Raw genomic sequence first — 72,089 nt, forward strand, 5'->3', positions numbered from 1 at the left:
TCTCTCATTCTATTGAGATTTCCAAGCTCTTCTTTTTCCTCTTTTAGCTTCCTTCCAGCAACAAGTTATTTGGGATGCAGGTGTTCTTGGAAAACTCTGAAGCTGGTTTTCTCAACTTCTACATGGTATCAAAGCATCCCTTCTATTGTCTGGTCTAGAGATCTTGAAGCCGTGATTTGAAGATGAAAAACCCAACTTTTGTGGTTATTTTTCTTCAATCTGGAGGAGGCGCTTCTTTTTGGTGCACTTTGTGTTGAAAATATTCTTAACTAGGCTAAGTTACTAAGATGGGAGGGGTGAATCAGTAACTTCTAAAAATTCTACAATTTTAACTCTTAATCCAACAATCCAATTAGCATTTAATCCTTCACATATAATCTAATCCAATTGTATGCATAAGAAACTAAAAACATGAAAGCATTCATAAAACTTTGACACATAGATTTGGTGACCCAAAAAAGCTTCCAAATAGAAACTAAAAATGGGGTGGGGATGATACCCACAAGCTTTAGTACTACAATATAAAGTTGGCCTATTAAAGCTTACATTGATCACTTCTGATGATCTGCACTATTAGGAGCAATAAGGATTGCTACATCCACCTTGTGAAAGGATTTACAAACATACAATGAAGTATGCACTTGGTAAAGAGATTTATAAAAGACTATTAGGTCTACCTTGTTAAAGGATTTGACTGATCCACCTATTAAAATGAAACAATAGCTAATCTCTGATGTGCAACTTGGTTTTTTGAATGAGATTCCTTTAAGTGTACAAATCACCTTGCTTTGATAGATGAATCTTTGTTGCTCCTTATACTATTCTAGCCTTTTTAATTTGTAATTTTATTTTTTCTCTAAAGATTACATATGCATCATTACTACACACATTAGATGTGATACAATACATTATATATATATATCAATCCAATTATACAAATTACAAAGTCGGTCACTATAAAAGTTTACAAAAATATTACAAAGTTGGCTCAAATGTAGAAACTTGGGCTCTGAAGACTGACTCGATGAAGTTCAATACTCAGCATCCACTATCAATGCTCGACATCATCATGTACTCGATAGACATAGAATCTTAGTCCATACTGATCACTTCCAAGTAGTCTTGAACTTGATCTGCACTGGTGACATGGTGAATACTATGAAACTCATCATATTAAACTGAGTCTCTCGGTTTACATTGTATGACTCAGTAAACACTATCACCTCGAGCTCGGTATAAACTAAGTCACTTGGTTAACACTGAGTAGCTAGGTTAATACTAGACTTGCATCACATAAACTAAAAACTTGGTAAGCATTGTATAGCTCAGTTTGCACTGGTAAACTCGGCATACATTGAGATGCACGGTTTACACTATTGATCTTCATAGTAATTGTAACTACTCGATAAAAACTAGAACTTTTCCAAAGGACTCGGTAGCAACTATAGAACTTGGCAACAACTGAATTGCTTGGCAAACACCATTATCTGTATAATAAGCTCAGTAGCTATTTACAATCTAAATAAGTGTATGTCACTAATAACAAATTTTATTTATATCTCAATGATCTCCCCCTTTGGCATTAGTGACAAAAACACTTATCAGCCAAAAAAAAATTCCTGAATACCATCACCTTATGATACTAGCTCGGTAGAGTATACTATTTTTGAGATTTTTCAAAATTGATTTGTAAGATATATATCTATACATGGTAAGGCTCTTTCATATAGTATATTATACATCTTCTTGCTATATACAACATATACTTACTGTACATATCTTTCTCCCCCATTTTTTTAACAAAAAATTACATTTTCTCCCCCATAACTTTTTACATCTTTGTAAATTTGTCTCCTCCTATACATATTTCTCATATCTTCTTATTTACAGTATATACTCCCCCTATACATATATCTTTTCTCCCCCATTTTGACATTAATGTCAAAGATTTATTATATTTATTTACGTGTTAATGCCAAAATGAGATTAAAATTTTGAATATACCTTGAGTATGATTGCCAAGGTCTTGTCCCAATCCTCTTGCAAGACCTTACTTTTGTTTATTGCAATTTGCACTTCTACATGTTAGTTTAAAGAATAATTTTGACAACTGAGTGTCAATACACTTAACCATTTTTCCACTAAACAATGTCGAACAAAGAGTAGGCACCGAGTAATATGAAGTGTCGAGCTATATCAAGTGTTGAGTAATAGCTGAGTATTAACAAGTGCTGAGTGTTAACAAGTGCTGAGTAACAGTAGGTGCCGAGTGATATAGTTTTGCTTAGGTGTCAAGCTATCCAAGAAATAGCATGTGCCGAGCATTGGCAATGCTTCAGGAGTCGAGTAACTGAGAATATCAGCATAAGAGTTTGTAATTGCACAAACTATGATGCAAACAATTTTTACAGCCGACATAAGGTAAATCTCCAAGGATTTAATGATGAGATTGAATCTTTTATTTTTCCTATGCAATTTGCATGCAGCCAATTGGAAAACTTGAAAGGCATGCAACCAATCAGCAAAAGATGAGTATTGAGCGGGAAATTGAGATTCAATATAGATCGTAGATCCATATCTAACCCTAAATCCTCAAATGTCTCTATAAGGAAGATGAAATTTCATTGTAAAGATATATGAGTGGACATACAAGGGTGTACAAGAAAATTTATTTTCAGAAGCAAGGATTATCAGATCACAAAAGGATCAAGATCAGAGAAAGCGGAACAGGTGCCTGCATTCAGCAATCAAGGATTGTAATCTATCAGGTTCATTATACCTAATACTTTCTAGCAATTGTCTTTGAATGAAAATCCTATGGTGATAGGTTAGCTTAACAGCTATTTCGTAGATCCTTTAATTAGGTGATTAAATCCTTTAACAGGGTGACACTTCATGTTAAGTGTTTGAAATCCTTTAACCAGGTCACTATTGACACAGTGTAAAGCCTTTAACAAGGCAGGCCTTTAACAGGGCAGAACATCAGAAATGGTTGAATAATATTGCTACAGTAATTTTTGTGGGTATCATCCCCACCCTAGTTTTACCTTCTTATTCCTAGAGGGTTTCTGGGTTACCAAATTCTAGTGTTATGTGTTGTTGATGCATGTGTTTAAGTTTCATGTTTGTTTGATGTATTTACATGCATGCAATTTACTTTCAGTTAAAAGTTTTATTGGCTAAAGTGTGGTACTTATGATTCACACCCCCCCCCCTCTCATAAGTACTCTTTCCATATTTGAATATTCCAACACTACAGACAACTCTATCATATGGTCTATTATGGATAAGTTGTTGTCATGGATGAGAGTTTTAGAATGTGCAATGTGTTTCTATAGCGTATCCATGTTGGGAAGAATCATATTCTATATATCTACTAATGTAGATTTGATCCTTGCTTCTTCTTTAAGTAGTTCTACTTGCATATCTGTCAAAAACATTATCTTCTTGAAGTGTGTAGAACTTGAACTAGGGTCAAGTTGCAACTACTGAGCACTTGCCTTAAGGTCTTCATCTATCTTGGAAAATTTGTCCTTTATTTCCTTGGTAAAATTAGAAACATCACATAGCTTACCAAAATTAGATGATGCATTTGTACAAGATATTTCTAGAGAGCCCAAAATTGTAGAAAGTTCTACTTGATAGATAGGTATTTGTTGAGCAATGTGCTCCAACACTTTATTTTCAAATTTCTTCTCTACCTTCTGTAATAACTTATCCTGCCCATCAGCACCTTCATTGAACTTTAGAACTACCTCTGGTAATTGATATAAAATTGGTTGTGAAGAATCAATGTCTACACCTAGCAACTGCCAAAATATTCTTTGCATCCTCAATAATTTCAAATTATTTATCCCTTTCCTCTCTTAATCTCTACTGTTTGGCTTTCTTTTGGAGGAGTTCACCAAATGTTTGCATTTCATCTAGATTAAGCTTGGATATGTCCCAATTAGGGATTGCAATTTCCTCATCTAGGTCTATTTCTTCCTCCATCTCTTTTCCTTTTCTCAAAAATTTTGTGCTCAGTTGAGGCTTGGTCTCAACTATCATTGCACGTATTTCTTGTGTGCCCAAAATAGAGATAATTGTAGACATATTAGGACTAGCTATAAAAATTGATATTGCACTTATTGAAGGAATACTAATAGAAATATGTAAAGAATCCAAAATTGATGTGGCAATCACAAATGTGTCCAAAACTATTGTACTCAAAACTAATGTATTAAAAATTGATGTAGCCAAATCTATAGAAGAGGGAAGGGTCTACAACTCAGTAGATGAAGTGGAGATCACTTCATTCAATGATGTACTTGGTGGAATTGGAGCAAGGAGTGATTGGACATTTGTATTCACACTAGTAGTTAAAATCAATTCTTCTAAGGCTATATTCATGCTTGATGTTGTCAATAACTTTTTTGGAGAGTGAGGAAGTGAGGTAATAACTACTACAGTAATATTGACTAGGTCAGTTTCCTCATCTTCTTGTGTTGCATCCTTGGTAGCCTCTTGCTCTTTAAACTCTTCATAATCAACAGTAACAAAATGTGTTGACTCTTCACCATCCCCTTCTTCATCCTTATCTCCATCATCATCATCATCATCTTTTACATCAATAGGAAAATCACTCAGTTTATGTAAAAGATAGACATTTTCCATGTGTTTGTTGCATTCCTTACAACATGCTCAATGTCTTTCATGAGAACTAGACAAGTTTTGAATTTGAGAGTTAATTTTTCCTCATTTTTCTTTAGAGATTCCACAATCTCTTTTTTTAATAAGCTTGGTAAAATTTTCCTTAGGGTTTTCCCATAGATGTCTTTCACAGTTTGCATTGCAAATTTCCATCTTGGCTTGATCTTCTCCATTAAAACATTAGGAATTTGAGATGTAAGCTAGGTGAGTACTTCCACTTACCCATTTTATCCATGACCAGATCTTCTATTTGCTTATTTTCTTCATCAATCTTAATTTCATATTTTAATGCTTTAAAATTTGTTATACCTGCTCTAGTTTCTAGTTCTTTCAACTTATCTTGGAAGCTGGGTGGAGGTCTACTAAATATAATGTCTCCTCCCTCCTTGTCAACTTTCTTCCTTGATCTCCTAGTAAACACAGTAGTGGATGGCTTGTCTAGCTTGGTAATAATTACCTTAACCTTTTTCTTCAATGGTTCCTCTTCCTCTAATTATTCTTCATCCTCTACCTCTTCATCCTCACCTTTTTCCTCAGTCAACAAGAGAGTAGAACTTGTTTTTAGTTTAGCAATTCTTTTCTTTCCTTTGTTAACCACCTGAGGGAGCTTGATCTCTAGTTCTATCCTAGCTTTAGCTTCATCATAGGTGTTGAAATATGTAGCCTTAGGATCAACTAGCTCATTAACAAGTGCCTCAATGATGTCTTTAGTTTCATCAATATTAACCTCATATCCAAGAGGTTTCACCCATGTTATTCTAGGCCTGACTGCCTAAATGTATACTCTATCACTATCTACCATGAAATACACATCATCCTTATAATCTTCAACAATTTTCTTGGGAATTCAATGTCTATTATTTATTTTCTCCTTGAATGCATCAAAGTAGTTTTCCATAATACTATTATAGTTCTCACTCATCTCAATAATAAACTCATTGATCTAATATAGCACTAGCACATCTTTTCTCCACACAATAGAGCCTTTTGAAGGGAAAAAATTTTGAACATAAAAGAATAAACATGTTAATAGGGAGCCAAACTTACATAGGTTATTCTTTGATTTCCTGATGCTTTCTATGTTCTTGTTGAACTATTTCAATAGTAGCTCGACAAGGTCAAAAGATAGATTGTTCTTCACTACCTTGTATTCAAGGTCAACTGCTTCACACGACACATTATTTAGCCTACTCGAGCTATAAATCTTGTGTACAATGATATGGATGCCAAACTTCAATTCCACATCAGTGACACTAATTATTTTCATGCCTCTACCATCCCATTTTGCTAGGGTTTTCTTTTCAAGTTTAGCCCAACCTAGGGTTTTGGTCATCTTAGCTTTGGCCAACATTGGGAGATCAGTAATTCAATGAATCATTTTCTTTGTGATCAATATTGGTTGCTCCAACCATAACTACCCATTATGCACCTAACTAAGGATAAACCTAATCCATTTTAGTTGAAATTCATGGGCCATGTGAGGGATATGAGTTAACCCTTTAGTTTCTAGGTGTTGGTGCTCAAGTTTCAAAACACCATTTACACATAGTTTCTAGGGCATCATCCATTTCTAAAGTGCCAATCTCTTGAATACCACATTTAAAGTGAGTTTGGATATCATTGATCAATAGTACCTTTGGAGGGATTTGTGACTACACTCCACTTAGATCTAGGTTTTCTACGATTGCAGGAGTGAGCTTGAAGTTTGGTGCCTTCCATTCATCACTTGCTAGCATTTTGAACATTGCTTTGGTTTCACAAAATTTGAAAACTTTTGTGTGCAATTTTCTCAAATCACTTGGATGCTCTAAAGATTGCACTTCACAATAGCTCTCAAAAATTTCACAGTAAAAATGAGTTCGATAGCATTCCTTTTATCAAATTTCACCATAAATGCTCAGTATGAAAGGTAGATTGATTGAAATCACATTGATAGATTGTCATCCACTTCACTTCTATTGATCACTTGGTAGAGTCTTCCATTACTCAGTAACCATATAAAATTTAGTTTCTCTTGACCTCGCTTAGTAGAGTCTATGACCTAACCTTACTTAGTAAGGAAAGTAACTCGGTAGTAGCTAGAACCCCTTTTTACTTGATCTCTTTGTATCTTGAATATAGATATGGATCTTTTGACTTTTCAACTTGAACTAATTTGGATGTCTTCTTTGATAGCCTAGTTCTAGTTCTCCCTTGAGAACTTAAGTAGAAATGGTAGAGTCACCCAATTCTTGAGTGACCATTGTTTGGACTTGTATTCTCGATAGAATTTGGAATTCATTGTTGTCTCATTTATTTTTAGATGTTATCAGCCTTTGCCTTCTTTTCATCTTCTATTCTACTAGTATTCATATAGTTCCTAGCAAGATGACCAAGTTCTATACAAGTGAAACATCTTTTAGTGGTATCTCTTTCCCTCGTATGATGTTTTATACAATTTATTCTAATGTGTCCAAATTCTCCATAGTAACGACATCTACACCAGGTGTTGTAGTCCCAAAAAAATATTTCTTTCACAATTTTCTCTACTAGATTCAATATCTTGATTTTGCATTCTGATGACTTGTGTCCATGTTTCTTACATTTGTGACATTTTCCTTCAAATCTTGATTTCTCTTTGCATTCATTAATCTTATGACCATGTTGATTGCAATTGTAGCATTTTCTATTGAATTTTGTTCTTCCATTGCTCCAACATTTGTTTGATGTATGACCTATCTTACCATAGTGATTGCAAGTAGGTCTTTGATTCTTTTGAGCTCCTTGCTTGGATGATTCTCCTTCTTTTGTGTATCCAATTCCTACTTTTCCTTTTTGTCTATAGAGATTTTTCTCATTCAATTGATTCATGTCTTCTTAGGATTTCATCATTCTTTCATTGATTTTCCTTTCAGAGTTTAGATCATTTCACAATCTTTCAATTTCAGATCTTAGACTCATGATTTCTTCATTATCATTGGAGAGCTAATCAATAAGGTCTACTTTTTGAAGGGATTGGTGTTGGATTTCATTGTCCTTTCCTTCTATCTCTTCTTTTATCTTGTTCTTCTGCTCCATGAATTCACATAGCTTTACTAACTAAATTTCTTGTTCTCTTCTTATTTTCTTACTTCTTACAGGGAATAATTCTTTTCTATGAGTTCTTTGATTACTTCATTGGCTTCATCTTGATTAGTTGAATGAATATCTTCAACCTTTTCTTTAACGTAGAGATGATCATTCATTTGAATTGCAAGTTCTTTTCTTCTTTTCAAGTATTGAAAGAGTTTCTCCTTTGATTTCTTTAGTTGGGCAATAGCTATTTCCAAATCTAGCTTTTCATTGTCAATAGCTTTGTCAAGTCTTAATATCTCCATGGCTTTGATCTTTGCTCAATTTATTAAGCTTTCTCCTAAGAACCACAATACTCTTATACCAATTGTTGGAAATATTCTTAACTAGCCTAAGTTACTGAGAGGGGAGGGGTGAATCGGTAACTTCTAAAACTTTTACAATTTTAACTCTTAATCTAATAGTCTAATTAGCATTTAATCCTTCACATATAATCTGATTTAATTGTATGCATAAGAAACTAAAAACATGAAAGCATTCATAACACTTTTACACATAGATTTGGTGACCCAAAAATATTCCAAATAGAAAGTAAAACTAGGGTAGGGATGATACCCACAAGCTTTAGTAATACAATATAAAGTTGGCCTATTAAGGCTTACATTGATCACTTCTAATGATTTTCCTTGTTAGGAGCAATAAGGACTACTAGGTCCACCTTGTGAAAGGATTTATAAACATACAATGAAGTATGCACTTGGTAAAAAGATTTTAAGAAGACTATTAGGTCTACCTTGTTAAAGGATTTGACTGATCCACCTATTAGTATGAAATAGTAGCTTATCTCTTATCTACAACTTGGTTTGCTAAATGAGATTCACTTAAGTATACAAATCACCTTGCCATGATAGATGAATCTTTACTGCTCCTTATACTATTGTAATTCGCACTTTATGCTCTTCTCTTAAGGTTACATATGCATCATTACTACACACATTGGATGTGATACAATACACTATATATATACCAATCTAATTATACAAATTACAAAGTTGGTCACTATACAAGTTTACACAAATATTACAAAGTTGGCTCAAATGTAGACACTCAAGCTCTGAAGACTGACTCGGTGAAGTTCTGATACTCAACATCTATTGTCAATGTTCATCATCATCATGCACTCAGTAGACATAGAAGCTCAGTTCATACTGATCACTTCCAAGTAGTCTTGAACTCGATCTTCACTAGTGACTCGGTGAATACTACAAAACTCATCATATTAAACTAAGTCTCTTGGTTTACATTGTATGACTCAGTAAACACTATCACCTCAAGCTCAGTATAAACTGAGTCACTTGGTTAACACTAAGTAGCTCAATTTACACTGAACTTGCATCACATAAACTGTGAACTTGATAAGTACTATACAGCTCATTTTGCACTGGTAAACTCAGCATACACTGAGATGCACGGTTTACACTGCTTATCTTTACAGTAACTATAACTGCTTGATAAATAGTGGAATTTGTCCAAAGGACTTGATAGCAACTGTAGAACTTGGTAACAACTGAAATGCTTGGTAAATGTTATCATCTATACAATAAGCTTGATAGCTATTTACAGTTTGAATAAGTGTATGTCACTAATAACAAATTTTACTGATATGTCAACACCTTAAGCTAAAATGGATGCCACCATTGCACTCAGAAAGACTAATTTAGTCAAAATCCATATAAAATTTGTTATTTTTGGCCACAGTAGCCTTTAGGAAAAAAATTAACCTCTCCTAGGCCATACGACACAAAGAAAACAAAAAAATCAAAAAAATAGCCGCAGGCCCTTTTCTAGCCCACGAACCTAATTTTGGTGTTGCTTTTTTTTGTTTTTTGACCCACAACCATTTTCCAGCACTGGAACTAAGTGTTGCTCCTTCTATGGCCATTGACAAATTTTCATAGCAAGGCCTTCTTCTTTTCAGTGCTAGCAAATGTCGATCGCCATCACTGTCGCCATTTTTCTAGCATGCCACTATTGGACCACTGCCAGAATTGTTGGCCACCATAGCGCCACCCAGTTGCCACCTCTACCGCTCCACCAGCTATGCCATCACCTATGGCCATAGCTCCTTTGAAGATTATCTTGTCCTCAATTAGAAAATTAGAAAATTCAACATGATACCTATCACCAAACTCCATACAAATCTTATAAATTTCTCGAAAATTAGGATCTACTATATTTACCTCTTTGAGTGCTTCAATTCCCACACTTTCTAGTTGAATCATGAAATACTTATATTCCTTCTAATAAGTACATCAGCTACATTTTTCTCTATGTCCTTCTTGTAATTGTTGGTGAAAGTATAGTCCTACAAAGCCTCCACCCATTTCATATCATTGTGACTTAGTTTTTCTTCTCTATTAAGAAAACTAAGTGTTTGGTTGTCCTTGAACACAATGAACTCCTTTGGTAATAAGTAATGTCTCCACATCTTAATGGCTTGAACCAAAGCATACATATCTAAGTAATATGAATATTACAAGAGTATTTGCGTGTGTTCCTCTCTAATTCAATAAGATATTATTATTTCAAATAATCCTACTATGAACAATTTTATTCTTACTATACGTGTCTTTTAATAGAAAATATTATTTTTCATCTTCCTTGTCTTTTTTCCTCTAATATAGTAGACTCCACACTTGTCTCATTTTGATAGCTCCTTTTCCATGGAACCTTATTATTTTAAGGTATGTTTCTCTCCTCATTATTGATTTTAGACTTGGTTTATTCTTTCATTAAATTTATCTTTTGTATGGATGACTATCACAGACTAACTTTTTTTTGGCTTCAACATTTGTACTATCCTATTCAATCATTTTTTTACATCCATTATTTGTGCAACCAAAGTCAAATTTGTGTAACTTTATCACTTGTAACTATTGAAAATAGATTGATACAAGTATTAGAATTTGTTTCAATCATTAGTTTGTCATTGATGTCAAACCTGCTACTTGTTGGTAAGATAATTGCTTAGATTTTTTGAGTATTGTCATTTGTTTGATCGATGAAGAGGATTTGATCAAATGAGGTGACAATAGCACCTAGAGGAAATGTTGAGTTATAATATCCATATAAGAGGAGTACAAAGATTAGTTAAGACAGTGATATTATAGTGCATTGACTATCTACTTAAGGTTGTAAACATTAGATTTACTAACAAAGTATCTAAGAACAAGAGAGAAGAATTGAGCCTTTCAAGCTTGACCAAGTGGACAGTAGGTGCCAAGCAAAGTTAGTGCAAGCAGAGTAGAAAACTAGTTGGAGCTAAGAAAAGTCAAATTTCACTATATGTCAAGTGATACAATGTAAGCCAAGTAAAATTTAGTTAATGCAAAGCACTAGTAAACTTTAGTTCATACCAAGTGATTTGAATGTGGATGTTGAGCAAAGTAGTATGTGTCAAGCATCAGAAGCAAGTTAATGCTGAGTGTCAGCATTATGAACAAGATCATGAATTTGATGAATCTGAGATAATAAGTTTGATTTCTTGGATTGTGTGAATAGTGTGGAAGATAATCTTGATGAGTTGGTGGCATAAAATTCAAGATGAACCATTTTGAGGCAAATTCAAAGAGGATTATAGAAGAAGTTTCTAAAAGGAAATAAAATGAAAAGATGGGTAGATTCATTGAATCCTACCTAATCCTACCTAACCCTAAAATGGACAATAGAGAATGAATAGCAAAAGATCTAAATTTTCTATTAATAGAGATGGTTGGTCAGAAGTAAAGTTTGTCATGTGTGAGAAACTAAGGAAGACAAGGAGTCTAAGGTATTGCTTCATTCAGTCACCTAAGAGAAGAGATTTTTATTGGCAAGCAAAAAAAGAAGGCTTAAGGGTATGGATGCTTGAAGGGTGAACAAGCTATCAGAGTTGAAGTTTGTGAAATCCAAGTAGAATGGAGGACTGAAATAGAGATATGTAATCTACAAAATGAGTTATAAGTTGTTATCAAATCGTGTCTTACTATTACTTTCTAATCATTGTACCAATATAGGGTAAATCCTTTGGATTAAGGTTGACCTAATAGTCATTTATAAATCCCTTAACCGGGTGACATTCCAAGTGAATGACCTAAAGTCCTCTAACAAGGCTCACTCCTAACAAGGTGATTGAAATCCTCTAACCAAGTCACATATAATAGTGTGCATTGTAACCTTTACTAAGGTTGGCTTTTCATAGGGCATCACTTTAGAAGAGTGAGAATTAGTAGCATGTTACCAGTGGTTTTTCTCAAATTGGGTTTCCACGTAAAATCATTGTGTCAAATGTGTTCTTGAATATGTTATGTTTCATGCTTACATTTCTACAAAGTTGATTTGACAGTAACTGACAAGTTTAAGTGATTGTATGATCTAATGGATACATGCATGATGAATATGTTTTATGGATATGGGTTCACTAAGCTATGAAAAGTTTTATTTGTACATCTAGACCTTGGATAATTGATTCAACCCCCCCACCCCCCTAGTTATTCTAAAGAATTCCAATAATTGGTATCAAATCAATCTGCTTAAGAGGACTAGTTTAAAGGTAATAAAAGTAAAAAGATCAAGATGTCAAAAAGAGAGGTACACAAGCTTAATAGAGATAACTTCCCTGAATGGAAAATTTTGATGAAGCTACACCTTGGAGGTCTTGGAGATCATGCATAATCTACGATCACCATAGAGCATGTTGATCCTATTGGAGCCCTAACTACTAAAGATATGAAAAAATGAAGAAAGTATACAACTAGGCAATGTTGGAGATTTCCTCTACCCTAAGTTATGTCAATTTTGATGACATCAAGGGTTATGAAAGTGAAAAGAAAATGTGGGATGCTCTTCACACTATTTATGGAGAAGACAAAAATGTTCTAAGAGCCAAATCTTAAAGTCTTAGAGGTAAGTTCGATGATATGAGAATGCAAGAAGGTAAGAATATTATTAGATATTGCTCTAGGATAAACGATGTTGTTAATGCAATAAGAGGAGCTAAAGGTAAGATAGATGATGAGAGTATACTAAGAAAAGTTTTGAAAACATTATTGCCCATTTATATTATTAGAGTTTCGGTAATTCAAGAACTAAGATGTTCACGAGGTTCTAATCTGACTCTTGAAGGTCTAGTCGGTAGGCTCACTTCTTTTGAGCTATCTAATTTTGATAATTTCAAAGTTAAAAATTTTGAATCTACTTTCAAAGCCAAGCTATCAGTGAAGGAACCTAATGAGAAGAAGAAGAAAAGGTCAAATAAGTTTCTGGTGACAATGATATAGATGAGGAAGATGTAGAACAATTTAAAGCATTACTAGCAAGGAGATTTCACATAGCAAAAGTAAAATTCAAAAGAAAGTTACCTACCATATGTTTCAATTGTAACGAGGTTGGTCATACTACTACTAGATGTCTAGAGAAGAAAAATTACAAAGGTGGAGATAAGTACAAAAGTAGAAGAGATGAAGACAGTAAAAATTACAAAGACAAAGGCAAGAAGTCTTGCTATATTGTTGAAGAGGAAACTAAAGATGAATCTAATAATCATGATGATGAAGTGGTGTATGTTGTAATGAAGGATAATTTTGATGAGGATGAGGCAACTAATCTGGTATCTTTTGTGAACAAGAATGATAGATAGATCATTGACAGTGGGTGTTCACATCACATGAGTGGCGATAAAATTAATTTCATTATCTTGAATTATTATGATGGAAATAGTGTAAGGTTTGGTAATGATGCACTCTATCTGATAAGAGGAAAAGGTTCTATCAAACTCACAAAAATTATTTTATGTGGTAATGCTTATTATGTTGAGGTACTTAACTATAATTTGTTGAGTGTGTCAAAACTGAATAGTTTAGGTTGTAAGGTTGAGTTTGAAAACAAGATTGCTAAGATATATGATACTAATGGAAAATTGATTGAGAAAGGTGATCAAACTAGAGGTAATCTATTCTACCTTGATATGGAGGATGCTACTTATTTAGTTGTAGAATTTGATGATGTGTGGCTATGGTACAAGAGGTTATGTCATGTTAATTTTGATAACTTGGTTAGTATTAGAAAAATGAGAAGAGTCAAAGGTTTTTCTAAGTTGAAGAAACCTAACAATATAATTTGCAAACAATATCAGTTAGGCAAAATGAAAAAGTCAAGTTTTAAGAGTAAAACTCATACCTCTAAAGGAATATTAGAAATTGTTCATACTGACTTGTGTGGACCAATTAAAGTGCAAAGCTACAAAGGAAATAAGTACATTATGCTATTTGTTGATGATTATTCCATAATGATGATAGTTATGTTTCTAAAATAGAAAAGCTTTCCAAATGTTTAATGGTACTTAGCAAGAGTTGATGAGAAAATAGGTATAAGTATGAAATGTTTGAGATTTGACAAAGGAGGAGAATTTACATCAAATAATTTTGAGATGTTTTGTAATGACAGAGTAATCAAAAGACAAACATCTACCCCTAGGACCCCTCCACAAAATTGAATTGCTTAATGGAGGAACAAATCTATAATGGACTATGCTAGGACACTCATGATGGAGAAGAATGTTTCTTTGAAATACTAGAGAGAAGTTGTAATTAAAATTGTCTATATATGAAACCGTGTGCAAGTCAAGAAAGGTACTCATTTAACACCTTTTGAACTATGGTATGGATACTCACCCAATGTAATATATTTTAAGGTATTTGGAAGTAAGTGTTATATTCTCAAGGATTTCAAGAATGGTAAATTAGATGCAAAAATTGAAGAAGGTATATTCCTTGACTATTACACAAGAAGCAAAGCATATAAGTGTCTAAATACTAACACTAATAAAGTTTTGGAAAGTGCAAATGTGAAATTTGATGAATATATAGAAGTACATGAGGTTGAACCTATGAAGGAACCAAAGGAATACAAATCATTTGTATATTTTTATGAAGGTATACCTATTGAAGAAGATGTTATAAATCACATTGCAAATCAATAGCAAGTTTTAGTGACTGTGAAGTCACATACTATGAATGTTGAGTTGCATTTAGGGACTGAGTTGCATTCAAAAATAAAACTACATTTAGGTGTTGAGTTATAGAATAAAGTTGAGGCAGAATCTAATTCTAAGATTAGTGTACATGAAAGAAATGTTGAACTACCTAATAGAGATGTATATAGTTATTCAAAATTTGAGAGAGCAAATGAGGAAAACAAAGCAAAACCAAGATTGTCAAAGTATGTCAAGAGACATCACCCTACAACACAACTTATTGGAGATAAAGATGCAAGACAAATGACAAGGAACAAGTTGAGAAATGATACATGTTTTCTTAGCATGCATGAACCTAAAATAGTGAAAGATTCCTTAGAGGATGTGGACTAGATTAAAGCCATGAAAGAAGAGAATGAACAAATTAAGAAAAATAAGACATGGGCACTAGTTCCTAGACCAAAAGATAAAAATGTGATTGGCACCAAGTGGGTGTACAGAAACAAGTTAGATGAAAATGGTGAAGTCACAAGGAATAAGGAAAGATTATTTTGTAAAGGATATGCACAAGAAGAAGAGATAGACTATGGAGAAACATTCACCCCTATTGCAAGATTGGAAGGAGTAAGAACTTTTCTTTCTTACTCTGAATACAAAGGTTTCAAAGTTTATCAAATGTATGTTAAGTCTACATTTTTTAATGGTATATTAGAAAAGGAAGTTTATACAAAATATCCAAAAGGATTTGTTGATGTTCACAACAAAAACATGGTATGTAGACTATATAAAGCTTAATATGGTTTGAAGAAGGCACCAAGAGAATGGTATCAAAGGCTTCATAATTATCTTGTGAAGATTGGATTTGAGAGAACTGATGATAAAAAAAATCTATACTTAAAGATAGAAAATGTATTTTACTATTTGAAATTTTTGTTGATGATATCATATTTGGAGGTCACGATACATTATGTAAGGCTTTTGCAAATGAAATGAAGAAAGAATTTGAAATGCCTATGTTTCGAGAGATCAAGTTCTTTGTGGGTTTGCAAATCCATCGGATGAAATATGGCATATACATCACTTAGTCAAAATATGTAAAGGAGATACTAAAAAAATTTGGATTGGAAGATTTCAAGCTAGTAAGAACACCTATGGTGAAAAGACATAAATTGTCAAAGAATGATGATTCAACTAAAGTGAATCAAACATTATATAGGTCTATGATTAGAAAATTACAATATGTAGTACACAAAAAACCTAATATTGCATTATCTATTGGGATAGTTGCAAGTTTCTCGATTAATCCTAGGGAGAATCATTTGATGGTTGTTAAAAAAATAATGAGATATCTGAAAGGCACGGAAGATTATGGTTTATACTATAAGAAAAATGAGAAATTTGATTTAACAACCTACACTGATGTTGATTGGGCTGGAAATATTTTGATGATAGAAAGAGCACTAATGGAGGAGTATTTTTCTTAGGAAAAAGGTTGGTTACATGGACTAGCAAGAAATAAAACTGCATATCTCAATCTACTATTGAAGTTGAATACGTTATTGCTACAATAAATTGTACAATATTGTATGGATCAAATAGCTACTCAAAGGTATGAAGGATGAAATAACTAAACCTATGATACTTTATTGTGATAATATAAATGCTATAAATATATCAAAGAATCATGTGATGCATACAAAGACTAAGCACATTGCAATCAAGTATCATTACTTGAGCGAGTTAGTTCAAGATAAAGAGGTGAAGATGGAATATGTTAACACAAAAGAAAAAAAATAGTTGATATCTTCACAAAAGAATTACCTAAGGATGCTCTTGAGTATCTAAGAGATAAACTAGGTGATACCCCTATCCAAGGCTATTTGATAAGCATTAAGAGTGCCCTACATCAAACAAAATGATTGACATATCTTACATATTGATGCAATGGATCTTATTTTAGGAGCTCCCTAAAGTAATCAAAGATTTGGAGCTACGAATTGGTCACAAGCTAGGTGACAGAGGGAGAAACTGAAAAATGTTCATATCTACATATTAAGATGATGAGTCTTTAGAATTGTTGTTAAAGAGAGAGAAAGACCAAAAAGACAAAGAAAGAAAGGGAGAAAGACAAAGAAAGGAAGTAATCTAGTAATTGAAGAATGGAGAAATCTAGAAAAGAAGACCAGGGGAATATTTACTTAGAGGGAGATAGTGCTAAGGGAGATATAAGAAGTGATCAAGAGGGAGTCATAAGGATAAATTGGTTGATTTTTGGTTGATCATAACAAAATTTTATAACCTATCAGAAGATGAAGTTGTTGATAGAGGGAGAGATTTTCATACAAATAATTGTTTTCTTTTTGGTATTGTTGTAGGCTATATAGATTAAGCTTGGTTTTCCATTAATGCCAAAGAGGGAGATTGTTGAAAACAAATTTATACAAGTATGAGAATTTGTTTCAATCATTATTTTGTCATTGATTTCAAACCTGCTACTTGCTCGTAAGAAAATTTTTTAGATGATTTGAGTACTATCATTTTTTTGATTGATGAAGAGGATTTGATCAAATGAGGTAACGATAGTGCACTAGAGGAAAGGTTGAGTTATAATATGGAAGAGGAGTACAAAGATAAATTAAGACAATGATATTATAGTGCATTGATTATCTACTTAAGGTTGCAAAGTTTGGATACACTAAAAAAGCCTAGAAGAACAAGAGAGAAGAATTGAGTCTTCCAAGCTTGACCAAGTGGATAGTAGGTGTTGAGTAAAGTTAGTGCAAGCCAAGAAAAAAACTAGTTGGAGCCAAGAAAAGTCAAATTTTAGTGTATGTTGAGTGATATAGTGCAAGCCAAGTAAATTTTAGTTGATGTTGAGCACTCGTTAAATTTAGTTCATGCTAAGAGATTTGAAAGTGGATTTCGAGCAATGTGGTACATGCCAAGCACCAGAAGCAAGTTAATGTCGAGCATCAGCATTATGAACAAGATCATGAATTTGATGAATCTAAGCTAACAAGTTTGATTTCTTGGATTATGTAAACCATGTGGAAGATAAGCTTGATGAGTTGGTGGCACAAAATTCAAGATGAACCATTTTGAGGAAAATTCAAAAAGGATTGAAGGAGAAGTTTCTAGAGGGGAATAAAATGAAAAGATGGGTAGATTCATTGAATCCTACCTAATCCTACCTAACCCTAAAATGGATGATATAGGATGAATACAAAAAAATCTAAGGTTTCTATTTATAGTGATGGTTGGTCAAAAGAAAAGGTTTTCATGTGCGAGAACCTAAGGAAGATAAGGAGTCTAAGGTATTGCTTCATTTAGTGACCTAAGAGAAGAGACTGCCATTGGAAAGAAAAGAAAGAAGGCTTAAGGGTATGGATTCTTGAAGGGTAAACACACTATTAGAGTTGAAGTGTGTTAAATCCAAGTAGAATGGAGGACTTAAATAGAGATTTGTAATCTACAAAATGGAGTTGTAAGTTGTTATCAAATCAAGCCTTAACGTTAGTTTCTAATCAATGTACTAGTCTAGGGTAAATCCTTTGGATTAAGGTTTACCTAACAGTCATTTGTAAATCCTTTAATCTAGTGACATGCCAAGTGAATGATCTAAAGTCCTCTAACAAGGCTCACTCCTTACAACCTGATTGAAATCCTCTAATGAGGTCACATTTGACAATGTGCATTGTAACCTTTAACAAGGTTGGCCTTTCATAGGGCATCACTTCATAAGAGTGAGAATTAGTAGCATGTTACTGGTGGTTTTTCCCAAATTGGGTTTCCACATAAAATCATTGTGTCAAATGTGTTATTGAATCTATTATATTTAATACTTACATTTCTACAAAGTTGATTTAACAGTAACCTACAAGTTTAAGTAATTGTATGATCTAATGGATGCATGCATGATGAATATGTTTTATGGATATGGGTTCACTAAGTTGCGAAAAGTTTTATTTGTACATTTAGACCTTTGATAAGTGATTCACCCCCCCCCCCCCCCCCCCCCTACCCCTTCAATTATTCTAAAGAATTCCAAACATTAACTATAATTTACGAACACTAAAAATAAGCAATTTCTACAAGAGATTCTTCTAATTTTGTGGTTCTCTTATCATGAAATGGGAGAGAAAAATATAATCATCACTATACTTGCAATGGGTGTTGCTTTCATGGATTATCCATCTATCCTCTAAAATATAATTGCAAGTCTTTGTTATTGATTGTCTGCACAGGGCTCCATTAGGATTAGATGATGAAGGAAACCCAAAATATATTATTTTTCTATAATTCTTATGATTTTGTCTTGAAATATTCAACCAATGATATTATAATTTTTTTAATCAGCTTACATATTCATCTATAGTTCTTATGAGATATTTTTGAACATCTTATCAAGTTAGCTTACATATGTTTCTTTTATTTACATAGTTCTAGAAATGAAATAGACGTATAGTATGAGATAATAACTTGGAAAGTTAAATGGAAAGAAACTATTTCAAGAAAATGACATTAAAAAATTGTTTATGTTAGAAACTCTTTTTGTGAGAAAACCTCCATGAGTAAATTTAGCAAGCATATTTCAAACTCTACAATGCCTTGTTATAGGGAAAGCAAGCTTAAAAGTCTACTGATGAAAAGATATAATGAAGTAAAATAGGAATGCTTCCCCAAGGACCCAAGCTTGGTCTTTTGTTGTGAACTGATTTGGATTTGACATTCCAAAACTTGCATAGTACTTATTAGGGGAATTTTTTCTTATGTGTGTTGTGCACATGCAATTATAGTAACTTTGATGAGTAGTATATTTTAAGCCCAGGAAAAATACTTTCCTCAAGAGTTATTTCCAACTTTTGGCAATTGACTGGTTCTTTTTCAAATTTCTCCCAAGAAACCATTTACATACCTTATTGTAGTTGGCAATACAATAAACATGTTATTATGTCTCATGGAAGCATCTACCTACCGTTGTCAAAATCATAATAGCAACACTTTTTTGGTATAATTGGAACATCATTAACATGGACCTCCTTTACAATGAAGAAAATTTTGATAAATCCTTAAAATTCTTTCATATTTCATATTACTCTATATTCTTTGAACATGAAGATCATGTCAGTGCTCCTTGATCAAAGTTTGATGACCTTTGCATAGTATAATTATGTCAGGCAAATGATTTATCAATTAATTATTTCCATGTTGGTAATGGTATAGTATTCTCCTACCACAAATTTTTTTTTTAAATGACTTAAAAATTGCACAAATATTCTAAAATAATGGACAAGTGGTTATATGAGGAGTGTTGATTATACAAGTGACAAATATCCATTTTAAGGTCACATTATTGGAATAAAAATAAACTTAAAGACATTTATGCAAGATTGTTAGAATTGTATCAATCTCTCGCCTAAATGTCTTTAAGTTGATTTTTATTCCAATATCATGACTTTAAGTTGGATATATGCCACTTTTATAATAAATAGTCCTTATATAATCATTTGCATGTTACTTTAGTGTATTTATGTAGTTTTTAAGTCAAACTTTGAAAAATGGTTTATAGAGGGAGAATACTATATCACTACCAAAACAAAAATCATTAATTGGCAAATCATTTTCCTGAAACAATTATACTATCAATATATCGTCATATTTTTATAAAAAGCTAATTATTTTTTGCATACGGTCTAATGAGGATACCATATAGTCAATAGCATCATCATCAGTAAATTCAACTACGTATTGTCAAAATTCTAATGACCACTAATAGGGTCTTCAATGAGGATGGCATACCTCTGTAATGTCCCCATTTTAGCAGTTGACCAAGTGTGTGCGCGTTAGCCTTGTTCTACATGGTCCCGAAGGCTAACGAAGGGTTTAATGGGATCTTGGAGTGTTTTGGCCTAGTCATTTCCAGTTTGGGCCAAAACGAAGTTGATTTACTTAGTTTCAGGCATACTTACTATTTTTAGTAAGTCGGCAAGACACAGTGCAGGTCAATTTTGGTGATTGGACTCGATACTCCTCGGTGAGAGCTTTCCGATGAGCTATCACTCGCATTATTCGGAGTCCGATTGCTAATACATTTTAATGCCTGAAGTTTTATTAAAGTAATGTCTAATTTAATTGTAAAATATTAAAGTGTTACTTTAATATATATTTTATGGTGATGTGTACCCAAGGGAGACATAAGGGGTATTTTAATATATGTTTTATATTACACATCTTTTATCCCACATTGCCCATATGAGTTGAGGGGACCCGTGGGAATAGAATAAAAGGAAGCATTTGTGGCTTCATTAGACAGGTTGAATATGAGAAATTGGTGTGTGATTTGCAGCTTTGTTTTCGGCATTTGAGGACGTCTATCCTCTCTTGTAACATTCTAGATGTCATTCCCTTGGGGTTTGGCCTTTGGAATTCTTTCTTATTGGCTTCATTATCAGGCAGTTTAGTTGCATTTCCGGCTACAGGCAGATTTGATATTTTGCTCATATCTTCTTCACTACTTGTCCGACGCTTATGCCGCTTGGAGGGAATGGTATTATGAAGGTAGTGGACTGATTGGAGGACAAAGTATTGTAGCAGCAAGTTCGTAAGCATGGGCTGGAGTATTATGACAATATTGCTGAAGTAATTAGTGAGTTGATAAATCTGCTATGTATTTGATTTTATGAATTTTGAAAATAACATTTTATTAGCAGCAGTTCATTTCCACTTTGCATATCATTGTAGTTGCTTTCTTGTTTATGTTGTATGATACCAATTCCATGCACGAAACACAACAAACAATAAATGTTTAATTTCTAGAATTATAAGGGGTTTAAAACATTAAACGGAGAAATAAGAAGTTGAATGCAAACTGTTTGACATAATTCCTTTCAGCAATTTGGTTTAGTTTTTTGGGACATCCAGGGGTGCCCATTACAACCTCAAACACCTCAAGTTTCTTTTATAGATTTCAGTTCCCCAAATCCTACCAATGTCATTTGTTGTCAGTATTATGGTGGCTTATGAGTCTATCAAAAATTTCACCACCTAGTCATCAATGACTATTTTAGTTAGTATTTTGACTTTTTATCATCAATCCATGTGATAAATTATCATCAAAAAATGGTCCCAAATGTACTAGTAAGAATTAAAGATCTATACATTTTATAAATTATCTAAGGCATTTTTCTCTATGGATCAAGCTTATTTCCCTCATTCAAGTCCTAGAAAAGTGTTTTTCTATCAAGGAAGGAGATACACATGCATCTAAATTCATCTAAGTGATCTTTCTTCTTCTCAATTGAGAATTGTAGTAAACTATAACATTCATCACATGAGGTTGTATCTTTCATGATATCCTTTTGGGGTTTTGTGTTAAGTCACAAATATTGTATCAATATGACATCACACTTTTTGTTTCCTTTATTTAATTTCAATTTTGATTCTAATTAGTTGTTTGATTTAGCTAAATCTCTCTTTCCAGTCATCTTGTTTTCCTACATGTAGGTGTGGGTGGTATAGTTGTTAAAACTATTAAATGAAAAGAGCAACAACTAGATTCAAGAAAATAACTAGGGTCATAAAGCCCAAGGAGATTTTTTTACTTTAAAAATCTCTCTTGAATTCATATCAAAGGTTAGTACATCTTTGAGATCTTGTTTCAAGTCATTTTTACTATTTATTTTGTCACTAGTTAATATTTATTAAATACTTTAATTTTACTTAGTTATCCCTCTATCTTACCTTACTCCACCAAATTATCTCAATCAATTCATTGTTATGAAGGATTATTGACTCATGCAACACTTAGGTCCTACTTGAATCTATTTTGTCATATTCCATTTAAATCTACATTAGGAAAAGGACTATAAATCTTCCATGCTTACCTTTTCTTATTGTACATTTTGGCAAACCTTCTATCCAACCTTTTTTTTTTGTAGGTGTAGGTGGCAGATGAGTTATAATTATTCTATAAAGTACAAAATCTATTGGAAAGATTAATTTTGGATTCAAGAAAAACACTTGGTTACATAATGTCCTAGGCCTTCTATTCCTAGCAACAAAGTGCCCAAGTATTTTTCTATGTAGAATATATCGTTGAGTTAGATCACAGGATTGTATAGTCTTTGGGATCCTATTTCAAGTCATTTTAGTTATTTTTATAATTTTTGACATTTTGTATTTCTTGAATTTTATAAAAAAAAATCTTATTTGTCCTTTTATCTTGCATCACTCCTATAAATCATAACAATTAATTCATTATTTTGAAGGATTATTGAATCACTTAGATCTCAAGTCCTACTTGAACCTATAAGAACATCTTCATTTTGATTGTGCATTAGGAAAAGGGTAACAATTTACCTTAGATTTTCTTATTGCACATATTGGTGAGCCTAACACATGATTTTTCCATTTTTATTTGGTGTCTAGAACTTATTTTTATGCATTTCATTAGTCAAAATCTAGATCATATATTTTTTATATTTTATGCATTTAAATGCCTAGGATCAACTATTGTACATTTGGGGTATATGGTTTTGCCTCAGTTAGACCCCTCTACGGAATCAACCTTAAAGTGAAAAAAAAAAAATGAAAAATATGTTGCCATATAGCAGATACTAGATCTAGAAAATAGAATATGTTATACCTTAGCAATGGAAATTCTTCTTTGGGTGTGATAAAGTATGTCAATTTAATATCTTTGACTTAAACGAGAAACCTAGAAGGAAATCATGAAAGGCACAACCTAATGTGATGGGCGTTAAAGTTTTCCTATTGTAGATACCTAGGTTCAACTATTGTATAGAATTCCCAAGTGGGTACATAATACCCATCTAGGTATAGAACACCCATAAGGGTGCACAACACCTTGGAAGGTAAAGGGCACTGCAATTTTTGAATGGAAAATAACTTACAAAGTAAAGTAAAATATGAAATCCAAAAATTTAAATAGTGAGAAAAAAACCTACCTTTTATGTTAGTGTCCCATCCAAAAATGTCCATCTCAAGTCCTTAATCCTTCTAGAGATGATCAACTTCTTATTTGACATCTTCTTTGACTCTTTAAAGCTAACAAAAAGAAAATTTATGAAGATGAATCTTTTAGTAGTAAAGATAAACATTATTTGAGTGGTGGTTTTTCTAATTTTCTTTTCTTTTTCTTTTTTGTTCACTAATGCACTTATTACTTAATCATTCATATTTTGAAATAGAAGCTTTGATTCATACACTGCTTTTTGTATTGAGATTGTGATTAAATTATGTATCTTTTTAAATGTTCTATAAACATTTCAATTATATCTTGAATCTTATTAATAACATTTGTTAACAATTTTAGATTCACAATTTATTGGGGTAAACAAGACACTTTGTTTCACTTTCCTAATTAGCTAAGGGGCATTAAACTATCTATAGACATTGTCATTATTAGTAAGCCTTTGGTATTTTATGATTTTTAATTGATAATGTGATTTTTTATAATGTGAATCCTAACATTCTAAAGTAGGTATTGTACATTGAGGGCTTCCCTTCACAAACCTGGAATATCCTTTTTCTTTATTTTTCATGTACTTTAACTTGCATATGTACATTGTTTCATATATGACTAAAGTAGGGGTAACTGTACCATCATAAATTATAAGACCAAGTTCATGTATTGTAGTTCCTCTCCCATTTGATTTATGTAAATCATCTTGATGAATGCAACCTTGATGATCTTGTTTCATAAGTGATCATGGTTGGGACCTGTGAGTAGTCTACACACTTGGGATGATTTAATTTATATTGTTTCTTTAGCTGGTTGTTTATTCTTATACCTAATTGATGAGATTATGGTTCAGGAATGTCAATGGATATTGTTGGATTTATTTTGATGTGCTTATACTATGAATATCTTTATCGTTCTTGTAATAAACTTTTATTATGGTACAAATGAATGATTTAAATAGATTACTTTAATAAAATTAATTAAATAATTATTTATGCAAATTTGCACATTGTTGCTTCAACTATATTCTCATTGTGCATCTACACTTGATTGGGTTATTTATTGTACAGGATTTATATCCCCGATAGTGGCACATGGAGTTAGTGATTTGGTTGTTCATATTGAACCAATGTCATCCATGTATGGTAATATATCTATTAGAAATGTTTAGAATAACTGAGAGGAGTGGTTGATCAATTACTCAAGGTCTATAAGTACCATTTGAACAATCAAACATTAAACATTCATTGTTCTACTTATCCTATTGTAGCTCGGTCTCTACTATATACTAATTAACAAAATTACTAATAGTTCACTATCTTCTTATAACAGACTTTTCTAATTTTAAACATGTAAATGTAAAACATCACAAAACATTCAACACAAGTTTGACACTAGGATTTAACATGGAAACCTAATTTGGGAAAAACTACCAACAACATGTCACCACTTTTTTACTCTTTTGAAGTGAGCTCTGTTAAGAGCCAACCCTGTTAAAGGATACAATACACACTATTAAATTTAACCTAGTAAAAGGATTTAATCACCCTACTAGGAGTGGCCTTGTGAGAGGAATTTGATCATTTCATTAGAATGTCACCCTGCTAAAGGATTTAGATAGACTATTAAGTCCTTCAATGATTGTTAGGTCAACCTTTGATTAAAAGGATTTCAAAACAAAAAATTTATAAAGATTAGAAAGAAAATAGTAGGGTTTTGATATGTATGATTATGACTCACTTTGTAGTTTCATATCTTTGTTTGGTTCATGTGTTAATTCTCTGATAAGTTCCCCCTTGTCATTTTTGTCCTTAACTCACTTGCAAACCCTTGAAATAGTCAATCTTCTCATTCCAACTAACATAAGCCTTCTACTCATATTCACTTATCAACTTTAGTAGAATCTATGCAAGCATTTCCTTTCTCTTGCTTCACTCTCACACACACTCTCTTTGACTCTATGTCTGCTTAAATAGGTAATTATAGCTTTGTCATTTTTCATGATCACCATAGGTTTTAGGGTTTATGATCTAATTTTTCAGGTTCATCATATCTATCCATCTTCCATTTTTCTAGAAACTTGTCATCCATCAAATTCAATCTTAGGTATTATACCTAATCCTCTCCTTGAATTAAATGATCCAGCTCATCAATATTACTTTCAACATGCTTTCCATATCCCAAGAACTTAACTAAGTTGTCTTAAAATCATTATTCCTCATACACATTTAAAATATTATCACTCAACCATTACTATGTTATATCACTTGATCATCACTGAATTACTTGGTCACTGTAGAACTCTTGGCTTGGCATCAGATAGCTTACTTGGCTATTATTGATGCTTAGTCAACACTAGAATTTCTCGGCTTGTACTATGGATTAGTTGATACTATCATCACTCAGTATTCCTTGATCTTTTAATTTATTTCTCAATCAAGCTTTACATTAATGATATATCTTGACTTATATTGTAAAGACTTAAGCATCAACATGATATAAACAATCACTTTGTCTTATCAAATTCCAACTAATCTAATGTCCATTGTATCTTCAATTTCATAACTCAACCTTTCCTCTAGGTGCTATTGTTATGAGAAACTTCTCAAATCCTCTTCATCAATAAAATAGATTTGACATTTAGATCAAATAACAACATGTCTCATAAGTAGATTTGATATCAATTACAATACAATGATTGTTCCAATTGTTAGTTTCAAGTAGTATCATGTTTAATTATAATAATAAACCCTCTAGTTAATTGGTAAATCTAGAGACATTATGCATTTGTGATTAAACTAGTGAGTGTGTTTGTGCATTTAGGAATCTGTAGTGGTCACAAAAGTTATTAAAATATTATGATTTAATAGTTTAATGGAAATTTTATAATTTATTTTAATTTATCAGCTAATTTTCCATAGTTGAATTCCAATTCAATTGGAATTGCTAGATTTATTTGGGTTTAGGGGGAAAATTAGATTATTATTTTAAATAATCCAATTTATATTTCACTTGTAAAAGTTCTTATATTGGCTAAAAGTGAGTTTATTCTCACTTCTCACTTCTCATTTTGTAATTGAGAATTTTGGAGCAAATCCTCCAAAACCCCTTGTGAGCATTTTAGAGAATTATTCATTGTGGGAGTTATGCTTACGGGATCGACATGAGAGTAGACTCATTGGATTCAGAGCATAAAACTCCTTCTTTTCCAAGTGTTTCAGCACTATTGACATCTTTGTTATTTTATGGTGTATGTTCTCATTTTAGCCCATATGGTTGTGAGGTAGGGCTCTCTCTTTTTATTTTTTTGGCTCTATTTTAGTTCCCTTTTTTATATTAAATTGATTAAAGCTTGAGACCTAGGGTTTCCCTCCATTTTTATATGTGATTTCTACCCAGTTGGGTGAGTACGAGCATTTAAGTATTTTTGTGGGGTTTAGTTTGAAGTTTTGAACCATTGTGTTGGCCCTTTTTAATACAATCTTAGAACTTGATTTTTATTTGACTTTCTAGAGTTTGGAAACCATTTGGATAATGGTTTTTAGTTTCATCAATTTGCAACAATGTTGTTTTTTGAGTGATTTTTACATTACCTCATTTTGTGTGCCGCTTAATTTTCTCAAAAATTTCTTAGGAATAGTTTTGTTTGTGGATATACAATGTTGTTATGTTTCCAATCTAACTATAGTTTTGCTTTCCCATTATTGGAATTCTTATAGAATCCATACTTCCATATTTAGGCTACTTGAGTAAGTTCATGATACTTACTATTTTGTTATTGGGATTCATGTCGAATCTATACTCCCAGATTTAGGTTGGTTATTGATCTTTGTTACTTATATTATTTGTTTCATTTGTCATATAGAACCCTTGCATTGGTGTTATGTGATTACATTCATGAAGATGGTTGTGCCCACACATGAGCATGTATGTGTGTGTATGATGTGATCTTGCAAGACCTGAATTCCTAGACATAGGTCAATTGAGGGATTGTTCATTTGGGGGTTGGGTTGGGAACTTGCATGTCCTTTCGTCACTCATTGTGTGATGAGAATGGTTATGTAGGGTAGACGTGTGGACTAAATTCTCTCATGTACCCCAACATGGAAGTGGCTAACAAGGCAACATAAAGAGGTTCTAATAAGTGAAAACCAATTTAACTCATGGGTAAATAAACTTAATGAAAGATAAGATTATAGAGCACCTAGCCTCCTAGGGGAGTTGATCAAATGTGTATGTTTGACCTCTTGAGGGATTTTATCAAAGTCATGGTGTCTAGCCTCCTACAAGAGTTGATTGAAGATACATTTTGAGTCTAGCCTCCTAAGGGAGTTGATCAAAGGCTCAAAGTATTGGCACTATCTAATGGAAAGTAATGATACTCCATTAGAGTCCCTACATACTTATCATTAGCAGTTTTGACTAGTGACTGTTGAGTAGTCATTTTGCACGATGCTTAATGGTAGGAATCCTTTCAAACTCCTCTCTTGAAAAGTTGATCTTGTGAAATGTCATGCCATAATTCTACAAGCCAATAACACTACTAATTTTTTAATTTATTATAAATTATTCCATTATTATTATTAATATTTGGAGACTACCCATACCTAACTACTTTCATATACATTCTTAATTTAATAGTCAACTTCACTATCTCATGATATGAGCTAGCATTATTTCAGGTGATAACCTTCATTTAACATTTCATTAAAACCATCTTCAATTCAATGTTAACTATTCTTCTCTTAGAAATCATTTTAAAACAATATAAATATATAGTCAATGCTTTCTAGGGTATTTACAACATCCTAAAACTAATGTGTATAAACTATTTCTTTTAAATTGTCAACCAACTCTATACCCTATCTCACTTAAACTTATCATTGATATAGTCGTTATTATTTAATTATTTATTTATTTTATTTCATTATTTAATTATTATAATTACTATGATTTAAGCACCTATACTTATTACGCATATTACAACTTAATTGCTAATAATATCTTAGTTTAATATTACAGTTAATACTATGTTGCTCGGCTATAAAATTCGTTTCAATTTTATGAGCCATGGTTAATATTTAAAACTTAATTTGGCCATTCTATCTTCGAATTTTTTGAGTCTCTAAACTTCCATGTCCCCGGTTTGTTCCCAGCTCCGCACAGCACTTAAAATTGTTGAAATCCAACTTCTGAGCCTCAAGTTATAAAAGGTTAATGATCGCCACCCAAACACGTGTTTCTTAACCTTTAACTTCTCAATAGGTTAATGTTAACCACCAAAAACATGTTTTTCCTAACCTTTAAAAAGGTTAATGTTAACCTTTAAAAAGGTTAATGTTAACCTTTAAAAAGGTTAATGTTAACCTATAAAAATGTGTCTTTCCTAACCTCCCACAAGGTTAACGATAGCCATTAAAAACACATTTTTATTAACCTCTATAAGGTAGTTATTAACCTGTTCAAAGCTCTTTCATGAAAACTCAAATATGTACATAAAGGCGATTGGCAACAATGGAAATGAATCAAATGGGAGTCATTGATGATTCACCATGAGCGGTGAAAGGCAATTTAAATTGTATAAATAATGGGGAGTTTCTTGACTGCATATTTGGGTTCCTGAATGAATAGTAAAGGCGATCAATAGACACCAAACCAGTTTCAATGAAAGTGGGAGTCTATAACCCTCCAAATAACAAGGCAGATTGTGCAGATAGCATAGACCATTGCAACTAAAATGCTCCCGCAATGTGTGAATGTTTGCTGTCAACAATACACGGCTACCACTTCAAGTTTCAAGTTTTAGAAAGCAGCACATTATTGTCTGCGTGTGAGCAAGAAAAATGATCTCGTTGCAAGTCACATTCGATGAAGATGTCTTTTTCTTTTTGTTGATGTTGTAAATTCATTGGATAATAAGATTATAAAATAATGCATCCATGAAGATCTTTAGAATGCTATGGCGTGCACGGATGAGTGCATTATTCACTTCATGCTAGTAGGATAAAGCATTTATATGCCACCCCATCTACTCTATCACTAATCCAACCGCACCAAGCGGATAAACCTGATGGTCATCACCTTAACTCTGTGCTTGTGTCGTGCATCAGCTTCAAGCATTTTATGAGCGGTGACAGTCAAGGGAAGTAGAAACGTATGCTATCAGAGCTAAGAACTTGTACGCTTTCATGAATTTCAGGGTTTCTTCTGCCTTTGTGATGATGAGAAAAATAGAGAGTTTCCATAGACATTAAAATGAAATAGATGATAAATGTGGGAACTTTGGTGAAGCTTGGAAGGCACGAAATAAATGATAACGTTGGTGCCATAGCTTGATTGGTGGAAGGTGGCTGTCCAGTTCATAATTCAAAATGGGAGGAAAGCATGACAGCACTGCAGCTTTGAGATGCTTTGGAAGCTTCACTCATTAAGTCACCCAAGTTTGGATCAGCATTCTCATTTTCTTTGTAACTTGGCATATTTGAGAAAAGGATTGGAAATCAAAACATGAAGTACAAGTATCAGAGGCCGAATTATGCTCTTGTTTTAAGAAGTATGCTTCCAGATATCGGTGATACCATTTTAGGAAATGTTTACCTTCAAGACTTCTGGTCATCTCTTGTGAATGAAGAAAAGACTCCATTAGGTAGAAAGATATTGGAAAGTGGCTTGGCTCAAGCAGGCGGACATTCCATTTCTGTACAGTGCCCAAAATTAGTGTTGGAATGCATGAAGGCTTATCATCCCAACACTAGAGAAGTTCTTTCACCGAACAATGAAGCAATTGTCCATCTGGACCCTGCCTCTATTGCTATCATTCTTCGATTGCCCACTAGGATGCAATATGCCAACATTAATCTAAGAACTGCCAAGGAATATTTTACCGCCAATCAAACTCAATGTTTAAATACTATGGCAAGATCATGGTTCTTCCAACCAAGAAGAGGAAAGTCTCAACTAGGAAAATCCATTCATAGATCATCACTGAAAGAAGATGTGGCGAATATGGTAACTTTGTTGGGCAGGATCGTTGGTCTTCGGGATTCACACAAGTTCGAAGGTTGGATGTTTCTATTCATTAATATGGTCTGTGAAGGAAAACAATACATTGATTGGGCTGAAATTATCAGCGATTCACTGCATAGACAACTCATGGGACTTCAAGAAAATGACTGCTTTTATATGACTTCATACCTTTTCTATGCTATTGCAAGTACCAAAAGTTGGCCAGGACTTAACCGGCAAGGCATTTATGATGACACAACCATCATTTATAATCATCTTCCTCAAATTTAGTATGATAATAGCCTGCACCATTTCAGAAGAGTGAATGACGCATTCACCATGCTAACTATAAGGGAAATTCAGGGGAACATTGGACTCAGGATTTCACCAGAAGCAGCGATGAAAGTACAAAAATATGGAAGTGTTTTCATACAATTCCCAAAGTTCACTTATATCCGGTTAGCTTCCTATGATGGGTGTCCGCTAATGTTATCGTGATTTGTTGATGATAAATTAGTCTTAATTGAAATGTGCAGGCAAATTAGTCAAATCAATAAACTTTGTAGGAATAGGAAGACAGATGAAATAGCTTTTCCTATCGACATCAGATATTATAGTTGTGACACTGCATGAAATGCCAGGAACATTGAAAGATCTATTGCCACAATAAATTTTCATCCTTAAACGATGTGTTTCCCTTATGACAGTAAGGGCTATGCAGTGAATGAATTAAAGTTAAATCCTAGTCTTGGTCACTTCCCGGCTCTAGAAGACTTTTGGGAGGATTGTGAAAATGACTTCGAAGTTAGGAAGAGAGATTGGATGCGGCTTACAGTATGACAGGTAATAGACTTCAAGTTGGACATTGATGTGACAGGCGTAGATGATGATGAGGTTTCTTTGGTCGATCCTTACTATTATGAGAAAATTGAATTGCTAGAGCTCCCTCCTATTGATTGGTCAATTCCTAAATTGAAAAGCTTGAAGGAGAGGTCTTCCTATGTTTTTAAAAGAACAAGAGACTAGATTAGTAAAGTCAGAGCCAAAAAAGCAACTGGTGAATCTCAAAATAAAGAGAAGAGAAATAATATAGGGGAATCGTCTCAAATGGTGATAGAGGCAACTTCTAGTGAGACGAAACAACAACTGGATACAGGTGCTCAAGATTGGGAAGAAGATCTGAATCAGCCAGATAGGTTTACAGTCAAAAGAAAAAGGACAAGAATGAAAGGTAGAATGAATCAAGAATGGAATGAATCCAGTGAAAAAGATCAAAGAACTCCTCAAATTGCTGAATCGCATGTCCCTGTTACATCCCCTCATGATACAGTGATTCCTAATTTGAGTCTCCCTCCTCCTGATATGTCAATAATAGACATCACACAGTTAGATAACCCATTATCTAATTTAGAAGACTTAATGATGGTTGCTGAAAATGTAACAGGTGATGTACAAGCTTCAAAAATTACACATTCGTGGTTCCAGGATAGTCTTCAGAAGAGGAAGAAAGTTGTACAAATGGTCCCACCTCCATTTGATATGATCTCTAGCATTCTTTAGAAGCCTCCTAAGGCAAAAAAGACCAAGGTGATGTCCAGGTTAGCTATTGATAAAACTTCAGGCAATTTGTGTGTGGAATTAGCCAAGCCTATAGTTGAAAAGAATGTTGATGAAGCATCTGAATCAGATTTCATTCTAGAAAAGGTTGACCTTGGTCCTTCTAATGCGGAAAGAGAGTTTCAAAATTTTGAATTGATTGCCACTCAGATATTGCAAAGGGCGAAGAAAGAGAAAAGAGCTAAAGAGCAACTCAAAGAACAAGTTCAGATGATGATATCTTATATTAATTCAATCAGCAATCCTTCTAATACCCAAGTCATGGTCACTCCACTGGTTCTAATAGGTCTTGATGGTATTTTAGATCATACTTTTGTTCAAAGAATCAGCCAACAAAAGTCACATAGTATGATGATCGAGGCTTGGATAAACAGGATGATAAAAGATGCTTCAAAACTTATAACTGGAGTGAAAGAGATATATGGGAAAGCCATCATGCAGATATAGGAAATTTTTGAGGAGCTGGAAAATAGCAAAGAACATAAATCCAACTGGCAAAAAGTAGCTGATGAATTAAAAGAAATGGCCAAGCTAGATGCGAGCACCCTACTTCTTGAGAAAATTATTGCTCATCCAAGTGACAATCAAATATGTATCTGGAGTAAAAGTGTTGGTTGGAAGGTGATAAACATCAGCAAAGGGATCACTGAGTTCGAAAAGTTAATAGCTTCTTTGGAGCAATTGAGAATAAAGAGTACAGATGAATTAATCTCTACTATCACAGGTGGGGTGCCAGTAAGTGATCTTCAGCATGTTGATTGTCGGTTTCTCCTTGATTCCTTCAATGTTCAGATTCATTCAGAAATAGAGAACCGTGTATCAGATGCTAAAACTATGATGAAGCTTAGCCTAGTTGTAGTCACGCTGGGAGATTGTAACATTTCAGCCTATCAACAGGAGTCAAAAGAAATTCAAGATAGATACTTCACAGCCAAACTCAGGATGGAAAATGTGTTCATTCTAAACTATGAATCAATGATGATCATCCTAGATGCTTACAAGGCTTTCCGAGATAGATCAATTGTGTCTGGGTAGATAGAATTAGTAGTTAGAAGAATCAGTGATTGTATATGCAAATATCTTTAGGAACTCTAGCTAAAGTTTTGTTTTTACAAGTTTCCTTGTATAGGTTAATTTTCTTGAGGTTAATTAACCTTCCAAAATTACTTATTTTGGAGGTGGTTATTAACCACGAAGAGGTAGTTATTAACCTCTATGTCTATATAAGGACACCTTTTGGCTTTGTAAAAGGACTTTTTGGTTGGAAAAATAAGGGAACACTATGCTAAAATTTTGATCTAGGGATAAATTTTGGAAAGTATGTACATTTTTTATCTCTGAATTGAAAAATCTTTATTGCTTTTCTTGGTACAAGGAAATGAAATGAGATCTGCTTTGGGTTTCTTATTTTAAAATCCAAATTGTTATACGTTGTAGTGGACATTCTCATGGTGCTATGCGAGTGTTTATAGATGATAATGAATGTTCTTAATAATACAGGTTGCTTTCAAGTGTAGTTCTTGAGCACCTCTGTTATCGATCTTGTTAACCACAGAAGGTTGTGAGGGCATGAGGTGCATTCGTCTTCCATGACTTTCTCTTGAACTTTGAAATTTTAGATTCTTTAATCGAAAAACCTTTTAAAAATTATATCATATGAGGGAGTTGCCCCTCAAAATGCAGAGGAAGGTCGCATACCAAGGGCCTATCCAACTGTTGTGAACAGTTTGCCACACATTCCATTGGGCAATTCTACTGTGACAAATATGTTACCAACATACTATTACAATTGAAATTACTGTGTTGAAGATCTGGGGAGGCAATGCAAAGAGTCTTAACACTTAATCATTTTATTGAGTTTACCCTTATTTTAATAGCTTCATTCTTATAATATGCAGACTTTTTAACTAGTATCCCTTCAATCAAGTTAAACATATTGACATTCCTAGCAATATCCCTTTATCACATTATGAGGGGTTTATGAGTAAATTTCTAGGGTTGATTCCTCAAATTGCTAGAATGTTTCCATAATTGTGTCATCATACTTTAAACCCAAGTTTCAAATGTAATCATATGTCTTGTTGTCATTTTAACCTATGTTCATTGTTGTCCTTACTAAAGTCAATGTTAATTTATCTTTCCTTTCTTACCTTGTAGATCATACCTTGAATCCTGTGACCAGGTTCTCAACTTGAACACATTGAGTCTTGTTTTCATGTGGTCCTAATGTTTGGACTGGGTATTAACCTTTTAATAATCAAATTCTACATCATTCTCTAATAGGATCCCATAAATCATTGTTAATAACATAAATGTCGATCATGACCTAACTAGCTCCTAATCATACTCATTCCTTATGATTTATAATAGAGTATGAATGTAGGCCTTACATCCCCCCCCCCCTAGCTATTGACTTCCTCCTAGAAGTCTCTATAATCAGGGACACAACTTCCATATATAGGGCTTACCTTGATGCGACATAATTGTCCTACTTAGGCCTTACTTTAAGATCAACTCACATTCCTAATAGTTTTACATATAATTGAAATATAGACTTATAAAAATATTGTCCCATAGCTCATAGAGGGATAATTCTTTTTAAAATTGATTTAAATCACTATTGTTGCTCAATAGAAGATAAATGTGAGTGCTCACGAGGAGGCTTTTTTTTTGGTTCTGAACAATTTTAGATAAGATGTTGAATCTTCTTGCTATCTCAAAAGAATAGCCACACAAAAAGAAATATGTTTTTTGTATTTTTCTATTTTTAATGAATGTAGTTTTAACTATGCAACTATATGAATTTCTAAATTAACCAAGTGTTTGTAAAATAAAATAATGAAGATAGGGTAACAAGAAGTTCAAGAAAATGATTTGAAAAATAAATCCCTAACAGGCATAAGCCATGGAAACAACATGTCTACAAGTTAAGCCTTTAAAAATATTGGTAGGTAACCAATGAAAGTAGGAGTAGTGCTTCCTTAATTACACTAATGCAATTGTTGATGGGAATTCAATAACTATAAGATGTTTACTTTTCATCAGATCACAAGGCCATGAAAAGTGCACTCATGTGAGACAAAAAGCTATGCAGGAACAATAAGGTAATATTTTCTCCAACTAATTACATTAGTAGAATTCGTAAACACATGGAAAACACCAAAATTAAAAGATCTCTCAATCAAAATAACATAATAAAACTATTGGCTCCATTACACTCCATGAAAATACATTCACAAAATATAACACACTCAATCAAGAATAACTACACTATGAATGAAAGCACCAATAGCATATATTATTGCATCAAAATAATGGCCTAGAATACATGTTTAATTCCTCAATTTATAGGAAATCTTCTCCTCAATTTGTGTTGAGAGTGATAGATTCCTTCATGAAAATGTATATTTTTAAACTAATAAAACAAATCTATTTATGTATAAATTGACTCTCTAACTGGTGCTAAGTAGGACTCCATCCTTATTTATATAATTTAATAGGTGCATGAGCCTTTACATATCTTTAAAAAAAAAAAGATGAGAAAATAAGAAGAAGAAAGCCATTAGATGATGTAGAAGTCTTTGGAGATGCTAAAAATAGAAGCCCAACCTTCTCTGGAGGTTTGTAGGAGTTAAATTATCATCAGAATGCATTTTCAATGCATGGAAAGCTCTAAATTTGAAATTGGAAGTTAACTATTGGTGCACCTCTAACTTCTTCAAAAACCTTTAGTGCACCTTTGGAGAAGTTCACCTTGGGAGAAAGACACCTTGGGAGAAGCGCACCTTGGGAGATAGGTCCAAAAAATGCAAAATTTTACCAAGTATCAAAATTGATAATCTAGCTTCTAGGTTTTGTACCCCTTCATACCAAAGCTATATCTAGGTATTTTCTCTTGAATTTATCTATAATCTCCATCACTTGGGTTGTACCTAGAAAATATAAAGCATCATATTTACCCTTTACCTTTTGTCAATAGTTGCCCACCTCAATGTGAGTTGCAAAATCTCCCAATTTCCCATCTAATTCTAGCAATGTCTCTTTGGTCTTAAATGCTTGTCTAATATCCTCACCAGTGGAAGCTTCTTCAAAAGTCTTCTAAAATTTCTAAACAATTGCTTGCACAGTTATTAATTTATCCCTTGAATCATCTTCAAAAATGTCCAAGCAAGCAATGATGTAATGTCTCTCTACCTCCAAAATCTACTCTTAGGTTTGATCCTTGAGCTTATGAATATTTGCATGTAATATTTCCATTACTTTATTACCATCCACATTCTTCTCTATCTAGTCATCTATCTTATCTAACTCATCTACAATATACACATCTATCAACATTTGATACCTCTAACCCTTTATTGGTTATAATGCTTGCAAGTCTTTACCAAAGGTATGTACTTCGTCTATTAACCAAAAATCCTTGTTCAATATAGTAACCAACCTGTCTGCATTATTATGCATATGGTGTAGCAATTTAAGATTTCCTTGTATAATTTACACACCTTTCTCTTCAAAGCTTTCCTACCATTACTGAAAAGCCTTCAAGAATGGATGTAATTGGACAATTTCCTTATCCATCTTATCAAGTGTCACATATAAAGTCTCCTCAGGATTTTCAAAATCAAAGGGACCAACTACTTCATTCAAATAACCTCTTAGGATTTCATTCTACTTTCAGAGGTTTAACAATCCAGACTTATCTTTTTCTAAGTGCCTAAACACTTCTTTGATTCTCATAGTGACCATCAATTTGGCAGTATCCACAGTGGGTTTTCCAAGTAAGACCTCTTTGATTTGATAATATTTTGGAGTCAAATCCTCAATATTTGCATGTAGAGGAGGGATGGAAACATTGGTGAATAATTCATGATTTTGATTAACCATAACAAAGGCCAATGTTAATGCATCACCAATAAGTGGCCCAAGTTTCTTAAGAGCTTCAATTAATTCTATTAGTCCCTCTTCCTTAGTATAATATAGTTGTCTTTTCTGTCTAACCATCACCTCTTTTCTCAACCATCTTGGAGTATCTTCCATTGGATATTTATCCTTAGATAAAGAGGGATCTTTCACTACTAAGCATTTTCCCTTATCACTCCTCTTTGGAGTCTTCTCCTTTTGTGAGATCCACATTAGGCATCTTTGTATCTTTTGAGTCCACAGTCCTCACCTTTGTATCTTGGTAAGTTTGTTGAGGTTCCTCATATATTTGTCCCTCTTCTAATACTTCATCAATAGGTATTTTTGGTGGCTCTTCTTCCTACTTAGCTTGCACCTATTCTTCATTACTTGGAGGTAGAGGATTAACTGAACCTCTATCCAAGCAAGATAAATCTTGACTTGATCATGGTGGAGCAATTAAAGGTCCTTGTGGCTAAGGTGACAACTGGCTCCAATCCTATTATGGAGGTTGATTGTTTAGGGTAACCCTTATCTTGTCACCTACCAGCTCAGTGCCTACAAGCATAAAATCAAAATTTGACATCTTAAAGACATCAGCCTCTTGGTCCTCTTGCTCATCAATCCATTGTTGTAACTCATCCTCTGAAGTTGCAGCCTAAATAGGTTTTGTTAGAATGGATGGTGGTGTTATAGTGGAGCTTCTTCTCCATTCTACCTCTGTTGCTCTAGCAAGAAGAGTCATTTGACTCAAGGGAAGGTTATCTTCTTCATTTTCTTCATCCTCTTCTTCCTCTTCTGGAATAACTTCTGGGACTAATGGAAAAGGAATAACCTTTCTTATCACCTTTTCTCTCCTTTTCCTTTTAATCAGAGTTTTCATCTTTCTTTTCTTGGTAGCCAATGGGGAAGGTTCTTCCTCTTGCACAAGTGGAGACACTTCCTATGCTTCTACTTCAGCTTATTGCCCTTGTTCTGATAGTGGCAATAGCATATTATCCTAAGTCTAGATGACTTCTAAGTTTTTTGCCCCTTTTGCATTCTCTACCCCTTGGTGTTCTGGTGCTTGAGTTGCCTCATTTTCAAGCTCAACTTGTTGAGGGGAATTTTTTTTCCTTTTATTTTTACCCTTCTATGCCCTAAAGTATCCAACTTCTCTATCTAGCTAATGCACTATTTTTTACCTTACTAGAGACTAAGTTGTGAATGTTGGCACTGTCACCTTCACTCCTCTACCTTTCACTAGGTAGGTTTTAGCTTGGAAAACTATAGTCTATTGAATCAGATCTAGCTTGAATGGTCTCTTGATGTAATCCTTGGTTAACTGGATGACATGCCTTGCCCTATGATTGATATATGTGTTTTCTTCTCTATCAATCTCTGCATTCATGATAGTCTGATCATTTGTCTTATCTCTATTATATAAGGGATCTAAGACCTCTTTAGTATCTTTTTGTACTATCTGTAATGTGATCTTCATTTTCAATGCACTATCTGCCAAATAGAGAGTCATCCTACAATAATCCCTTATTTGGATTGCATAGTCATCCACTGCATTTATCCAATGATCCTCTATGGCATCTTCATGTTGGAATTATTTTCACACCAAGTAATGAACTCTACAAATGTTATCAAAATAGGGATGAGGAGAGTTATAATCCTCCAAGGGATATTGGTCCCATTCAAACTCAAAAGTCTTGATATCCTACTTTTGTTTAACACCAAATAGACCTATAGTGATTGGCCATACCCGGGTCTTCTTATATTTCTTTCTTACACTCTCATAAGTAGATGAGATTTATCATGCAATTTATAGCAATATAAGTCTATCACAAGGATGCCTAGGGAGCTTCTTTAGATTCACAATCATACCTACTACCCTTAAATATGTGAATGTCTTAAATTGGATGTAGTAGGCACTGATTTTTGTAATCTTTTTTGTTACCTCTTCTGATATCATTTTTGCATAATCTCCCTCAATGAACTAGATGATTGCAAAAATGAAGGCATCATTCACTATTATGTACTCCTTACTATGATCTAAAAGCTTTTTCCTCACCAATTAGGGGTATACCACATAAGGCCATGCATTAGCATCTTGCAAGTTTCCCTTTTTGAACAACCCTAAATAATTTTTTGCTCTTGCAGCTAACAAGTACACCAAATAAGATGTTCATATAGAACCTTTGGTTTTTTTTTACCATCACTAGTTGCTCATCTAAATTCTCACTAAGAATTGAGGCCCAGAAAATTGGCATCATTGTTGTTCTAATGGTTTCAATGAAATCTACCATTCATATACAAGTGTCCTAATGCTGGTAATCCCATGATTCTACTTAGGAGCACTATAGAATATTTCATATCATATTTCATATAACCCCTCATCATATCTACTTTGCCTACCTTTTTTGCAAGAGGAGTCTTATCAATAATATATGAAGATTGGATAATTTTTTATGCTTCCCCTTCATGCTCTCTATACCACCCTTCTACTTGATGATATGTTAATCTAATGTATTGATCTGCTCTTGAAAGATGGAATACTTTCTCGATGTTCTTAGGCCTCAAATCCAAGATGATCTCTCTAGTTATTCCTTTTACAACTCTCTCCTCTAAAACATATTTCTCTACCAATACCATAATCAACTCAAAAGCTTGTACTGAAATTGGGTGTGATGTTTCATTTACTAGCCCCAATCTAATGAGTGTGGACACTAGTAGAGACCTCTCAATTGGTTTTTTGCATAGGACTAAGAATGAGTTCCAATTAATATGGCCTAGCTTAGTGTTTTGGATCTTTGAATATGCATTTTAGAAGTGTGACTTTGATGGAACAACTTAAAAATTGAAGACCATTAGTTTTGGAGCCATCTTTGTAGTGATGGAGGATGAGGAGGAATCCATTTAATCTACCCAAAATAGATATCCATTAGTCTAGAAGGTTGAAAAAAAAATTCAACTAAATCCTAAATACTACAAAAATATGACCCAAAATGTAAAACTTATAAAAAACACTTAAAAACCTATTTTCTAATTCTAGAAGACAAAAAAAATGGCACACCTTGCACATCTTAAGGGTGTTCTAGGTGAACCTTTCCCTTTAGCAAAAATAACACCACTAAGGGTGCACACCTAGCATACCTTGTGGGGTGTACTAGGTGTGCACCCTTATAGTGCAAAGCCTTGTGTCAAGTTAAAAGGAAGGGTGTACACATAGTGCACCTTATGGCATGTGCTAGGTGCACACCCTTTCAATACTTAGGGAATGTTTAGCCTATTGAAAGGTTTGTATGTAGCGTACCTTGGATAGTTACACACATGTGCACTTTTTACTTAGGTGAAGGCTTAGGTTAGTTTTCCTAGGAAATGGTTTTTGATGGGGAAACAACCCAAGCACAAAATGGACACAATAGGAAAGGAAAAATTTTATTAATTTTGAAAATATGCTAGTACACTTAGTGCAGAGAAATAGACTCCAAAACATGCCCTATGGGCTTACAACAGCATGAATCTAGAGATAAATTCTTCTCCTAGTACCTCCTCTAAAATTCCACTCCGAACTACCTTTTACAATGCCAGAAATGTTCTTAAATAGAACCCAAAGGGTTAAGGATTAGAAATACATTCTAGAAAGTGCTAGTTGGCATCCACCGACCAAATAGAAGGCTCCAAAAGGTGCATTAGAAGTTGGCACAAAATTAGAAGAATCTAGAAACGATAACCAAACTTTTGGGAGGCATAACTTTTGAACCGTAGCTCCGATTGACGAACCGTTTACATTTTTGAAAAGCTCTCAAAGTGGTCTATAGCCCTATGAACTAGATTAATGCATCCCCCATTTTTCAGCCCTATTAAAGGTCATTTAATTCCCCTAACCTAACTTCGAAGCATTCTTAGGAGGTCTTCGAAAATGGAAAAACTACGATAACTTTCAAACCATGGGGCCTTTTGACCTAATTCTTTTTCTAGAATGCTCTAAATTACAATTACATTCATCCAAAAAATTTACACCCTCTAATTTATCAAAATTATGGCTCAATTACATACTCCTATTTTTTTGGCATTTACATGTATCCCAAGGTGTTCAAATACTCTAACCTAAAACACTGATAGTGGAACTATGAGAGTTGGAACATTTAATTGACCCAAATGGGTATCCACAAAATGAAAACAAATGAAACAAAAACTAAGTCTAAGTACATTTTTTTTGGTGACACAGGATTGCCCTTATGCCTCTAGATGCTCCTGCATCAGACACCCAGGGTAGATTGAAAAGTGACCTTGTCACTTTATGAATGGTAGAGGAAATCCCAAATGTGAAACCTTAGCTACTGGTATCCAAGTTGAGTCCTCTATCAACCATCCTTTCCACTTGACCAGATACTCTTCATACTACCTATTTTTGGTACTCCTACCCACACGACTATTCAGAATCTCCTCTATCTCCTCCTTCTTAGAAGTAGGAATTGGACATGGCTCTATCATCAACTCCTCATCTGCACCATCATCATGATACTCTATTAAGTCTGCAATGTTGAAAATAGGAGAAATATGAATTCCATCTGGCAACTCTACTTCATATGCATTTCCTAAGTCATGTTTCTTCAAAATTTTGTAGGGGCCAAATTTCTTCATCTTCAGCTTGTTATAAGGACCAGCTTGAAATATTTATTTTCTTAACTGTACCATGACTAGATCCCCTACTTGGAACTCTTTATGTCTTTTCCTTTGATCAGCCCTAGCTTTATACTTTTGGTTCATCTTGATAATGTTTGCCTAGACCTCCTCATGTAAACACTTGATATGTTTAGCAAATTCTTCAGCTTTAGCACTTGTCCTCTCCCCTTGCTCTATTTTCCTCAATTCTAGTGCAGTCCTTGGGCTACTTCCATATACAATTTGGAATGGTGATCTACCAGTACTCCTATTTATAGAATTATTGTAAGTAATGTGGTAGAATCAAATCCCAACCCTTGGGCTTATCCCCAACTAAACATCTCAGCAAATTGCCCAGACTTCTATTTACCACTTCTATTTGGTCGTTAGTCTGCGAGTGATGTGTGGAACTGAATTTTAAGTATGTTCTCAACTTCTTCCATAATGTTCTCCAAAAATACCCCATAAATTTAGTATCTCTATCAGAAACTATACTCCTTGGGAGACCATGTAGTCTTACCACCTCTCTGAAAAACAAGTCTGCAATATGGATAGCATCATGAGTTTTGTGGCATGGAATAAAATGTGCCATTTTGGAGAACTTATCAACAACCACAAATACTGAGTCATTACCCCTTTATGTCCTCGGAAATCCAAGAACAAAATTCATACTTATGTCCTCCCATGGCTTTGATGGAATAGGTAATGGCTGATATAGTCCAATATTGTGACTAAATCCCTTGGCCACTTGACAAACCTGGCAATTTTGTACAAACTTCTTCACATCCTGTGACATTTGAGGCCAAAAATAATGTTCTTTGAGAATGGCAATGGTCTTATCTTGACCAAAATGTCCTACCATCCCTCCACTGTGTTTCTCCTTAATCAAATTTTCCCTCATGGAACTCCTTGGAATGCACAATTGACTGCCCTTGAACAACATACCATCCTAAATCAAATAGTCTAGCCACTTGGTTCTATCTACAGCAATAGGCTCTTTACAAGCTTTCCATGCTTCAAAAAAATTAGGATCCTTAGGGTACAGATTCTTGAGTTCATCAAACCTTACTACTTCAATCTGCATTACTGTAAGCAACAACTGTCTCCTACTTAGTGCATCTGCAACCCTATTAGATTTTCCACTTCTCTACTTCAACACAAATGTATAGCTCTGCAAGAACTCTACCCACTTCATATGCCTCTGATTCAATTTACCTTGGCTATTTAGGTACTGTAATGCCTGGTGATCAGTATATAAAACAAATTCCTTTGGCAATAAATAATGCCTCCATTTCTTTAAGGCCTGAACTATTGCATAGGACTATTGATCATAAATAGAATACTTATTTTTGCATCATTCAATTTTTCACTAAAATATGCAATAGGCTTACCTTCTTGGCTTAATACAGCCCCAATAGCGTTGCCACTAGCATCACAATCCACCTAGAACACCTTTATAAAATATGGAAGTGCCAACACAGGTTGTTCTATCACCTTCTTCTTCAGCATTTCAAAACTTCTCACAGTTGTCGCAGTCCATTTGAACTCTTTTCTATCCCCTCTTATTGTGTTAGTCAGGGGTGCACATATGCCACTGAAATTTTTAATGAACTTCCTATAAAAACTAACCAGACCATGAAATGATCTTACCTCAGTAGCAGACCTTGGAGTAGGCCATTCCAAGATGGCTTTTACTTTCTCTGGATCCATTTTGAGACCTTCAGGTGATATAACAAACCCCAAGTAGACTAACTCCCTTTTTGCAAAGATACACTTCTTCATATTAATTAACAGTTTATCTTCCCTTAACCTTTCAAGGACACTATGAATATGCAATAAATGTTCTTCCAAAGTCTTGCTGAAAATTAAAATATCATCCAAATAGACAATAACAAATTTTCCTAAGAACTTCTTAAGTACCTCATTCATAAGCTACATGAAGGTGCTTGGGGCATTCGTCAATCCAAAGGGCATGACTAACCACTCATAAAGACCCTCCTTAGTCTTGAAGGCTATCTTCCACTCATCTCCTTCTTGTATCTATATTTGATGATAGCCACTCTTGAGATCTATCTTTATGAAGTACTAAGCTCCACTCAAGCAGTCCATAAGATCATCCATTCTTGGTAAAGGAAACCGATACTTGATGGTTATCCTATTTATAGCTCGAAGTATGTACACATCCTCCACTCTCCATCCTTCTTTGGTGACAGTGTCCAATTTCTTCTTCTTCATTTTCGTCCTCACTTTCATCACCTGTAGTAACATTTGTTCCTCTACAGAGCTCCTCCTGCAATGCTTGTACCTGCCTTTAGAGGGCTCTAACCTCCTCAAGATTAATAGCTCCAGCACTTTCACCATGCTCTCTTTGTGGAGGCATCTTCTTAACTCGAACCCACAATCACACAGTCCTGGTGCAAACTACCTCACAGTTGACGCTCTGTCTACACACTCAAGAAAACTAGCTCTGATCCCACTTGATGGGGACACAACCCAAGCACAAAATGGACACAACAAGAAAGGAAAAATTTTATTAACTATGAAAATATGCTAGTACACTTAGTGCAGAGAAACAGACTCCAAAACATGCCTATGGGCTTACAATAGCATAAATCTGGAGATAAATTCTTCTCCCACTACCTCCTCTAAAACTCCATTTCGAACTGCCTTTTACAATGCCAAAAATGTTCTTAAATAGACCCCAAAGGGTTAAGGATTAGAAATAAATTCTAGAAAGTGCTAGTTGGCATCCACCGACCAAATAGAAGGCTCCAGAAGTCGCATTAGAAATCGGCACAAAATTAGAAGAATCCAAAAATGGTAACCAAACTTCTGGGAGGCATAACTTTTGAACCGTAGCTTCGATTGATGAACTGTTTATATTTTTGAAAAGCTCTCAAAGAGCTCTATAGACCTATGGACCAGCTTTGCTCATCCCCATTTTTTAGTCCTATTCAAGGTCATTTAATGCCCCTAACCTGACTTTGAAGCATTCTTAAGAGGTCTCCAAAAACTGAAAAATTGCAATAACTTTCAAACCATGGGGCCTTTTGACCTAATTCTTTTTTTGGAATGCTCTAAATTACAATTACATTCATTGGACCAATTTACACCCTCTAATTTACCAAAATTATGGCTCAATAATGTACTCCTATTTTTTTGGCATTTACATGTATTCCAAGGTGTTCAAATACTCTAACCTAGAACATTGATAGTGGAACTATGAGAGTTGGAACCTTTATTTAACCCAAATGGGTATCCAAAAATGAAAACACATGAAACAGAGACTAAGTATAAGTACATTTTTTTGGGTGACACAGAATTGCCCTTATACCTCTGGATGCTCCTGCATCAGTTTTATTAAGATTATTTATATTTTATGAGAAAAGGTGCAAAAGGTAGGTGCGCAAGGTGCACATCATGTAACTATGTGCTTGTGTGTGTAGGTGTCAGGTATATGGAGATTAGCACACCTTATATAGTGAGGAGGTGCACTCAATTGAATTTTGAAGAGGAAAATGAATGAAGTGGAGGGGGCATCCTGGGCATTTATAGGCCTAGGATGAAGTGCACCCTTTGGGGGTGCATACATGCACTTATGTGCATGTACACACTCCTAAAGGGGAGTGCTTAGCACTTGGGAACTTAGCACACTAGCACACCTTTAAGGGTGTGCTAGGTGCACTAGTGCACTAGTGCACTAGTGCACCCCTAAACATGAAAATTGATCTTTTTTTCTTCAAAATCTCTAGTTCTTAGCAAAATAGATCTTCAACAAAGAAGCCAAACTAAGCAAAAACACTAGGTAAAACCCTAAAAGACTCACATCTTGAACTAGGGATCTGGAAAGAAAAATTATACTAGGGGGTCCCCATTTCTAAGAGAAATGGGACATGCATTGTGAAACCACAATAGTGACCTAATGTATTGCATTGTCTTCATGATCATACAGATGTTTGTATCATATTGCTCTTGGTGTGTGTGTGTTAGCCATGGGTAATTGTCTTGTGTGATTTTGGTTGGGTCATTATCTCCATGAGTACAACAAGTGTGGGCATATGGGTACTATGTGTTTAGGAGGTGTAGCTACCTATACCACTTTTGGGGAACTATGTACAAAGATGGTCTACTTCCAGTTTGAGATCGGTGCTAGACATTCACTTGGTACTCTAGTGTATCAGAGTATGTTCTCTTGTGATTTATATTTTACTTTGGATGCATTTGATATCATGTTTAGATTATGTTTAGTATGTTACTTGATGTAGTCCTTTATGATGATGTTGTATCACATTTCTTAGTTGAGACTTCTTACCGCTTCATTGGATTAGTGATGTTATTGGTAGATTATCATGTTAGATGTTTTTTATTTCATGTGATGTTAATGGATGGTTTAACAAAAAGAAATATATCATGAGACAACTCCAATGATCTTGTTAGAAAATTGAGATTCATGCTTAGGGGTATGGTTAGTTCCCTTGAGGTATCATGATGCCATTATAGTAGGGAGAAAATAAGCATGGTTGATTTTATTCACTTATATCTCTTTTCATAGATTCCTTTCAGTGCAATTTTTTTTATGCACCTTTTATTTATTAATGAGGTTGATCAAATGGATGTTTGTATTGAGATGTATATTTTAGCTTTATTCAAGTTCTTAGATTTACTTTTATGGTCTTGAGTGATCATTCCTCAATTTATGTGGATCTAGTACTCCTTGGCGTGGAGGTTTCATTTTTCCATGCTTTTGTTCTTGCATTATTTTCTTATTGTCAATTTTTTCTCACCTAGGAGGAGAATTATCTTACATGACTGAGAAAAGTTTCACGCAAGTATTTTTTCACGTGTATGGTGGAGAAAATTCTCATGCAAGCTTGGTTGAGTGTCTCGCCTGGTTCATGGAGGAAAATCATCATATAAGAAAATCCTAACTCATGCAAACATTTAGGTTATTATTTTTGCATGAGAAATAGGGAAATAGTGAGTGCTTCTATGCACTTCAAGAACACGTAACTTATAGCTTTGGATACCCTTTTGGGTCTTGCATCTTCCTAGATCAAAACATATCAATTTCAGGGTGTATAAAATATATCATTTAAGTTCTTATATTTTTATATATGTGACCATTCATTTGTGATAGGTTCCATCCCTCCAAGAGTTAAGATAAAGATTATAGAAAATTTCAAGGATTCAGGATTTCAAACTTAGCCAAATTTTAGGTTCAACATTTTTCTTTCAGCATGGTGTCTAGTAGATGAGTGGACATAACCTTAAGCCCTCATCTTCTGCATGACTATTTGAGGGTTTCTACTTGTAATTCTTGATTATATTATGGTTAGTTGGAAATGGACCTGTATGTTTAACCATGCTAGGAAATTTTACCTTGGACTTAAAAAGAACATCTTGTTTGGGATTGATAGTTCAATATTTACCTCTTTTGATCTATGGATATTATTTGGATCTCCTTTGGGTATTCTCATGATGCATGTGATCTTTGGTTTTAAGTTATGATTTAGTGCTTGGGGATCTTTAGAAGTGTTTGTAAGATTTCTTCTTGTGTAGGTGGACATGTGAGTTTAGCCATGTTCCCTATTTTATTATTTTGATTGGATGTTTCATTCTTGCACTGGGTCACTTTATGTAGTTGTTAAGTAACTCATCTTAAGAAAAAAATTATTTAGTGCATGTTTTATCCTTGTCTTCAAAGTATCTTCGGGCAAGGCATTACATGTATATAATTTAATGATTATTTAGCACCTACCTAAGTATTTTTTCATTTAGCACACATAAGCAGACTTCACATTGCACTTAACGCCTACCTATATTCAAATATGGACCCTCTACCAATTCAACTATTTTAAAATCAAAGTAAGCCCTTATTTCTAAATGTTCTCATCTATTGTTCCTCTAATGTAATAGTACATTCATCACTTGGGCCATATATTAGGATTGGTGGCCTTCGAAATATATCCAAACCTCAAAATTAGTTTATATTATGATCCAACATCTCCTAATTGTTTGATACATGTGGTCCTAATTTTAGATCCAATTGGTTGGAACATAATTTAAAGGGATTTATCTTCCTTGAGGATTAGCCTAGAATTGGAATTGGGCTCTCATCTTTCTAATTTATGGGATAATATTATTTGAAAGATTCAATATGATTGAGTTCCAAGCCTTGAGATGTTTTAAGAGGTATACAAACACCCTATCTTTCCTCATTTTGGTAAGAAATATCATTAATATTTGGCATCTACTCTCAATAATTCACATCCATGGTTTCAAGATAAGCATTCAATATTTATATTTCTTCTCGATCATTCAAGGCATTCATAGCCATGGATGAATCTTATTTCCCTAATTGAAGGCATATAAAAGATGTGTTTATCAAGGAAGGAGATATACACATTATGGTCATATAAGTATTCTTTCATCTTTTGAATAAACCTTATTTTGACTTGTATTATGATAACAAGGGTTTTATTACCAAAATGTACAATAAGAAAAGGTAAAAAATGCAGAGTGTTCTCCTTTTTCTAATGCACACTCAAAAGAAAGATATTCCAATAGGCTTAATTGTCACTTGAGTACCAAGTGAGTCAATGATCCTTTTCTGATTGTGGTTTTAAAAATGAATAAATAATTTAATAATGTAGAATAGAAGGCTTGATAAGAAGATACTTAAAATAGGGATTTGAGAAGTTTACCAAACTATTATCTAAGTTTGAATAAGATTTTATAGGTACAAAATCCCTTGGGAAATTTTTTTCCTAGGAACAAAAAGCTTGGGGCATTGTATCCTAAGTATTTTTCCCAAAACTGATTGCAATCTTCCTAACAAATCTTGTACTTTCCATATCTTGAACCACCTATACATACACATCAAAATAGGGAAGAAGGTTGGATAGAAGGGGTTTCGTTAATCAAACTATTTAAAATCAACATTGAAATGAAATAAAAGCATCGTGTCATATAGAAAAGGCTAGATTTGAAAAATGCAATGTCATACCTTAGAAATATGAATGCTTCTTATAAATTTGATTAAATATATTGACACAATAATTTTGAATTAAGATAAAAATCTCCAAGAAAATCATGAAATACAAAACCTTATGTGATGGATGTTTTAATTTACCGTAATTATTAATTAAGAAGAAGAAAAAAGATGTAGATTTCTATGTATCTCCTTCCTTGAAATACAACATATTTTCTAGGTCTTCAAAAAGAAAAAGAAACTCAATATATAGAGAAGAATGCCTAGATTTTTTTAGAATTCTAGATTTTGAATGCTTAGTTATTGTTTGGATTTTGATTGTGTATCCCTTGCCTTGTAAACTTGATAACTTGATATTAGTGTGGATACCAAAATAAGGAGAGACAGGGGTGATTTTATACCTCGCATAGTATATATGGGGTTAAAACTCAACCAAGCCAACTATAAATCTTTATTTCCTACTAAATTGCCAAGACAGGACCCTAATTCCTATCTCAATCCAATCTTCAGGAAATATAAATCCTCATACGTTTCTCTCTATCCAATTGGAGATAAAATCAAGACCATAGGTCCTAGACAAATAGGGGATACCAAATGACAAGATATTATAGATTTTGAGTTGCGGACTAAATGCGAAGGTCACATGGTAATATAGGGCCTAGGTGATAAATTAAATTATTGAATTGGAGGAAAAATAGAGGAATGCACTTAGAAATAAGGGATTACCTCAATAATAGACAAGATTAAACTTATAAAGGAACTATATTTGAACTTAGATGTCCATTACTTGCCATATAAATTTTTAATATAAAAATATGCTAAGGTGGGTGCTAAATAATCATAAAATTATACACTACTTAGGTGCTTATAATCTAAGATGGTATAGTAATCATGAACTATCATACCATATTACTACACACTTTATATAATAATAGTTACTATTATAAATAAATATTCAAGTCCCAAGGTCTCAATCATGTTTACCTTTATGCAATTAGTAGTTAGATTTAACTTGAAAAATATTCAAAAAGAAAATTATTTATTTAAAATTTTTAAAAGGGAAATTATTTATCTTTCATATTTTTTGAATTTTTATTTCTGAATCCTAACTTTTTATAATTTTACTTCCCCGAGTTGTCAAAATCGTGAGTTTTTGTTTTATAGTTTATAACCTCAAAGCATTGTGCATATTTTTTCTCCTTTCATTTGTTGCACCCTTAAAATATTCATCATCATTATAATTTTTTGGAGAATGGTTTGTTATTAGACTACATATTGGTGTAATTAAATATTCTATTCTTAATTACACTTTACTTAAGTTTACTTAGGATGATGCATTTACATAGGAGTTTGCATCTCATTTTAGCACATGATGTTGGAGAAAACCACTTGAGGTGGAGTTATTATCATCATATACCTCTTTGTGTGTGTGATCCATCTTTTGTGATCCTATCACATTATCATCTTCTCATTCGTGCACATGTTTTACCTACTTTTTTGTACAATGGAGGATGATCCATCTTTGGCAGATATGTGATTACACCTTATCTAGTTGATAGTTTGTCTCTTGCATTGCTCCTCATTATCATGTATTGCATAGATATTCAAACATATCTACATTCTACAAATCTAAATATTGGATTGATTGGGCATCCATTATCATTTGATTAATATTGAATCAATCATTTTGTCTCTCATAATTATGCTATCAATTGAACTTCTACTTCTTGGAATTTTGATTCTTTGTCATAGGCAAATTCTTACATGGTATCAAAGTCATAAGGGTATCATTACATAGCCATGGGTGGGTTATTTTCTTTAATTTTGGAAGGTTTTAATTTGAATTCAAGAATCAATAGTTTGTGGGAGAATGAAGAGCAAGATCTAAGCTTAGCATTGTGTCTAAGTGGCCATTTTGATAAATTTTGATTACAAATTTTCTTATATCAAGCAAGAGTTAACTTAGAAGCAAAGTTGAAATTTGTAAATCAAACTCGTGTCTTATTGTAGATTGTAGATAATTTACCTGTATTAACTAAGAGTTGACTTTGAGGTAAATTTGAAATTTTGTAAATTGAATTCATGTCTAATTACAGATAGGTAATTATTTTTTGTAAATTAAACTTGTGCCTAATTGCACTTTGGAAACTGGTTTTTAGAAATTAGAATTTTCCATTTTTAGAATATTCTATGCAAATATTTTTTGGCCATATTGACCCTTACAATATTCTGCTAATTATTAGTTTGTAGGTGAGTTGTGTGAATGTTTAGTTTGTAGTCAATGGTGGAGGGACATACAATCACACCTAATCCTGCTCCTCTATAGTGGTAAGGAGTGGATCATAAAAGAATTTCTACCTCATAACTCATCTACATTATATTGTGCAAAAGTAGAATTATACTGCAAGTGTGAGACTATTAATCCTGAGCAATGAGTGCTTGTTCAACTATTGTGTTTGTTCAATGTAGGGATTCTCTTTTACATGGACTCCTCCTAGCATGAAACATCAGTGCCAACATTGATTCTTTCTACTTAAATCACATGACATATCTACTCACCTTTGTAGTGATCACACAATCTATATTCTTTCTCCTCAACAAATCAAGAAATGATTTACCCTCAACTTCCTTCAACATATGATTCATGACATAGTATCCAATTCATTCTTGTAAGGAAAAAGTGACACCCAAACCCTCTATAAATTTTCTCTCTCGCACATTTTTTTGTCAGAATCCATTTTAGTGTTCCATGCATACTAAGATCACAAAACCCAAACCCATGCATGGTGATTAATATGACCCTACCAAGTGGTGTGATGTTAGCTAAGTGACTTCTTAGTGGATGCTACATCAACATTTGATACACATCAATTTGGAATTTTTTTTTTTTTAAATTATATACTTTGTAGAAATTTTGAGGGGTTAAAACTAACTATCATATAGGCATCATTAAGGGGATTTTCCCTTTTTTCATTGATGGTCATTTGGATGTCAAGTTTAGAACCAGGCTTGTATCAACTTTATTATATGGTAAATGTGACAATTGTTTGATTGTAATATCTATGCATTTCTACTTTGTTATGTATAACTGTCAAATTTAAGCTATTACTTCTATTGATGTTATCGGGTCTTCAAAAAATTGGACCCCTTGTCATATGTAGATTTTATTTGCAAATTCAACTTTAAGAGGCCACAACTTGGTTATTTGGGCTCCAATTTGAGTGAGAGTTTTTTTTAGCTAGAAACTCCTAAAAAATTATCATGCATCTAATTTTTGGTTTTTGTAGATAGATGTTGTATAATTTGTATATTTTTATGATTTTGCTTGTTTAATTCTTTATTTTGCAACTCTATAGGCTTTGTTTGGGCTCATATAGACAAATTATGAAGTATAACAAATTTAAACTGAATATAATATTTTCATAAGTTTCCAATTTTTCTATCAAATTATAGGCTTATTTGGGTAAAAATACTAATTTCAACATTTGATCTATTTTGGAACGTGTAATTAATTAGATCCTTGAGAGATCTTGTGTCTTATTTTGTTGAGTATTCTCTAGCTTCATTTTATTTTCAAATTTGATCTATTTTGGTACTTGTAATTGATTAGATCCTTGAGAGATGTAATGCTACACTAAGCAAAAAAAACCGATAGATATTAAACAAAGAACAAGAACCATAAACGTAACAATTTTTTTTACTAAATCAACTTATTACAAGTACAAATACATAGATTGAATCACTCTCAATCTGAAAACCTCAAAATGAAAGATGATATCATCAAAGTACATATCCATTATAATGTGAATACATATAGAGTTCAGTACAATAATGAAGTACAATAACATTTCTAAACACCTATATTCAACATAGGGACTCTAAATGTTGTTTTCAAGAAGTAACTGCAACAATCATCTTTAGCTACTTGCTAAACGACTTGGAGCACTTGGAAAACACACAAATATGCAACACAACACAAAAAGAGGGCTCAGTACACACTGAGTTGAAAAGCATAATCCTCCTGCATACATGTTAGAATAAACACATACATAACTATAATGCAGATATTTGATTCACTTAACATAGTGCAGTTCCAAAATTAATATGAAAGAAGTAAACATTTACTTAACAATGCAAAATTAAACTGGCACTAAGAATAACCTGTAAATGAATCATATATATACTGAGGTGTCATCGTTATGGCACTAAGATTTTGCATCCATGTTTGGTATGCTCATAGTCAACACATAATGGTATTCTCTATTATACTTGTCAATGACAGAATAGAGATTTGCCTTGTTCTTCGTACTTAACCTTGTAGGTTTAAGTCATAGGTAAGGCCAATTATCTTTTTATATGAAATTAACCCACCCAATTTAGTTTTAAGTTATCACTGAATTAATTAACTGAATAGGATAAACCAAATTCAGCCACCTCGATATATGTTCATCACAGCTATTCTTAAAATACACATCAAAAAGATATACTAGGAATGTACATGCAACAAATATAAAATTAGTATACAACATGATACTACATCCTTTAATCCATTTGTAACACATCTTATTCTGCAAATTTCAAAGGTAAATATTGATAATTATAACAACAGAAACAAAACCTATAATATCAAGTTCACACAAATACAATTGAACTGTTGTCTCAGCTCATTGATACTTACTTAATATTCATACTATACATTCAATTTCTCGCTGACCTAACCATCTACACTTAACTTCGAAATGACCAAGATAAAAAATCAAATTGCACATGATATTCTTGCTTAAAATGACATATCATCAATCATAATCTGCCTCAATACTTGAAACAACTTTCATTTCAATTATGAACTGAATTACATCTTTATAATAAAAGAATTATGTTTCAGACATCTTATCTCTAAAAAATCCATAAACTTTATTAAGACATTTCATAGCATAATTAAACATAATAGAAACTAAGCATATATCCATATTTTCTTATTGAAAACAATTTCAATTTTAATAATAATAAATTATGTTGTCACAACTAAATTTTTATTTGATACGAGCTTTCTCTTAACTGTCTGATATAATGTCACGACTGGTACTAGCAATTAACTAAGTTCCAAATGTCATATGATTACCATAATAGTTGATAAGCAACTCAAACCACATTACATTTCAAAAAGTATCAGCAGTCAACAATGTATTAATGACCAAACAACACTATAACACAATGTTGATAATTTCTGGTTCAAACATTATTTACGTTTCATGCTAACTGTTTGATGTAATGTCTACTCTCATTTTTAAATAGTTGCTTGATAGTTTGTCTATGTTATAGGTTTCATATAACTCGCATACCATTTAAGACTATTTTAATACCCATGTTTTAATACAATCACTGTGGGTCAAACATAACTTCGCACCTGTGTTTTATATTTTCATAAGTCAAGCTCGGGTTTTACATCTCCAACCTCATGCAAATTGTATAACAATGATAGTACCTCTATCATCAAGTAAGTTATTTGTTGTTACAACTAAACCCTTAGTCCATGCAACTATATAAAATCGTAAGCACATATTGCTTACTGGTTCAACTTGGTGATACCACATATAAATTCAAACAATCGATACATGAATAAATCTAAACTATTTTACATAAAAACTGAGCCCAAAAAAAAACTATTTCATAATTTAACTGTGTTATATGTCGTATGTCATCTATATGACAAAATTCCAACATCACACATGGAGGTAAAACACACAGAAGAGAGCCTCATATTTATATAACTGAATGTGGAAACACCCGATTTAAAACAACATCTAAATCCAAATGCAAACACAATGCTTGTAAACAAATAATACCCATAACCCAAATAACAATAAAGAAATAGGTTAGAGAATACCCCCTACCTCAAATCACAGTAGGTGGAAAAGCCCTAAATATAATCCAACTAGAAGCCCTTGAACCAGCTTGAGTCCAACACAAAGGCTTCTCAATACTTGACCAAAACAACAATGAACACCGATATGCAACTATCAGATATTGATTGATAGAGAGAAACCCAACATTGCTCAGCTTCATAAGCATGAATGCCCTTTCAACCAATTCCTCCATGATGCTGATTCTTAGCAATAAGCATCACAGATGTATAACAGAACAGAGCAATGCAGCCAAGATTCCAGCATGACCTCAACAAAAACTAAACCAAAATGAAATGGCCGACCGAGTGATAAATGACTCATTAATGCCTTCATAAAATGCATTAAAAGAAACTGAAACCATACACAAAATTGGGCATACAGCAATCTCAATACCACCGCCATGTATTTGGCCTTTAAAACAATGAACATATTACCTTATACAAAGCTTTTGAGAGCCATTTAGGGTTATATGTATTAAGAGATAATTAACCCTATTAGAAAATAGAAAATAGAAAATGTTTTTGCCAATCTAAACTTAAGGTATTTAAACCCTTTCAAAAAAAAGTATATACATATGCAATGCCTACTGAAGTTATAATGCCAAATTAATATAAGTTATGTACTCCAAAACCATCTAAGGGTTATATATACTTAGAAGAATTTAAATCCCTTCTCGGTCACCCATGTGTTAATAAAATAACAAGTTTCGTACACATACAGTACATAAACATACAAATTTAAAACTTTCTTTTCAATACATTCAAACACATAATGCAGTTTACATCACGTTTGAAACCTACTAAACATAATTGTAACCAGACGGCACGCAATTATAAATATATAAAAGTGTTCTAGTTTCAAATCATGAGATCTTAAGTATCATTTAGCATATCTCGAGATCCAAAATGACACATAATATAACCAAGTTCTACAATGAAATACAACATATCTACTAAAATGAACTCTAAACAGAAAGGTCTAAAATGCTGATGAACAGAAGTAGTGGTCAGGCATGACAAGAGATCTTGTGACTTTTTGTGTTGAGTCTTCTCTAGTTTCATATTTTTTGTTATAATCATCATAATTAGTCATCCACTTTGGTTCATTTTGACACTAAATATAAAGTATCAAAATCATCTACTTTGAGGGGGTTCTTCAATTGAGTGAATTTGAGGAGGGGGTGTCTTTATTGGTTCTTTTTATCTCTCTCTTTATTTTTCATTTTGTATTATTGGTTTTCCTAGATTCCTAATTTTAACTCCACATAATAATGCTACATGAATATTAAAATATGGAGTAAAATGATGGAAACGGGTTTAATTGGCTATATAGAGGGAACCATGGTTGCACCACTTGATCCTAATGATCTAGAAGAATAGTTTCATAAAAATAACATTTATATTGGTACTTTGAGGAATTACATACATGATGGTCATGTATTCCATATTGAAAATTATAAAACAGTCAGGGAAGATTGGGATAAGCTTGTTAGCTTGTATGCTAAAGTTGTCAAAATCTAGGGGTTTTGAAATTGATAAATATCTCATGAAATTGGATCCTATGAATTTTGACACAATTCAAGACTATATCACCAAGGCACATGAGATAAGGAAAATGATTAAGGATTGTGGAATCAACATAGAAGATGAAAAATTGATCCATGATTTGATTAGGTAACTTCCACTATAGTACAAAGTTTTTATTCCTAGCTTCAATACCCACAAGTTGAGTTTGGGTTCTCCATAAACCATTTCTTCATTTGATTCTTTCATAAAGATTTCAGTGGTAGAATAATCAAACTTGATGAGCATGGGGATTCTCAAGTCTTCAAAGTCTAAGGAATTAGGTGAATCAAGGGATTCAATGAGAAAAGAAGGAGAACAAGTGAAAACACAAGACACAACAAGAGAAAGATAAATCCACCTTTTCACCTCAAGGAAAAAATGAGGGAAATTCAAACAAGGAGTTTCTCACTTGTGCATATTGCAAGAAGAATGGACATGAAGAACATCATTGCTATGAGAATGAATAGATGAAATTAGGCATCTTGTTAGAAAGAATCAAATAAGTCTAATTTAAAGAATTAAAAATTCATCCTCTTCTTCACATTCAAATTTTGGTAAAATTAAGTATCACAAAAAGTATAAGGGAAAAGGACAAACTTTAATTGCATACATCTGAGCTTATCATTGTGTCTAAGTGGCCATTTTGATAAATTTTAATTATAAGTTTTCCTATATTAAGCAAGAGTTAACTTAGAAGCAAATTTGAAATTTGTAAATCAAACTCATGTCTTGTTGTAGATTGGTAAATAATTTACCTATATTAGGTAAGAGTTAACTTTGAGGTAAAGTTGAACTTTTGTAAATTAAATTTGTCTCTAATTACAGATAGGTAAATATTTTTGTGTAAATTAAACTTGTAACTAATTGCACTTTGGTAACTAGTTTTAGAAATTAGAATTTTCCATTTTTAGAATATTCTATGCAAAGATTTTGTGGCCATATCAACCCTTACAGTATTTTTCTAATTAATAGTTTGTTGGTGATTTGTTTGAACTATTAGTTTGCAATAAATGGTGGAGGGACATACAATCATACCTAATCCCACTCCTCTATAGTGGTGAGGAATGGATCATAAAAGACTTTCCACCTAGTCACTCATCTACATTATATTGTTTAATGTGGGGCTTCTCTCTTACATGAACTCCTCCTAGTGTGACACATTAATGCCAATAATAGAATTATACTACAAGTTTGAGACTATTAGTCATGAAAAATGGGTGGTTGTTCCACTATTGTGTTTGTTTAATGTGGGGCTTCTCTCTTACATGGACTCCTCCTAGTGTGACACATTAATGCCAATATTGATTCTAGCTACTTAAATCACCCGACACATCTACTCACCTTCATAATGATCACACAATTTTTATTCTTTCTCCTCAACAAATCAACCAATTATTTACCCCCAACTTCCTTCAAGATAAGATTCATGAATCAATATCTGATTCATTCTTGCAATGCAAAAGTGACACCCAAACCCTCTACGAATTTGATCTCTCAAGCATTTTTTGTGAGAATCAATTTTAGTGTTCCATGCATACTAAGATCACAAAACCCCAACCCATTCATGGTGATTAATATGACCCTATCAAGTGGTACCATGTCAGCTAAGTGACAGTTCAATGGATGCCACATCAAAATTTGATACAAGTCAATTTGGTATTTTTTTTAATTATACTTTGTTGATATTTTGAGGGGTTAAGGCTAATGGTCATATAGGCATCATTAGAGGGATCTTCCCTTTTTCTTTGATGGTCATTTGGATGCAAGTTTAGAACCATGCTTGTATCAACTTTATTATATGGTAAATGTGTCAATTGTTTGATTGTAATCTCTATGCATTTCTACTTTGTTATGATGGTTGTTTGACTGTCATATTTAAGCTATACTTCTATTGATGTTATCAAGTTTTCAAAAAATTGGACCCCTCATCATATGTACATTTCATTTGGCAATTCAACTTTAAGAGGCCATAACTTGGTTATTTGAACTCCAATTTGACTAAGGGTTTTTTTCGGCTAGAAATTCCTAAAAAATTATGGTGCATCTAATTTTTTGTTTTTATAGGCATGTGTTGTAGAATTTCTAGATTTTGATGATTGCACTTTTTTAATCCTTGATTTTTCAACTCTATAGGCTTTGTTTGGGCTCATATAGACAAATTATCAAGTGCAAATATTTTTATAGTGCATATAACTTATTCAAAAGTTTCCAAATTTTCTATCAGATAATAGGATTATTTGCGTGAAAATATTACTTTCAACATTTGATCTATTTTGGCACTTGTAATTGATTAGATCCTTGAGATATCTTGTGCCTTATTTTGTTGAGTATACTCTAGCTTCATTTTTTTTCAACATTTGATCTATTTTGGCACTTGTAATTTATTAGATCCTTGAGAGATCTTGTGACTTTTTTTGTTGAGTCTTCTCTAGCTTCATTTTTTTTTTTTTATCATCATAATTAGTAGTCCATTTTGGTTCATTTTGACACTAAATATAATGTGTCAAAATCATCTACTTTGAGAGGGTTCTTCAATGAGTGAATTTGAGGAAGGGGTTTCTTTATTGGTTGTTTTTCTCTCTCTTATGTTTTTTTCTCATTGTGCATCATTGTTTTTCCTAGATTCCCAATTTTAACTCTACATAATTATGCTACATGAATATGAAAGTATGAAGTAAAATGATGGAAACATGTTTAATTGGCTATATAGAGGGAACCATGGTTGCACCATCTAATCCTAATGATCTAGAAGAATAGGTTCATAATAATAACATGTATATTGGTACTTTGAGAAATTATGTACATGATGACCATGCCTTCCATATTGAAAATTATAAAACAATCAAGGAAGCTTGGGATAATATTGTTACATTATATGCTAAAGTTGTCAAAATCTAGGAGTTTTGAAATTGATAAAGATCTCACAAAATTGGAACCTAAGGATTTTGACATAATCCAGCACTATATCACCAAGGAACATGAGCTAACGAAAATGATTAAGGATTGTGGAATTAACATGGAAGATGGAAAATTGATCCACGATTTGATTAGGAAAATTCTACTAGAGTACGAAGTTTTTATTCCTAGCTTCAATACCCTAAAGTTGAGTATGGGTTCTCCATACACCATGCCTTCATTTGATTCTTTCATAAATATGTTGCTAGTAGAACAATCAAACTTGATGAGCAAGGGGATTCTCAAGGCTTCAAATTCTAATACATTAGGTGAGTCAAGGGATTCAAGGAGAAAATAAGGAGAACGAGTGAAAACACAAGACACAATAAGAGAAATATAAATCCACCTCTTCACCTCAAGGAAAAAATAAGGGAAATTCAAACAAGGAGTTTCTCACTTGTGCATATTGCAAGAAGAATGGACATGAACAACATCATTGCTATGAGAATTAATAGATGAACTCATGAATCATCTTTGAAAGAATCAAATAATTCTAATTTCAAGACTTAAAAATTCATAACATATGGAATCTTCACAATCTATTTCTACTTCAAGTGATGATTCAAATATATGGCTTCTAGTTTTAGAAGCTTCTTAACATATAGAATCTTCCCAATCTATATATTATTTATTTGATCATTTCATATGCCACCTATTATGATGGAAAATCATACTTATGTGAATGTAATTGGGAAAGGAACTATTGATAATGGGGAGGGAGCATTCAAAGATGTGTTATGTTTACCTCACCTAAATCATAATCTCTTGTCCATCTTTAAAAACATTAATGGGGAAACAAGGAAGTCTATGGATTAAAGTCCTTATTCAATTAGATACTTGAAGAGCAGAGGTATCATTTCTACAAGAGTATTTGATCATGTATCTTGGTTATACTACTTTGTAGACTTTTCTCATGATGGTGGCAGAGATTCCTCAATGGATTTTGTTTAAATTTCTAGTGGTAATTTTGACTTTTAGAAGGACTTTTGCTACTTTAAATTGGGTATTATCACATGTGATAATTTTTTGAGACATCAGTTCCTTCTTATTTTATTTGTATTACATATACTATTATTCCTAATTATTCTTGCATTCCTACAACCATGGATTCAGGTGATTCAGTGAAGTAGGATATTCATTGTCTTTCAAACTCAATTCAATGGTATGAAAAATTGACAAATAGTATAGGTTCATTTTTGGAGTCCTACATTTAAGATTTAGGAGACATCATTGATGACAATCATCTTCTCTTTGGTGAAGATTATGCTTCTTTAATTATTGTGAGGGAACATATTTACCCTCATCTTTGTTCTCTTCTTGATCATTATTCTAAGGTCAAAATGATGGTGGTTACTTTCATACACTAGTTGTTGGAGGTTACTTTATCTTTAGAGGATACACTTGTGTCTTTGAAACATGTTCTAAATTCATCCTCAATTGATCTTGACTTGTCTTTTTTAGAAGAGTGGCCTAGTACACATGATTTTGAGGATTCATCTTTTAGTAATGACATGAGGAAGCTTAAGCAAATTTCAAATATTCTATACATTTTGAAGTTTTTTCCAACAATATTGGGGGGGCTTCATTGGTGCACCTTTAGTTTTGTTTCTTCATAAGGAGAGGAATCTATACTCATGGAGCAGTTTGTACATTGATCCTAGAGCATCTACCCATAGGTGTACACTCTACATTGAGGTGGGAGCTACTTGGTCTCTCTTCCTCTACTTCTCTCCTATATGAGGATACTTGATTGTGTATACATGATGTATATCATAATAGGGTGCTCTTGATTAAGCCATCCATGCACGCATCTTGTGTTGGTGTTTGAAAACATTACAGGTTTCCAATTACCTTGATGAGAATATGGTATATCTAGGGGCAACTAACTCCCATCTTCAACATACTATTTTAGGCACCAAGCCAACTATAAGGCTAGACCCTTATTCTACTTCAAGCTCTACAAAACCTAGGCGGGTGAACTTCGGATCCAATTAATATGGTACTAGTGCAAAACATATCCCTGGATTTAACAAAGCAGATTGTAACCCTTATGTCTCCTAATGACTTGGGCAATAACAAAGAAGTGTAGTAGAAAATTACAACTCTATGGAATGCACAAGCTAAGTGAGGGTTAAACTGTTCTAGCTCTTCAACATAAAACGTAAAGATGATTTGAATTTGATTTTATTTTATGTGGGTGGGGAAAGTGGATGAAGACTAGGTATGAGCAACAAACTTATAATCCTATAATAGATCAGTGCCTCATCCATTGGAAAATTTACAAATCTCCTTCATGCATTTTGGATATCTAGAACACATACTTATGCCAAGACTCTAGATCTATCCATTTACCTTGTAAATTGGATATCAATGTTCGATCTAAATCTCATTCTTACCTAATATCCTCCTCAATAAACCTGCAACCCTGTTGAATCTCTAAAGCATTTACATAATTCCTTGAATTACAAGCAACAATGAAGCAACATGCAACCTTAAGGGATTGCAACTATGATCTAAGCTCTTTGTTCAAAGATCATAAAACATCACAACTCAACTAAGAAAGGAGACAAGATTAAAACTGAAACTAAACATTTGTTGTTCCTTGCATCTATTTCCTTGAAATAATACATTAAAATGCATGAAATTAACTCATAAAGAACCTAATAAACCAGACTATACAATGAAAAAATGTTGTCATACAAGATAGAAAATGGTAGGAATGAGAAACTGATGGGATTGGAAGGGGGTATCACAACCAAAAGAAAAGCTTCATGGCCTGGAACTAGCACATCCTAGATCTTCCATTCAAGATTCATCAATTCCAAGGCCAGTTCTACTAACTATCTTCATTCTAGAGAAAACTTTCCAATATTTTCCAACCCTTACAAAAGAGAAGAAGATAGCATAAATAGAAAGGAAGCAATTCCCAGATTGATTATGCAATTGACAAGTGTCCCTTCAAAATTCTCCCTCAAGAAGCTAAAAAGAATCTTTCTACCTTCTCTCCTCCATGGGTGAATCAAATCTTTGCATTTTACCTCTCAAAGGCATCAAATATCTCAAAAACTTGATGATGAAAGGATGTAACTAATTTTGGTGTTACAATGAATTCATGGTAAAAGTAAAAAACCAGTTACAATATGACCTCTAGAATGCAAGAAAATAGGTCAAAGATGATTTTCTCTACATTTAGATCCCAACAAGCCTTTAAAATTGCCCTCTAACCAATTCTGATGATCAATGGTAAAAATTGCTCATTTTGATGCCAATGCCTCGAGAATCACAAATTTCCCTATAACTCAAATTGGTGAATATCTGTGCACATTCTGACCTCAAAAATGGGAAATTTAGTTTCTCCTGATTTTGGTGATATATAACATCGCATATCTAGCCTACCAAAAACCCCCTGAAAGCCAATTTGAAAATCACCCCCTCTGGTATAAAGTGCAAAACATATCCCTGGATCTAACAAAGCAGATTATGACCCTTATATCTCCTAACACCTATGCAATGACATAGATTTGTAGTAGCTAAATGCAAATCCTATGATATTCACAAGTTGAGTGAGGGCATCACATTTAGGTTCTTCAACATGAAAGGGGAAAACCATTTGATTAATAATGTTGAATTCAACAAACCCTCAAATATGCAACAATAAGACCTAATGATCCTATAGCTAACCAATGCCTAATCCATTGGGTGATTCCATGAATTTAATACATACATATGTGATCTTAGGACATATTTCATTTACCCAGACATTAGATCTATCTAATTACCTTATGATTCAAACATCAATGTTCATTTAGACCTCATTCTCATGAAATATCCTTCTCAACATAACCAACAATCCTGTCAAACACATCAAGCATTTCCTTGGTCCTTTATTCCAACAACAAAACTTATTTGACATGCAACTTTAGAGGGATGCAAATGGATCTTAGATCTTTGTTCAAAGACCACATAAGACTACAGGTTATTGAGACAAGAGACAAGAATTAGAATGAAACTAACAAAATGCTTGCTCATTTGTATTGATTTCCTTGAAACTATACATTCAGATGCATAAAATTAAAACTTGAAAAACCTAACAAATCTAAACTATCTGTATTAACTTTCCTAATGTTGCTCATACAAGATAGAAAATGTTGAAAGAAATGGTGTCTCAGTATTGGGAATGCATCAAGACTGGAACCAGAACTTGGTATCATAGCAATGAGCAAATTTTCTCCAAAACTAGAACCAATTGGTTTCTCAGGGACAAAAATTGGAACCCTTACAATGAAAGAGATAAAGAATGATATAGGAGAGAAAGAATTCCTAAATCTGTTTTGTGTTTGACATTTGTCCACTTGAAATTCCCTATCTTAGCAATGAAAAGACTCTCTCTACCTTCTCTCCTCAACTGATAATCATATCCCAATTTGTTTTGCCTTTCTAGGAGCAAAAAACCTCAGCAAAAGACAAAATTTTATAACTGATTCTAGATGTGTCAATTTATCAAATTGAATCCAAAACATCACAAATACTCAAAATAACTTGATACAAGAATCATTGAACAATTTTATGATGTTTTTCCACTAAATTATGTAACTGGTGACTTGAAACACTTGATAAAACATGTAGATCAATCTCTAAGAGAAAACCTCTTGTAGCATGAATAGACTACTTCCTATGCAAAAACTAACTCCATAATCAAAAAATTTAGTTTCTCCCAATTTCGGTGATATACAACATCGCATATTTAGCCTATCGAAAACCTCCAGAAAGTCGATTTGAAAATCACCCCCTCTGGTATAAGGTTCAATTCTACAACTCTTTTAAAAATTAAATTTTTCAAACAATTAATTTAATCTATAGTTTAAACTTCAGAATATGAGCCTCTTTTGATTTAAAAATCCTGTACGTGCAAATCTTCTGAGAAATAATAAAAAATAATATTTTTATTATTATTTTCAAATTACTCCCAATCCCTCAATTTTGGGGTCAACCAAGTTTGACCACCCCTTTGCCACATGGCACTCTATGATTCATTCATTTTTGCACACCTGTCATGTCACCACTCTGCTTCATCATTGCCATGTCATCACTAGGCAGACCCGATGACACATGTCAACCTCCCACAATCTTGCACTTTTTAACCCATGAGCATCTTTGTGATGCAGGCGTGTGTTGTTTGTCAAATCGATACATGTGTTACGATCTGGGTGATTCCCACCTGAACTTGCTCCTGAGCGCCATGTCACCACATGCAGGACCCACTAACATGTGGCATCTTCTCGCACTCCTACAATATTTAAACTTTGAGCATTTTACTTATGTGGGTGTGCGCCATCCACAGGATGTGGACACATGGCATAATCTCGTGCCACTTCTGCCACATCAATGTCTAGGTGTCTTCTGTCAAATATTGCTTATGTTACCCTCCAACTGGCATCACCTGGCACATGGGACCCACATTGTGGCCTACAACCTTTCAAAAGGCTTCTTCCTTAATACACTTAAACATAGCACATAAGATATTATTTAAAGACTTAAAAAGTCTTGCCCACGGGTAATGTGGGATAAAGGTTTTAACCTCTTCCTCATTTGCTCGCATGGTCGACTTCGTTCTGGCATGAGATTCCATGCTCTACTGCCATCTCCAACCATGCCGACTCTTTACACATCTCAGCAACCTAGCAAGCTTGGGTAAGAGACGCCAACACCAATGGCCATTGTTGGCAATGAAAGAAATAGGATTTTTATCTTCATCTACATAGTGCCTCCCCCTTTTGGCATGATCTACAAACTGGTGCTCAATTAAACCTGCTCGTGGCTTGGTCTGAGTCTTTCTTGACTATTGATTTTCTTGCACTAGGTTTAACCCTTCTCTCCCTTTGCTCTATTTTTGGCTTGGGCAGCTTCATTGGTTTTAAAACCAAAGTCCACACTCCTATTTATTTGTTTTCTCTTGCCAAGTTTCTTGCCTAGAGCTGGGCTGCACCTTTTTTGGCCTAACGGCTTGATCTGAAGCTCCCTCTTTCTTTTTGTGTGGCCTTGTCTCTTAACATTGCGTAGGTTCTCTGCTAGTGTGTTTGACTGGTTTCTTACATGTTGCATGGGCAATCTATTTGAGTGAGTGGAGAATCCTCTTTTCAATTACTGCCTGGGGAGTCTCTTTCTTTATGCATGGGCTTCCTTGCCCCTGTTGCTCAATTTTTATTTAGCACCTTCTTTTTATGTGTTCCCTTCCCACCATGGGCAACTCCATCCTTTATTGTCAGCTTCTTTTTTTATTGGTGTTGGGTTCCTTTGTACCAAAGCATGAGGCTTTGTGCTTAGATGGATGGCTTGCTCTGAAATGGTGTGAGCTTTTATGGCTTCAATTGTCTGTCTTCTTTTCATTATTGAGACTCTCTTTCTAACCTTAGTGTATGTTTACTTGCCTTTTTTAAACTAGTCATGGTTGTGGCATATACATATGAGAATGAATCGAGCTATAAATGCAAAGAATGGCCCATCTTGTCACTTATTGTATCTTATACAACCACTACATCATTAGAAATATAAGAAGTGGAGAGCTACCATTTGTATCAACATAACTAATATCTCAGCTCAATATAAATTTCAAATATTCCATTCTCATACAAGCTAATTGTCGTTCCCCTATTTGCATCCAACATGATATCTCGTTCCAATCTGTTGCCATTATGACAAGTCCCAAATACAAGAAGTGGAGAGCATGCTTTCCAACTAAAGATGCCATAGTGATGTGATCATTAGGGTGTGCATCAAAAGCATCAATGAGCTTTCCAAGAAGACAAGAATGGATGTCCTATGCACAAATACTCCCATCACTTGGTTGCCACAACTCTGATGAATTTAGTTAGGCCCCAAAGTGGGTTTGGCTAAAAAAAAATTATTTTTGAACACCTAACAATTGTAATTGATCCATTCATCACCTATACTAATCCAAAACACATTCGACCTTCTGGAAAATCATTCAAAATTGATTTTACCATTATTTTACAAACTGTGAATTTCATGTCAGAAAGTCTGTTGACTGGCCTTAAAAACTGATCCAAACCTTTGATCGAGCTCTGAAATCTGACCCATTGATTCTTTGCTCTACATTTTTGTACCCTGTCAGATCTCATCTCATGATGAATTCTAGGTCAAAAGATATTTACTGTCAAAGTTGATCTCTCAGAACTGCCTGCAAGAAAACATGTCAGAAAACACTAAACTGGGTTCGAATTTGGCTATGAAAACTAGGTAAATGGACAGTTGGGGAAATGAAACTTGGGGCATTGATTCTCTATCATGAGGTGAGTATAAATCTATGATTTGGCCTCATGATGAATAACTAGGCGTAAATGGCAAGCGGTCAAAGTAGGCTACTCAAAACTGCAGACCAAAAACAATAGCAAAAAAGCAATTATTTCAAATAGAATTGACCTGGAAAAGTGTGCAAATGGATTCTTCATGACTTGCAAACTAGAAAGCTTAAAGTATTTTTGGAGGAAAACATAATGGTACAATCCATTTGATCTCACCTATCACGGATTAGGAATTATAACATCCTAAACAGGGGTACCAAACAATCTACAAATGCTGACACTAGTAAAAAGATAGAAATTGCATTTGAAAATTGATCAAACGGATTTTTCATAAGCTGAAACTTGAAACATAACAATTCTCTGACCTCTACAATGTAACACAAAAATAATTTCTTCATTTTGGTCAATTGGGTCAAAATTACAACTCGTCAAACAAGGCTTCCTAGAATTATGTGCAAAGTACATCAACATGAAAACAGTAAACTACCAACTCTGAAGGATTTGAAACCTAGTCAAACTGACTCAAAATGACTCAAAATCTGAAACATTGGCTCTTATTATGGACACTAGACACTCCCAAAGTGGTGAGTCATGAAATATTTCTGGGTGCAAAATATTCAAATGCAAACGAGGCCTCCTGTCACTGTTTGACACTTAGAGTAAAATGCAGATTTGTAAAATGCTCAAAACAAGACTTCACGAAATGGCTCAGAATGACGAGTTAATTTCATGAAACAATTGGATAGGCTGAATGGAGGGTGCTAGTAGCATTAAACACCAAACAGGACTCAAGGGTACAGTCGGGTACACATGTATCAAAAGCTTTTATGGGGCTTGATTTTCTCAATGGTACTCAAAATCGGGAAGGCAATTTTGAGTCCCAACATCTTTTTTATTTTTTAATCTATTTTTTGGGGGAGGGTTTTCCACATTAGGCTTTCCTTCTTTCTCTGCTTTATGAGAGATTTCATTGCTTTTGTGTGTTGTATATGGGTACCTAACATGGCCTAGTAATCAAGACCTATCATCCATCATCTTCTAGATTTGTAAGATTAAATACATCCCCCTAGGTTTTACTTAAGGAGGGGGTGGTTTAATTGAATAATCTTAATTAAACTTTATTTAAGTTCACTTAGAATAATGCATTTTCATGATAGTTATCATGTAGACACATTGGAATTTACATCTCATTTTAGCGGATGGTATTGGATAAATCCATCTAAGGTGGAGTTAGTTATCATCTCATACCTCTTTGTGTGTGTGATCCATCCTTTTTGCTCCTATCACATTATCATCATCTTATTGTTTAGATGCTTTCTTTTACAATGGAGGATGATCCACCTTTGGTGGACATCTAATTACATCTTTTCTAGTTCATAGGTTATTGCTTGCACCACTCCTAGTTATCATGAATTACCTATATATTTGAACATATATGCATTGTACACATCTAAATATTGTATTCATTGAGAATCTATTTTCATTTCATAAAATATTGAATCAATTATTTAATCATATCATTTGGTCTCTCTTATTTGTGCTACCAATTGACCTTCTAGAGCTCAGAGTTTCATTATTTCAAACAGTAATTAAATCAAATGAACACAAAAATATTATCCTTATTTTTTCTTGTAAAATTATAAACTGTGAGCACCTATAATTAGATATTTAATTTAAAATCCACCTTCATGCTCTCAAATTTTCTTTTTTTTATGCTTGATCCAACTCTATATCTCCTAAATTTTTGGCATTCCTTCCATATTCTTAACTCCATGACCATATTTTAGTCTCTTTTGGTAGGAAAGGGATCTCAAGAAAAAGATATCTAGACTAAGCTCTTCTATGTATTTTTTCCCATCACTCAAGAAAATCTAAGGTCATCTCAGGGGTATTTCAGCTAGCTAGAGAGGCAACCTTGTAGTATGAGAACAATTTAATAGAACTTAAGATAGAAAAAACCAAGATCACTTGGGAGAATTTTTTCAATAGTTTTAGGTTGATGTGGTTACCCAAACTATTATATAACCATAAATTAGAAGAATTCTATGAATTAAAGGAAAGGAAAAGTGTAATTTCATGAGTATTAGGAGAAGTTCACTATACTCTAAAGTATGTCCCTCAATACTAAGTGAATAAAAATGTATGTGTGAAAAAAATTATCATGGGATTTAACCATCACATTAGTGGGACAATAGACATGCTAGTGACCCATACTACATATGAATTTTATGAAAGAGTAGTATGTCAAGAATAGAATATCAAAGATGATGCTTTTACTCAAGAATGGAGGGAAAAGAAATTTAGCTAGAAGAAAAATTCACAATCCTTTAAAACAAAAGCATCCAAATTAGAATATCTCATACTTAAAATTTGATAAGAGAGAAAATAAGTATTACCACAAGGAAGGTAATGGTTTTTCAAAAATATTGAGAAGAAAGGACCAATAGAAGGATGTTTGACTTGTGGTAAGTACCACTATGCTAATCAGCGCCCTACAAGGATTCCTAGAAACCAAACCCAAATGACACTTTTACCACCACAGAAAAAAAACATTTCAATATAGGATTTAGTCCACTCTACATAAAAATAAATTTGAGTACTAGGTCATCCAAATAAAAAATATAGGTTCTCTCTATGGATATTCCATTTCCAGACTTACTAACACTCAAGAAACAAGATGTTTTATATCTCCTATAAAATATATGTATTTCCTCGGTAAAGTGGAGTTTTAGAAAAGTATTGGTCAGTTAAATACTCCAACTGGTTAAGAGATATGGTATATTAGTGTATATTTGAGTCCAATGTTGAACTTTCTCAGTTTACTACCGAAGCTAATTTATATGTAGCTCCCTCAAGGTTCTATCACATGATTCTCTGGATGAACTAGTTGTGGAGACATCAAGAAAAGGTTTTTTTTTTTTCAATTGAGTAGAATGTTTGCATGGTAAGGAAAACAAAACCATCATTAAAATTAGTACCAAGGAATTCAAGTGCAACAAATCTCATCTATGCAACTTAAAAGAACCATTAGGAGTAGGGATATCATATATTTTTAGTTAAGATGGAAGACATGGGAAAACCCAAGAAAATTATTTATTTCAATGTTAAAATTATTTACAGAATGACTATTTACATGTTAGAAAACCATATTATGACATAATCAATGCCAAAGAGATACCCTTTCATGCAAGATTTTTGGAATGTATTTATTGAAGAACTAATAGGATTACGTCCTAAGTGAATATTTGAATTATCCATTTATCTAGTAGCTAAGATCAAAACTATATCTAAGGTCCCCCTATAGAATATGTATAATAAAACTAACAAAACATAAGGCATAAAACTACATGAATTACTCTCCAATGGGCTAATCAAACCTAGTGTATCTCCCTAAAACATAATCATGATATTTTTTAGGAAGAAAGATGGATTTTTTTGTCTTTACATTGATAATTATTACCTATGATCATTGTTTTATTTGATCAAATGAGAGGGGCAACAATATTTTCTAAGATACACCTATAGTCATGCTATCATCAATTGTGATTAAAAGAGGAAGATATATTTTTTTTTTAAATAAAGACTTGTAATGGTTATTATGAATTTAATATATTTCCTTTTAGACTCACTAATGTTGAAGCCACCTTCATAAATATAATGAATAATACATTTGAGGGTTGTCCAACTAGAAAAAATCTACTAATTCTTGATGATGTTTTGATTTATTTCTAAAATTAAAAGGAACCTCACGGACATCTAAAAATTTTCCTTCAACAGTTAAGGGAATGTAAATTATATGTGAGTTTTTCAAAATGTACATTATTCCAAAGGAAGCTACAGTGTTTGGGGTACATCATCTCAATAGAGGTATTCTAATGGGCCCAAACAATATAAAAGCTATTACAAGATGGCCTATTCTCTGAAATTTACAAGGAGTAAGAAGTTTCACAGGGATAGTATGATACTACCAAAAAATTATGATGAATTTCTTTTCTATTACATGCTCAATTACGTCCATTTTGAGAAAAGGTAAAAAAAATTGAATTGACTAGTATCATAAATGCTTCAAGTACTTAAAAGAAAAGATGACCTTGACACCTTTACTCAAGGTCCCTAATCCAATAGGATTTTTTTTGTAGTTGTTGATGGCTTTGAAGAAGCTTTAGAGGGATATTGATGCAAGATAGTTAGGTAATCACCTAGGAGTTAAGAAAGTTAAAGACCTATGAGGAAAACTATGCACCACACAATCTATTGTTAGCAACTATTATTTATGCCCTACAATTTTTGAGGCATTATCTTTTGGAAAAAATTATTGAACTAACCTTTAATAATCAAGGCTTAAAATAAATTTTCTCTCAACCTAGCATAAATTCCCAAGAAAGGTGGTTGGAAGTAATTTCATAATATGACTTCGACATTAGTTTCGTTAAAAGGTGATGTATTACAAGTTAAGAGAATTTCCAAAGGATATTTCCTAGCCCCTAGCAAATAAATACACAATGGAAGATAAACAACAATACAAGATTTGAAGTCAAAGCCACAATAATTTATTCATAGATATAACTGATTACATGCAATGTGTCAGGCTATCAAGCCTTCTCGGTTATAGCCAAATATAAAGAAAGTAATAGTTCTACAAGATCCCATCCAAACCCTAGCTAATCTAGATCCACACTATGGTAGAAACCTTCAAGGAAGATCCAACTAGTACTCGCAAGCCCATCAAGAAATCTCCTTATTTCCCAAGCCTCAACTAGTAGCCTTCTCAAAATCATGCTCCTCTATCACCTCCTCTTCTCCAATATGGATGAATAATGACTAAAGACTTCACCACAACCCCTTGTACCAATCTAAGCCACAAGTCAACCTAGTAAGCTACAAATTAAATATTCCTTACATTAGCTAATTAAAGAGCCACAAGTTGGCCTCCAATAGAAATTAAATACCAAAAGCCTTTAAAGGCTTACAATACTTATTAAATACATTAAAAAATAATTAACCAAGACCCAAATAGGTCCACTCAACTCCGCTAGAGTCCATTAACCATGTAGGATAGCCAACTACCCTGGATGCTTCTGCATCAAAAGGAAGGAAAATAAAGTTGTCAATACTTTAAGCCACAAAAGGCATATCTCGAAAATGGAAATGGTGAGTACTAATTTATGAACCAAAATCCTTCAAAAATTGGAAGGGGAAAAATATTACAACTAGGTTAGAGAAAAATTACAAATGGATCATTAAGAGTCTAGATATGAAGGCTTCTTGTTTGATCAAGATGGACTATTGAGATAGATAAGAAGAATGTACCTACTGAATCATTATAAGTTAAGAAGCCCTATACTAAATAAAAATTATTATACCCTATTTAGAGAATCCTAGTGTTACTAAACTCTTAAGTGGTCTTAAAAAAATTTACTTATGGAAAGGAATTA

The sequence above is a fragment of the Cupressus sempervirens genome, chromosome 11, assembly GCF_028749045.1.
Source record: "Cupressus sempervirens isolate cs-2001-9-10 chromosome 11, ASM2874904v1, whole genome shotgun sequence".
Classification (NCBI taxonomy): Eukaryota; Viridiplantae; Streptophyta; class Pinopsida; order Cupressales; family Cupressaceae; genus Cupressus; species Cupressus sempervirens.